We start from the raw sequence: 72089 nt of genomic DNA on the forward strand, positions 1-72089 counted from the left end.
CCCTTAATACAGTTCGTCATGTTGTGGTGACCCCCAACCATAGCATTATTTTCATTGCAACTTCATAACTGTAATTTTGTTACTGTTATGAATCGTCATGTAAAGATCTGATATGCAGGATGTATTTTTATTCACTGGACATAAATACCCAGTACACCCAAATTTGAATACTGGTGGAATTTTTTTTTTTGGGGGGGGATTGATTTTGTCATTTGGGAGCTGTAGTTGCTGGGATTTATACTTCACCTACAATCAAAGAGCATTCTGAACTCCGCCAATGATGGAATTGAATCAAACTTGGCACACAGAACTCCCAAGATCAACAAAATACTGGAAGGGTTTGGTGGGCATTGACCTTGAGTTTGAGAGTTGTAGTTCACCTACATCCAGAGGGCACTGTGGACTCAAACAATGATGGATCTGGACCAAACTTGACAGGAATACTCAATATGCCGAAATGTGAACACTGGTGGAGTTTGGGGAAAATATACCTCGACATTTGGGAGTTGTAGTCACTGGGATTTATAGTTCGCCTACAATCAAAGAGCATTCTGAACCCCACCAACGATGGAATTGGGCCAAGCTTCCCACACAGAACCCCCATGACCAACAGAAAATAATGTGTTTTCTGATGGTCTTGGTGACCCCTCTGACACCCCCTTGTGACCCCCCCAGGGGTCCCGACCCCCAGGTTGAGAAACGCTGCTCTAAGAGCTGGAAGTTTGGGATTTGTCATTCTTAATGATGATGAAATGCTGCCGGCGTTTGCTTTTACCTATTAAGAAGGGCAAGATTTCAGCCCTCTCCTCCTGCTGAGTTACTTGAGAACTGATTACTTTTGCACTCAATTTGGAGCAATTGGAGTAAGCTGAGGATGAAGATGGAAAGCTGAGAGGAGAGCAAAACGGGGATATTTAAAATGCACTTGCAAAATCAGGACAACGGAGGCTTATTGACAGTTGAGTTTGAAAAAGTAAGAACACAATATTGTCTGCACGATGGGGAAAATGGAGTGGATCAAGAAAATTGCAGTTTCCATTACTTATCAATGCTTTTACAGAAAAGTAATGCCAAGAAAACCAAGCCATCTAGATACAGTGAAGTCAATGAACATAGATAAGACCACTACAATAAAAGACTACAGGATACTTATGACTAATTCACTGATTAAAACATGGCTTTTTATTAAACCCTTTGAAGTCTCAATTGATTTCTCCCCCAAGGCACGTGGTTTAAACATGTTCTAACCATCCATATCTGTTTGAACCCTGCAAATTGCTCAATGGGCTTTTGGTCGGTTTATATTTATTTTCTCACTAGCCGTCCCCTGCCAAGCGTTGCTGTGGCCCACATGGGGGTTCTGTGTGGGAGGTTTGGCCCAATTCTATCGTTGGTGGGGCTCAGAATGCTCTGTGATTGTAGGTGAACTATAAATCCCGGCAACCACAACTCCCAAATGTCAAGATTGTATTTTCCCCAAACTCCACCAGTGTTCATAATTGGGCATATTGAGTATTCATGTAGAGTTTGGTCCAGATCCATCATTGTTTGTGTCCACAGTGATCTCTGGATGTAGGGGAACTACAACTCCAAAACCAAAGGACACTGCCCTCAAAACTCTTCCAGTATTTTCTGTTGGTCATGGGAGAACTGTGTGCCAAGTTTGGTTCAATTCGATCATTGGTGGGGTTCAGAATGCTTTTTGATTGTATAAATCCCAGCAACTACAACTCCCAAATGACAAAATCATTTTTTTGAGTGAAGGACATACATTGGGTTGTTAGGTGTCTTGTGTCCAAATTTGGTGTCAATTCGTCCAACGTTTTTTGAGTTATGTTAATCCCACAAATGAACATTACATTTTTATTTATATAGACTAGCTGTACCCGCCACACGTTGCTGTGGTCAACTATCCCTCTCTTTTTCTCTCCTTCTATTCCTCCTTCCTTTTCTCCCTCTTTCCTTTCTTCCTTCCCATTTCTTCATTCCTTCTACAATAATGTAAATGTAATACTAATAAATAGAGTAAAATAATAAATGTATTAAAAGTAATAAAAAGAATAGAGAAAAATAATGCAATGTAATAATAGCAGTAATAAGAGTAAAATAATGTAAATGTAATAATAACAGTAATGATAGAGCAAAATAATAAATGTATTAAAAGTAATAAAATAATAATAATAATAATAATAGAGTAAAATAATGTAAATGTAATAATAACAGTAATGATAGAGCAAAATAATAAATGTATTAAAAGTAATAAAATAATAATAATAATAGAGTAAAATAATGTAAATGTAATAATAACAGTAATAATAAATTTAAATTATAAATGTAACAATAATAATAATAATAGAGTAAAATAATAAATGAATATTAATAATAACAGAGTAAAATAATAACCTTGACTTGAGTATAAGCCGAGGGGGGCTTTTTCAGCCCCCCAAAAAGGCTGAAAAACTAGGCTTATACTCAAGTATAAACAGTATATGGCAGTGTAGAAGGGGCCTAAGAAAGTCCCATTCACTACAATAGCTCTTCTCTAAGTGTGACTAACACAGGATGGAAACCTCTTCCAACTGTAAGTTTTGAGCAACAGGAGGCCCCCAAAGCAACGGTTTATGAGCTGTTACACCATCATGGAAACCTGAGTTTGGGTTTTGCAGCATAAACTATGAGTACAGTTGAAAGGTGTTGTTATAAAACTTAGTTCATGTAATACTTTGCTTGCTTGGTATGTGCAGAGACCTGAGAGCATACAGCATGGAGACCCTTAAGAATAGAAAATGAGACTCCAGAACACAGTTTTCACATCATGGTTTCATTGTCATGCAGGTGTTTCTCGGTATTGCGTGACTTCATTTGGCTTCAGCAGTCAGACCAACCTTGTCTGGCCATATTTATGGTTTCTGGACATTCCTAGCAGTATGTAAATCTTAGGGGAAGTGAACCCAACTTCAATTTTGGTGTGAACGATGGCGAATCAGAAACACAAATATGTTACTATGTGCCTTCAAATCATTTCGGAAGTTATAACATCTTTAAAGCGAACATACCATGGGCTTTTCTGGAGCTAAGTGTGTGTGTAAAGCCTTTGACTGTGTGAATCATAATAAATTGTGGCAAGTTCTTGGTGGGATGGGCATCCCAAGCCACCTTGTCTCTCTCCTGAGGAATCTGTACAAGGACCAAGTAGCAACAGTCAGAACTGACCACGGAACAACAGACTGGTTCAAGATTGGGAAAGGCGTACGGCAAGGCTGCATACTCTCCCCCAACCTTTTTAACATGTATGCAGAACACATCATGCGATGTGCGGGGCTGGATGAATGCAAAGCTGGGGTAAAAATTGCTGGAAGAAACATTAACAACCTCAGATATGCAGATGACACCACTCTGATGGCCGAAAGCGAGGAGGAGCCGAGGAGCCTTCTAATCAAGGTGAAAGAAGAAAGCACAAAAGCTGGGTTGCAGCTAAACATAAAAAAAACCAAGATTTTGGCAACAAGAATGATTGACAACTGGAAAATAGAGGGAGAAAATGTGGAGGCCGTGACAGACTTTGTATTTCTAGGCACAAAGATTACTGCAGATGCAGACTGTGGCCAGGAAATCAGAAGACGCTTACTTCTTGGGAGGAGAGCAATGTCCAGTCTCGATAAAATAGTAAAGAGTAGAGACATCACACTGGCAACAAAGATCCGCATAGTCAAAGCCATGGTATTCCCTGTAGTAACCTACGGATGTGAGAGCTGGACCTTAGGGAAGGCTGAGCGAAGGAAGATAGATGCTTTTGAGCTGTGGTGTTGGAGGAAAGTTCTGAGAGTGCCTTGGACTGCGAGAAGATCCAACCAGTCCATCCTCCAGGAAATAAAGCCCGACTGCTCACTGGAGGGAAGGATACTAGAGACAAAGTTGAAGTACTTTGGCCACATCATGAGGAGACAGCAAAGCCTAGAGAAGACAATTATGCTGGGGAAAGTGGAAGGCAAAAGGAAGAGGGGCTGACCAAGGGCAAGATGGATGGATGGATGGCATCCTTGAAGTGACTGGACTGACTTTGAAGGAGCTGGGGGTGGTGACGGCCGACAGGGAGCTCTGGCGTGGGCTGGTCCATGAGGTCATGAAGAGTCGGAGACGACTGAATGAATGAACAACAACAAGTGTGTGTGACTTGACCAAGGTCCCCCAGTGGGTTTTCACAGCTGAGTGGGAATTCAAACCCACGTCTCCAAAATCATAGCCCGATGCTCAAAGCACTACACCATGAAAACATAAAATTAAAACAAATGTACAAATCAGTGGGCTGGATTTCTGTGCCCTATGTTTGAACCAGGGTGTCAATCTTCAAGGGAAAGCCTGTCTCCTAAAGAAAGAATTATAGTTTTGGAAAGCAATGCATCAGCATAAGCTAATGCGCACTCATAGGCGAAGGTAATTGGACATCAGGGCACTTTACATATTGCAATGTTACCGCATTGGAATCCATCTTCAGGCTTTTTTCCCCCCAGAATGAAAGTGAGGAAAATTCAAACATAACTAACCACACTTTTCTTGGAAGTTTCTGGGAATTCAAATTAAGAGATATAGAAAAGGCATCACATTAGACTTCTTTCAAAAGGATTGTTGCTCTTGTGCCCCTCCAAGTTTTTTTTTTTTCCTATGGCAAACTGAAGGGGAAACTAGCACTGGGTTTTCTTGGCCAGATTTCTTTGGCCCCTTCTATATTGCCAGATAATAATAATAATAATAATAATAATAATAATAATTTATTTGATCAGTCATATGACCATTTCAAAGTAGAACACCAGTAAAAAACAAGGCAAAAAGGTGAAGACAGCAGCTGACTTTCTATTTATAGTCAGAATCTTATTTTCCTGGTTCTTCTTTCATGAAATCTGCTCTTTTCTTAATAGCTTTCAGAATAAAAAGGCTTACTCTGATTATGCTGGATCTTTCCCACCCTTGCAAGAGGGATGTCAGAATATCATCACTGTTGGGGGACCTGCTGTTGGACAATATTGGATGTAAATATCTGTCTCGCAGTTATATTGCCATATAAAATCCAGATTATCTGTTTTGAACTGGATTATATGGCAGTGTAGACTTAGATAATCCAGATCAAAGCAGATAATATGGATTATTTGCTTTGATAATCTGGATTATATGGCCGTGTAGAAGGAGCCTCAGAAGGGTTTTGTCCTTGCCTTCCTTTGAGGCTGAGAGAGTGTGACTTGCCCAGGGTCACACAGCGGGGTTCATGGCTGAAGGAAGATCCAAATCCTTGTCTCCAGAGTAATAGCGCAAACCGCTATAGCAGTGGTTCTCAACTTTCTTAATGCTGCGACCCTTTAATACAGTTCCTCATGTTGTGGTGTCCCTCAACCATAAAATTGGTTTAATTGCTATTTCATAACTGTAATTCTGCTACTGTTATGAATTGTAATGTAAATATCTGATATGCAGGACGTATTTTCATTCACAGGACCAAATTTGGCACAAATACCCAATACACCCAAATTTGAAGACTGGTGGTGTTGAGTGGGGGTTGATTTTGTCATTTGGGAGTTGTAGTTGCTGGGATTTATAGTTCAGCTACAATCAAAGAGCATTCTGAACTCCACCAACTATGGAATTGAACCAAACAGAACTCCCACGGCCAACAGAAAATACTGGAAGCGTTTGGTGGGCATTGACCTTGAGTTTGAAGATGTAGTTCCCCTACATCCAGAGAGCACTGTGGACTCAAACAAAGATGGATCGGGACCAAGCTTGGCACAAATACTCAATATGCCCAAATGTGAACACTGGAGGAGTTTGGGGAAAATAGATCTTGACATTTGGGAGTTGTAATTGTAGATTTATAGTTCACCTACAATCAAAGAGCATTCTGAACCCCACCAACGATAGAATTGGGCCAAACTTGCTACTGTTATGAATCATAATATAAATATCCGATATGAGTACTCGTGGGGTGGGGGATTGATCTTGTCATCTGAACTACCAACGATAGAATTGGGCCAAATTTGGCACACAGAACTCTCATGACCAACAGAAAATACTGGAAGGATTTGGTGGGCACTGACCTTGAGTTTTGGAGTTGTAGTTCATCTACATCCAGAGAGCACTGTGGACTCAAACAATGATGGATCTGGATCAAACTTGGCACAAATACTCAATAGGCCCAAATGTGAACACTGGTAGAGTTTGGGGAAAATTGTCCTTGGCATTTGGGAGTTGGCGTTGTTGGGATTTATAGTTCGCCTACAATCAAAGAGCATTCTGAACCCCACCAACTATAGAATTGGGCCAAACTTCCCACACAGAACCCCCATGACAGACAGAAAATACTGTTTTCTGATGGTCTTTGGTGACCCCTCTGGCACCCCCCTTGCAACCTCCCCAAGGGTCCCGACCCCCAGGTTGAGAAACGCTGCACTGTATCATGCTGAAATTACATAGTTGAGCTTTTCTGTTGAGCATTCCTTCCACCTTTATGCTATGTAATTCAACACATCTGGATTAGGAGGACAGAATGAGGCCCCAACTACACTGCAATCCAGTTTGAAACTGCATTATATGGTCAGTGTAGATGGGGTCTTAGAGACAATGACGTTAAACCTTCGCTTACACATGCACAGAACTCGTCTCTTTCCTATTTGCCTAACTCACTTAAACAGGGTCATTGTGAGAGTAAAACGAGAGAAAATACTGCATAAATTTCCTTCAACTCCTTGCTGGAAAGATAGAAGTATTTATAAATGAGTCATGCCATCTTCTATATGACTTTCTATCCATATTGTTTACCCACCACTTCTGTTCTGTCATCTCCAGAAGTGATTTATCCACCTGTTCGGGGTTTCGTCGCTCCAAAATGCAGCCCCAAACTCAGAAACTCCATTTGTGCTACAAACACTACTGTTCCACTTTAACTTCCAAAGTTCCCGTTTAAGGCATTTTGGATTGAAGTTTGGTGAAGTGCTGGATCTCGCCAGCTGAGAATCATGAATAGCCTCCCTAGACTGCAAATCCCAGGATCTCATAGGATGAATCAGGCTGTTAAAGTGGAATAATCATACTATGATTCTGTAGGGTGAATAGGCTGCCAAAGAGAAAAGTGGTGGACAGGGATTATGGGGGTTGGTCTCCTTTGAGACGGTCTGAATTTTCAAGACTGGAACAATAATGTTTGTGCTTTCTCCCCTTAACTTCTTCAGCTGTAAATGGTCAAAATACCCCATGCAATTGTACACTAAAATGTGAACATCTCCCGGGTGCTCTTTGTAACTCAGTGCAAAACAGATCAAGCCTTCTACACAGCCATATAATCCAGATTATCAAATCAGATAATCCATATCTGCATTGAACTGGAGTATATGGGTCTACACTGCCATATGGGGCCTTTGGTGGCACAGTGAGTTAAACTGCTGAACTTGCTGAATGAAAGGTCAGCAGTTAGAATCCAGGGAGTGAGGTGAGCTCCCACTATTAGTCCCAGCTTCTGCCAACCTAGCAATTCAAAAACATGCAAATGTTGAGTAGATCAATAGGTACCACTCCGGCAGGAAGGTAACAACGCTCCATGCAGTCATGCTGGCCACATGATCTTGGAGGGGTCTATGGACAATGCCGGCTCTTTGGCTTAGAAATGGAGATGAGCACCACCACCCCAGAGTTGGACACTACTGGACTTAATGTCAGGGGAAAACCTTTACCTTTACTAAACTGCCATATAATTCAGTTCAAAGCAGATAATTTGGATGTTATATGACAATTTAGACTTGGCCTAAGTTTATATATGTCAATATTGCAGCCAATAAGGTATCAGAATGATTGACAAGCACTTGACATTTATTTGTGTCATTTTTTTTGTCGTGTCAGGAGCGACTTGAGAAACTGCAAGTCGCTTCTGGTGTGAGAGAATTGCAACGTCTGCAAGGACGTTGCCCAGGGGGCGCTCGGATGATTTGATGTTTTATCATCCTTGTGGGAGGCTTCTCTCATGTCCCCGCACAAGGAGCTGGATCTGACAGAGGGAGCTCGTCCGCGCTCTCCCCAGATTCGAACCTGCGACCTGTCGGTCTTCAGTCCTGCTGGCACAAGGGTTAACCCCACTGTGCCACCGAAGACTCCATTATTTGTGTCATGAAAACCTACTTACATAAATCTAGATACAGTAGAAACCAAGGGTGGTTTTACGTAACAACAACAAAATATAGTAGAAACCAAGGTTGGATTTACATTATAGAATCAATGCAGTTTGATACCACTTTATCTACTATGGCTATATGGTGTGGAACCCTGGGAGCCAGGCCCGTAGCCAGGATTTCATTTCGGGGGGGGGGGGGGGGGGGGCTGATTTTTTTTCAGGGGGGGTTTCGGAGGGGCTGAGTTTCGGGGGGGGGATGAGTCTGAGTGAAAGAGGGTCTAGTCTAGCAAACCTACCCCAATACCCCCATGCATATGGGATATATTGAGTATGGTGATCAGATCATGATATGAATAAACATAACAGTTTAAAAAATGCACCAATAAGGCCTTTTCGCGAACCACCATGAAAATTTCGGGGGGGGGGGGGGGCTGAAGCCCCCCGAGCCCCCCCCCCCCCCCGGCTACATGCCTGCTGGGAGCTGAGCAATCTGAAGCCCTTGTAAAACTACAACTCCCATGATTCCATTGCATTGAGTCTTGGCAGTTGAAGTTGTGTCAAACTGCATTAATTCTACAGCATAGAATTGTTAGTTCAGATTTTGTCACAACAGTTCACTCTGAAATGTACCCTTTGGCCCCATTGGTAAGAAATGCCTAGCCACGGGCCTATGCAGCAGCATCCAAACACTTTCCATCATCTGCAACCCTTTGCTTAGAGCTTGGAATGCCATGCTGGATTGTTGTTGTTTTCCTTTTTCCAAACGAAAACTTCGAAGGAATTTCCCCAGCCTCTGACCTTTACACCCAAGTTCTGACCCATACACAGATCCCTTGTCACATGTTTTAGAAAAATCACCTGTATCGCAACATGATATCTTCCCTTGGGCTGTTCTTCATTGTTCTGCCTTTAGGTTCATTGCCAGGGTTTGATGGGAGCAACAGCTGTGTCCGAGATCCTGAAACAACAGTGCCTCTTAGCAGGTCTAAAGTACTAATTCTTTCCATTCAGAATAATCCAAATGCATGCACCTCTGTATTTTAAGGTGGGAAAATATTAATTCCTACCCACCTTTGAGAGCTTCTTTTTACATCAATATTTAATTAATTTAAATTAAATTAATAGTTATCTAATTTACTTTAATTAATTTAATTAATATTTAAATTAAAATTAAATACATGAAGCATTGCACACACATATGTATATGTGAACATGTGTGTATATATATATATATATATATATATACATATGAGCCCCCGGTGGCGCAGTGGGTTAAAGCACTGAGCTGCTGAGCTTATTGATCGAAAGGTCGCAGGTTCGATTCCGGGGAGCGGCGTGAGCTTCCGCTGTCAGCCCTAGCTTCTGCCAACCTAGCAGTTCGAAAACATGCAAATGTGAGTAGATCAATAGGTACGGCTCCGGCGGGAAGGTAACGACGCTCCATACAGTCATGCCAGCCACATGACCTTGGAGGTGTCTACGGACAACGCTGGCTCTTCGGCTTAGAAATGGAGATGAGCACCACACCCCAGAGTCAGACATGACTGGACTTAATGTCAGGGGACAACCTTTACCTTTATGTATATATATATATATATATATATATATATATATATAGTGTACACACACACATACGTGCATGTGTGTGTACAGTATATGTATATGTGTATATATACACATACATTTCAGGCATGTTTACCCCGCCTTTCTCCAGTTGGACCCAAACATCATCCTAACATAAACCATTCATAAAACAAGACATAAAAATAGTAAAAGCCAAAGTATTAAAAACTATAAAAGGTGGTAAAATTGGATTCAATAAAATACATCTAAAATTCACAAATAATCATAGAAGCAAGGACTCAATAAAATCAATTAAAAGCTTTGATTAGATATATCTATAGATAGATAGATATAGATGTACAGACATATGCATTTATATCAATGTATGCAGGAGTCTCTCTCTTTACATACACACGTAATTATATCTCCTCACCTCCAATTCAATATAGTACTGGGTTGCTGTGTGTTTTCCACGCTGTTTGGCCATGTTCCAGAAGCATTCTCTCCTGACGTTTCGCCCACGTCTATGGCAGGCATCCTCAGAAGTTGTGAGGTCTGTTGGACTAGGCAAGTAGGGTTTATGTATCTGTGGATTTCTGTGCCCTGTGTTTGAATCAGGGTGTCAATCTTCAAGGGAAAGCCTGTCTCCAGGGTTGGAGAAAGAACTCTTGTCTGTTTGAGGCAAGTCTGCAATTAATCACCTTGATTAGCATTGAATAATAATAAAAAATAAATAAATAAACCTTTATTTGTACCCCGCTACCATATCCCGAAGGACTTGGTGTGGCTTACACGAGGCTGAACCCAAAATACAACAATAAACAACAACAACAACAATAATACAGCAAAATAAAACAAAAACAAGCAATAACATTAACAACACGCAGTGACACAATTAAAAACAATGGCCGGGCCAAATGTAATAATTAAAATTAAAAGTGCTGGGCATGACAGGTGGGGTGTTTGGAGGAGGGTGGGCATGCAGATATCCTAAATCTCTGATAAAGTGCGTTGGGACATAATGCTAGGAGTTTCCTTATTCTGGAAAGGCACACTGGAACATCAAGCTCCTTTTCAAGCTCCTCCTAAAGATTGATAGCGACGGGGCCTGCCTGATGTCCTTAGGGAGAGAGTTCCAGAGTCGAGGGGCCACTACCGAGAAAGCCCTATCCCTCGTCCCCACCAATCGCGCTTGCGATCCCGGTGGGATCGTAAGCAGGGCCTCTCCAGATGAACGAAGAGATCGTGTGGGTTCGTACACTGAAATGCGGTCACGGAGGTAGGCGGATCCCAAACCGTTTAGGGCTTTGTAGGTAAGCACCTGCACCTTGAATTGGGACCGGAAAATGAATGGCAGCCATAATAATAAACTTTATTTCTATATCGCACTATCTCCCCAAGGGGACTCAGGGCGGTTTACAACAGAAAATGGACAAACATTCAATGCCAGCATAACATAACAAACAAATCAAATCATAAACAATAAATAAACATCAGGTGTACTTATAGAACAACTCAAAAATATTAAACTTACACATTTAAATATATAAATATAAACTTACACATTTAAATATATAAATATAAATTTAAGGTGCTGGTGTTATCCTACAAAGCCCTAAACGGTTCCGGCCCAAAATACCTTGCAGACCGCATCTCGGCCTACGAGCCCACGAGGACCTTGAGATCATCCGGGGAGGCCCTTCTCTCGGTCCCGCCTGCCTCACAGGCACGTTTGGCGGGTACGAGGGAGCGGGCCTTCTCGGTGGTGGCCCCCCGGTTGTGGAACACCCTCCCTGCTGAAGTGAGACAGGCGCCCTCCTTGATGGCCTTTCGTAGGAGCCTGAAAACATGGCTCTTCGAGCAGGCCTTCAACTGAGTGGTATCATTGGATCGACTCTGGAATGGATTATGACTACGAAAGCGACTATGACCCCAGGATTAGACGAAGCGGATTTTTAGCATAAGTATATGTTAGGTAGTAGTAGTTTGTGTGTATTGTCGTGATTCTCTGTACACTGTCTTTTCTGTGTTGTTGTTCACCGCCACGAGTCGCCCCTAGGGCTGAGAGTGGCGGTCAATAAGTGCAAGAAATAAATAATAATAAATAAATAAATAATAAATCAAACATTTACAACATGTTTACTACTAGATCTAATGATAGCAAACATTATAGCTTTGCAGCTTCAAGGCTTGGCTGCTTCCCAGAGGCGGCCCTAGGTAATTTTCAACGGTAAGCAAACCGTATTTTGCCCCCCCCCCCCCCCCAACCAATCACTGATGTATATTTTCTGTTCGTCGTGGGAGTTCTGTGCGCCATATTTGGTTCAATTCCATCATTGGTGGAGTTCAGAATGCTCTTTGATTGTAGGTGAACTATACATCCCAGTAACTACAACTCGCGTATGTCAAGGTCTATTTTCCCCCAAGAGCGCCCCTGGGCAAAATCAACTATACTGCAAATGCTTACTTTGCGTAATGGGTTGAGCCACCCCTGCTGCTTCCTTCAATATATTACTGTTTTGCCTTGCCTTTCTCCTCCTGATTTATTTATTTATCGTGTCAGTGCAACCAGTCGATTATATTACATTTCTAACAGAACAAAGAAAAAAACAAAAACAAAACAAAACAAAAAAACAAAGCAAAAAAACAGAAAAATACAAAATTTGTGAGTTTAGTAGTTGATTAAATGTCCTTTGACCAGTATCTGGCCACTTGGAGTGCTTCTGGTGTTGCTGCAAGAAGATCCTCCATGGTGCATGAGGCAGGGCTCAGGTTGTATTGCAGCAGGTGGTCAGTGGTTTGCTCCTCTCCGCACTCACATGTCGAGGATTCCACTTTGTAGCCCCATTTCTGAAGGTTGGCTCTGCATCTCGTTGTGCCAGAGCGCAGTCAGTTCAGCGCCTTCCAAGTTGCCCAGTCCTCTGTGTGCCCAGGGGGATATCAGCCATTGGTTGAGGTTCTGGGTTTGAGCCTGCCACTTTTGGACTCTTGCTGAGGTGTTCCAGGGAGTGTCTCTGTAGATCTTAGAAAACTATTTCTAGATTTAAGTCATTGACGTGCTGGCTGATACCCAAACAGGGGATGAGCTGGAGATGTCTCTGCCTTGGTCCTTTCACTATTGGCTGCTACTTCCCGGCGGATGTCAGGTGGTGCAATACCGGCTAAGCAGTGTAATTTCTCTAGTGGTGTAGGGCGCAGACACTCTGTGATAATGCGGCATGTCTCATTAAGAGCCACATCCACTATTTTAGTGTGGTGAGATGTGTTCCACACTGGGCATGCATACTCAGCAGCAGAGTAGCACAGCTCAAGGGCAGATGTCTTCACTGTATCTGGTTGTGATCCCCAGGTTGTGCCAGTCAGCTTGTTGATATCCGAACAGAGGATGGGCCGGAGATGTCACTGCCTTGGTCCTTTCAGTATTGGCTCCTACTTCCTGGAAGATGTCAGGTGGTGCAATACCAGTTAAACAGTATAATTTCTTCAGAGGTGTAGGGTGTAGACATCCTGTAATAATGTGGCATATCTCATTAAGAGCCACATCCACTGTTTTAGCGTGTAAGGTGTGTTCCATACTGGGCATCCGTACTCAGCTGCAGAGTAGCAAAGCGCAAGGGCAGATGTCTTCACTGTATCTGGTTGTGATCCCCAGGTTGTGCCAGTCAGCTTTCGTATGTCAAAGCTCATCTCCTCCTGATGAGCTTTGACAACCTCATAGAATCATTGAGTTGGAAAAAACCCCGTCCACCCGCCTGCCAAGAAGCAGGAAAATCGCATTCAAAGCACCCCCGACAGATGGCCACCCAGCCTCTGTTTAAAAGCCTCCAAAGAAGGGGCCTCTGTCTCTTTAAATCAAGCCTCCTCCTCGCTGGCTAATCACAGGCAGGATTCCCTGTGACGCGCGAGACGACCTGTCAACCTGGCTGTTGCTCCACCCACTTTCTCCCTCCTCCCAAATAGAAGAAGCGACTCCTTTTCTCCCCCTCCCCCCCGTTCCGTTCCTTCCAATGAAAACGCCCCGAGCTGCCAAGGCTCGCTTCGCATTGGTTGATCCGAGTGGACCAATGGCGGCGCGGCGTTCTTGGGGTATAAAAGGGGCCGCGCGAGGGGCGCAGTTTGCAGTTCTGAGGCACAAGTGGGAGCGAGAGGGGACGGGTTGGACTCAAGAAGGGAGGAAAGAAGAAGCAGGGGTTCGGCCTTCCCTTTCCCCGCCCCCTCCAGTCCCTTCAGATATTCCTTGAGGTGGCGGCCGGTTTGGTGTTTCTTCTGGACCCTTGCTCGGACTCTTTGCCCAACTCGGCCGCCTCTTTCCCCCTCATTTCTCGGGATGCGGGCCACGGGCGACGGGCCTTCGAGGGCTTCCGAGGCGGGGAAGAAGAAGAAGCAGCCCCAAGCGCAGCCGCCCGGCGAAGGCGACGCCCGCTTCAGCGTCCTCAGCTGGGAGCAGGTGCAGCGCCTGGACCACATCCTCGAGGAGGCCGTGCCCGTCCACGGCCGGGGGAACTTCCCCACGCTCTCCGTCCCGCCCAGGAGGGTCGTCCAGGTGCGTGCCCAGGCCTTTGAAAGGGTTTAGGAAGGCTTGCCAAGGCCAAGCAGGCCCCAAGTTGGGGGTGTAATAGAGTAAAGGAAGTAAACATTGCATTTCACTCACTAGAAGTATCTAGGTTTAGGCCTGACAGGGATAGATGTGCCTTCAAGTCCATTGAAGGGTTTGTTAGGGCTTTCCAAGGCAAACTAGGTCCCAAATTGGGTGTGTAATAGAGCCTAAAAGAGGAAAACATTGTGTTCAATTCACTGGAAATATCCAGGCTTAGTCCTGAAAGGAATAGATGTGCCTTTGATGCTATTGAAGGGTTTGTTAAGGCTTTCCAAGGCAAACTAGGCCCCAAATTGGGTGTGTAATAGAGCCTAAAGGAGGAAAATACTGCATTCAACTCAGTGGAAGTATCCAGGCTTAGCTCTGACAGGGATAGATGTGCCTTTGATGCTATTGAAGGGTTTGTTAAGGCTTTCCAAGGCAAGCCAGGCTCCAAATTGGGTGTGCAATGGAGCCTAAAGGAGGAAAATATTGCATTTAATTCACTGGAAGTATCTAGGCTTAGCTCTGACAGGGATAGATGTGCCTTCGAGTCCATTGAAGGGTTTGTTAAGGCTTTCCAAGGCAAGCCAGGCCCCAAGTTGGGTGTGTAATAGAGCCTAAAGGAGGAAAATATTGTATTCAATTCAGTGGAAGTTAGGTCTGACAGGGATATATGTGCCTTCGAATCAATTAAAGGGTTTGTTAAGGCTTTCCTAGGCAAACCAGCCTCCAAATTGGGTGTGTAATAGAGCCTAAAAGAGGAAAACATTGCATTCAATTCACTGGAAGTATCCAGGCTTAGTCCTGACAGGAATAGATGTGCCTTTGATGCTATTGAAGGGTTTGTTAAGGCTTTCCAAGGCAAGCCAGGCTCCAAATTGGGTGTGCAATGGAGCCTAAAGGAGGAAAATATTGCATTTAATGCACTGGAAGTATCTAGGTTTAGGCCTGACAGGGATAGATGTGCCTTCGAGTCCATTGAAGGGTTTGTTAAGGCTTTCCAAGGCAATCCAGGCCCCAAGTTGGGTGTGTAATAGAGCCTAAAGGAGGAAAATATTGTATTCAACTCAGTGGAAGTTACGTCTGACAGGGATAGATGTGCCTTCAAATCAATTAAAGGGTTTGTTAAGGCTTTCCTAGGCAAACCAGGCTCCAAATTGGGTGTGTAATAGAGCCGAAAGAAGAAATACATTGCATTTAACTCACTGGAACTGTCCAGACATAGTCCTGACAGGAATAGATGTGCCTTTGATGCTATTGAAGGGTTTGGTAAAGTTTTCCAAGGCAAGCCAGGCCCCAAGTTGGGTGTGCAATAGAGCCTAAAGGAGGAAAATACTGCATTTAATTCACTGGAAGTATCTAGGCTTAGGCCTGACAGGGATAGATGTGCCTTCAAGTCAATTGAAGGGTTTGTTAAGGCTTTCCAAGGCAAAGCAGGCCAAATTGGGTAATAGAGCCTAAAGGAGGAATACATTGCATTTAATAATAATAATAATAAACTTTATTTATATCCTGCCACCATCTCCCCAATGGGGACTTGGAGCAGCTTACGTGAGGCCAAGCCCAGACAACAATTACATAAAATAAAACCGAAAATGCAAACAACAAACAATGTAATTACATAAAACATATGAAAACATAGCAATATAAAATTACAATAGGCACAATCACAATGTCAATGGGCGGGCTACATGTAATGGATAAAAGAAAGGCTGATTAAAAACTCAAGGGAGATAAGAAAGAAACAGATTATTTGCAGTGGAATAGATGTGCCTTTGATGCAATTGAAGGGTTTGTTAAGGCTTTCCTAGGTAAACCAGGTCCCAAGTTGGGTGTGTAATAGAGCCTAAAGGAGGAAAACATTGTATTCAACTCAGTGGAAGTATCCAGGCTTAGCTCTGACAGGTATAGATGTGCCTTCGAATCAATTAAAGAGTTTGTTAAAGCTTTCCTAGGCAAACCAGGCTCCAAATTTGATGTGTAATAGAGCCTAAAGGAGAAATACATTGCATTTAACTCACTGGAACTATCCAGGCATAGTCCTGACAGGAATAGATGTGCCTTTGATGCTATTGAAGGGTTTGTTAAGGCTTTCCAAGGCAAGCCAGGCCCCAAATCAGATGTGAAATAGAGCCTAGTGTTTCTTGGCTGGAGAAAAACATTGGATTTTACTGACAGAAAGTATCTAGGCTTAGGCCTGAGAGGGATATATACACATATCTCATGGGCTTTTTTAGACAAGGAATTAACAAAATTGGGTGTATAATAGAGCCTAGTGTTCTTAAAGGGGGGAAAATCACATTTAACTCACTGGAAGTATTCAGGCTTAGGCCTGACAGGGATAGATATGCCTTTGAGACCAATGAAGGGTTTATTAAGGCTTTCTGAGGCAAACCAGGCCCCAAATTGGATGCAAAACCAGGTGTTCCTTCCCAGTCTTTTTTGGGGGAAATAATGTCACGTTTAACTCCAGGCACAGTCCTGACTGTGATAGCTGTGCCTTGAAGTCCATTTGTGGATTTGTTGGGGCTTTATATGGCAAATGATACTTCCAAATTGGGTGTGAAAGAGAGCCTGGTGTGACTTGTCAGCCCTTAAAGGAGAAAAACATGGCATTTAACTCACTGGAAATATCCAGGCCTCCTCCTGACCAGGATAGATGTCCCTTCGAGTCCATTGAAGGATTTATTAGGGCTTTCCAAGGCAAACCAGGCCCTAAATTGGGTGTGTAATAGAGCCTAGTGTTTCTAAAGGAGAAAAGCATTGCATTTAACTTACTGGAAGTATCCAGGCTTGGCCCTGATAGGGATAGAAGTGCCTTCAAGTTCACTTATGGATTTATTAGTGCTTTCTAAGGCAAAGAAGGCCCCAAATTGGGTGTGTAATAGAGCCTAGTGTTTCTTGGCAGTCCTTAAAGGAGAAAAACTCACAAAGTACATAGGCTTAGACCTGACAGGGATATATGTGTCTTATGGATTTATTAGGACTTCTTATGCAAAGGATATCCAAAATTGGGTGTGTAGTAGAGCCTAGTGTTTCTTGACAGCCCTTAAAGGAGGAAAAAAATCACATTTAACTCCCGAGAAATATCCAGCCTCAGTCCTGACAGGGATAAGTGTGCCTTCAAGTCAATTTGTGGATTTATTGGAGCTTTTTTAGGTAAAGGATATTCCCCAATTGGGTGTGAAAGAGAGTCTGGTGTTCTTTGACAGCCCTTGAGGAAGAAAGAAAAAAAAACATTTAATTCAGTGGGAGTAGTATTCAGGCCCTCCCACTGACAGGAAAATGTATGACAGGGATATGTATGTCTTAGGGACTTATTAGGTTTTTGTAGTCAAGGAATATCCAAAATTACATGTGAAAGAGTCCTAGTGATCGTTGGCAGCCCTTGAGAAAGAACAAATACCACATTTAATTCACTGGAAGTATCCACACTTTGCCCTAACAGGGATAAGTGTGCCTTCAAGTCCATTTATGTCAATGTGGATTTGTTAGAGGTTTCTTAAGGAAAGCCAAAATTGGGGGGTTTGTCTCTTCCTTGCTCAGAAATAGAAGTATCCAGGCTTCATCCTGATAGGAATAGGTCAATTTATGGTGATCCCATGGATTTCTTAGGTTAGGCACATATAGATCTTGTCAGAAATATATGTACCATCACATGCACTTAGAGACTTCTGATGGCTTTTCTTAGTCAAGGAATACCTGACATTGGGTATGAAAAAGTACTGGATGTTCCTTGGCAGCCCTTATCACCTTTAACTCTCTGGAAGTATTCAGGCTTGATTTTGATAGGGATATATGTATCTTCAAGCCCACTTACGGATTTATTAGGGCTTTCTAAGGTGAAGAAGGCCTGAAATTGTGTATAAAATAGAGTCTGGTTCTCCTTAGCGGCCTCCGGAGGAGAGAAATATCACATGTAATACCCAGGTTTAGTCCTGACAAGGATAAGTCCATTTATGGTGACCCCATGGATTTATTCGGGGGTTTTAAAGCCAAAATTGGATGTGAAAGCTTGTGTGTGCGCCTTCAAGTCACATGTCAGCACATGGTGACCCCATAAATTTCACATTTCACTCACTGGAGGTACCCAGGTGTAGTCCTGACAGTAATATATATACCTTCAGGTCAGTTTATGGTGTCTGGGTGAATTTAATAGGTTTTTCATAGGCAAGGAATGCCCCCAGATTGAGTGTTTTCACTCTTTCCTTCCTCTGAAACAGAGGAAGGACACCTGCTATTCTCAGCAGTCCTGCTGTTCCTCAACAGTGTTTTGGGGCATTTCTTTTTGGACTGCTGCTCCCAGAATCCTTCAGCTAGCAGGGGGACCCCATACATTTTACACTTAATTTGCTGTAGGTGTCCAGGCATTGTCCTGACATCCCCCAGTCAGCATATTCCAGGTTGCAAATCCAGAATCTCCCAACCAGCACTTGACAGTTCCTTCATTTGAAATAGAGCCTATAGTAACTGGAATTCCTTTGTAGGCCTTTGAGGCTCTTCTTTTTAGACTTCTTCTCACTTTTCTCCATGCACTAGTATGTGGTGTTTCTTTTTTTGAGGGGGGAGAGGCCCAAGGTCAGACCTTGTATGCATTGTCACCTGATGGCATATAGTAACCCCATAAATTGTGCGTGGTTTTCTTAAGGAATGCTCAGAGCTGGGTGGTTTTGTCAGTTGCTACCTCTGAAAAAGAGCCTACAGCTTCTGATATTTGTTGGCAGAATTTTTGGGCTATGCTTTTGGGAGCTTTGTTGATTAAGGGGTTGTGGAAGTGAGAGTCGAGAAAAGTATCTTTTCCCCCATGCTGTGGAAGTTCAAGTGTGTAGTGTTTCAGGAGGAAGGGACCAAGGTCAGAGCTTCTGTGTGCACCTTCAAATCACATTGTCAGTATATGGTGACCTCATACATTTCATATTTAACTCACTGGAGATGTCTATTTGGAGGCGGTTTGACCTGTTCCTTCCTCTGAAATTTAGCCTAGTCTTATGGGATGCCATTTTCAAAACCCTCTTTAATGGGGGATTCTGGGAGTAACAGTCCCATGTTTGCCCCATGTTCTGGGAATTCTGGCCAGTAGTGTTTGGAAGCAAGGGACCAAGGACAGTCCCTGTATGTGTGCACCTTCAAGTTGGCTACTGGATTATGGCTGTCCCATAAATTTCATAGGGGTTTCTTAGGCAAGAAATACTCAGAGGGTGTTTGGCCAGTTCCTTCCTCTGAAGTAGCACCTACACCACCTGGGATTTGTTGTCAGTCCATTTGGGTTTGGGGTAAGTTTTTTGGACTGCTGCTGTGCTGCTTGAGGGTTCTGGGAGTTGACAGTCTAAGGCAGTGGTCCTCAACCTGTGGGTCCCCAGATGTTTTAGCTTTCAATTCCCAGAAATCCTAACAGCTGGTAACTGGCTGGGATTTCTGGGAGTTGTAGGCCAAAACACCTGGGGACCCACAGGTTGAGAACCATTGGTTTAAGGCTCCTTCCATACTACCCCTATATGCCAGGATCTGATCCCAGGTTATCTTTTTATCCCAGATTATCTGGCAGTGGAGATTCATATAATCTAGTTCAAAGCAGATAATCTGGGATCAAATCCTGGGATATAGGGCAGTGTAGAAGAGGGTTAGGAGGAAACCTTTTTACCTTGCTCTGAAGTTTGGAGGAAAGGCACCAGTGTTCGTCCTTATGTGTATGTCTTCAGTTTGCCCTCAGCTTATAGCAGCTTTATGAATTTCATAAGGTTTTCTTAGGCAACGAATACTTGAAGGTGGTTTGACCAGTTCCTTCCTCTGAAATGCATCTTATAATATTTGGTATTCATTTGATGGTCAGAGTTATAGAGTTGGAAGAGACCACAAGGACCATCAATTCCAATTATTAACCCAGGCTGATCCTGCTTACTTTTCAAGATCAGATGGGATCTAGTGCCTTTAGGGTATTTAAGCCACAGCACCTAAGAGGGATAACCCTGTCAAAATCTCTGTAATTGAACTCTTGGTTAATTTGGTGGGGTGGAATAGTTTGCTATGAGTAATAGCCAAACCTATACAAAATCCTCCAAAATCTTAAACTATCCACCATTACTTTCTGATGGTTCAGTGAATACGAAGTTTGTTTCGTACACACGATTATTTTTAAAATAGTGTATAAAATTACTTTCAGGCTATGTGGTTAAGTATAAATGAATTTTGGGCACAAACTTGAGTCTCCTTTCCAGGATATTGCATTATGTAAATCCAAATATTTCAGAATCTGGGAAAAAGTCCAAAGCACTTCTGGTCCCAAGCATTTCAGGTAAGGGATATTCAACCTATATTCTTAAAAGATGAGAGACCTCCCAGGAATTTATATGGGTGTATATTATTGTAATTGGGACTCACAAAGGCTAAAACTATTCAGTTTATAACCTGTTTTTCTCCTGGCCTGACTTCCGAAGGAGCTAAAGCTTACTAGGACTCCAGATAGCTTCCAATATTAAAAACAATACAACTAAACATGTATAAACCATTCATAATGCTGTGATCAAAATCTATATTTTGGAAAGGCAGAAATATAATTAATTTTATTTACTTAGTTTATCCTTTGTTTTTCTCCTGCTGTGAAATAAGTGGCTAATGACATATTTTACAGTTCAGTTAAGATATACCTTGATTAATTATTTTTTGTGTTTATATCCCACTTTATCTCTCTAAAAAAGAGACTCAAAGTTGCTCACAATAAAACCAATACAATATACAGTAGAGTCTCACTTATCCGACATTCCATTTTATCTGACACTCTTATCTGATGCCCCTCTTTTCCGCCAGCATTTCCCCTTCAATTCCAGGAGCGCTCCCCAACTCTCTCTCCATTCCCAATAAGCGAAAAGGGCAAGACAAGAAGGAGGGAGGAAAAGGGGAAAAAGAAACAAGACTGGAAGTGTCCTCCCTCATTCCCTCTATGATTTCCACGCTCCTCTTCTGTATTCAGGCACTTCCTACTGGGCTGTTCTAGCCCTTAGACGTTGCCGTGCCTTAACCCTTTGAGACCCTGTTAGTATTCTAGGTGTCTAGCATCGCATTGGACGGGTAACAGTAGGAGACTGTATTATCCAACATTTTCGTTTATCCGATGTTCTGCCCGTCTATGTTGGATAAGCGAGACTCTACTGTAATTTAGAACTTAAATTAAGTCGGTTAACATACGTACTGTAATTGAGAATTACATTCTGTGGGGCTTTCCTCAAAGTAAAGGTATATAGGATCAAACTTGAGCATTGGTTTAAGATACTTCCTCTAATTAATAAATAATAAATAATTAATAAATACTATGGTGTTATTTATAATACTTGCTAGCCAAAGCAAGAAGTAGTTTGAATGTTGGACTAGGACACTGGTAGACCAGAGTTCAAATCCCTTCTGAGCCATGAAATCCTACTAGGTGGCCTTGGGCAAATCACAGTCCCCCAGTTTCAGGGGAAGGGAAAGCAAAAACCCCTTTGACTTGGGTCACCATAAACCAGAAATAACTTGAAGACACAACAAACAAATGATGACAGTGGTCAGGAATGTACAGGTTTACCACACTGGTTTTCTCCCTGTGGCAGAAATACAGTAACCAAAAGCAGCTTACAATAGTGTATGCAGCTAAATATGTAATAGGACCCATCCTTGAAAAGGACAATAATAGAGTATCACTAACATTTGAGTAAACTTGTGTAAAAATTCTCTAGATTTGTTACATGTTAGCATTTCCCCTTTCCCTTATGTCGGCATAAGGGAGGAAGAAGCCTTCAAAATGACATGATCCTAGTGATATCTATTGTTTTGTAAGCCTCGTTCAGTTCAGTGGGTCAGTCTCCCAAATAAGTGTGTCACAGGTTGTATCCTTAATCTGTTTAGCTGTCAACTGTCATTAGGCTTGTGTAGACTTCAGATAGATTTTATAAGATGTTAACAAGCGTGGCTCATTCTAAACTAGAAAACATGCTATGTGTGTGTTGGCGTCTTAGTATCTTTTGTGAGTAATCATAGATGTATTAAAGAATTCTCTCTAGTCTAACCCATATACTTGCTCACAATGAATTGGAAGCTGAAGCACCAAGTTATGATCAACCTAACTGTCATAAGTCTCCCCCGCCCAAAGTTTTGGAACATATACTACTAATAGTAATATTAAACTTTTCTATGATGTGTTCTGACAGTGTAAAACATAGGCTTTCCTGATTAAAAGCTCATTTTGAGGCTAGCCGCTGTATTACACAAGTGAGTTGCAGTTTCAAGAGTTGATTTTTTAAATGGAGCACACTTTTAAAAGTTCAGTTTGCAAGAGATTAGTGTTCACAATAGTCCAGCAATGTAAACCAATGCTGATATATTTGAAGGGTGGCCAGTGCTTCTGATATGTCGCACTGTATCAGTGACCTTGTTTCTGAACTAGAGCTTGCATTTGTAATTAGATTTGGACAGAGGAAAAAGTTTCCCAACCAGTTTAACAGTCTCTGTGTGCATGTGCCTTCAAGTTACTTGTTGACTTATAGTGACCTCGTGGATTTCATAGGGTTTTCTTAGGCAAGGAATACTTAGAGGTGGTTTTGCCAGTTCCTTCATCTGAAATATAGCCTACAGAGGATATTATATGGTGGAGGCAATCCTTATTTTCAGGTGTCCCTTCCTCTGGGCTCTTGACTAGAAATGACTGCATCCCAGAAAGAAGTTATACAGAGGGGTCAAGGAGCAAGTAATAATGCTACTGTTGCAGCAAATATTAAAGAGACTGGTGCCACCATACTTTTTGTATCCTCTTTGAAACAGGCAAAGAAACCTAGCCAGTAATACATCTGTACTAAGAATTCTGTGGTTGTAAAGAAGAGACTTTTGCCTGGTGCTGACATTTGGTTTTCAGCTGCAGATGTGGCATTGAGCTTATATGTAGTCCCTGGGTTGTCGCCCTCCTTGGAATGTACTTGAAGTTGGAAGATGGATGGCTGCACAGGTGAAGTTTCTGGATTATGTTACCAGAAGAACTGCATCAGTAAAAGCTGCATGGCTGTAAATAGTTGCTGGCAGGAGGGAGTCAAGTGGGGGGGGGGGGGGAGAGCAAACTGGATTGGAAGAGATTTCTACATACAGCTCTTGCGGTACATAGCTTTGAGTTGGAGCAACAATGGGTAACTGCAGCCTGGAAGATGCGTTTGTCTTAGTCAGCACAATCAGAGGTGAAGGATTATGGGAGCTGCAGTCCCAGAGCATCTAGCCAGCTGTAGTTGTCCAACATGCTACTGAAACATGCTACTGAAACTTGCTCACAATGAATTGGAAGCTGTGAACCATATGCCATCAGTTACCAGTCCTCTGAGTTTCCAGGAAAGAAAAAAAATCAATTGTATTAGACACAAATATGGTACTGGTTCCTGGCCCATTCAGCGGGGGAAGTACTGGTCTGCACATCACATAGTATGAGAGGCACTGGATTAGAGAAATCAGTGGATTCAAAGTAACGATGCCTCCACTGATCCTAATATAGAAAAAGGTTTCAAACTTCTTAGCCAAATATTGTCTTCAGGCCTTCTGTTCACTTGAAAGGTGACAGTGCTTTGTCATATACTATGTTTAAATGGCCTACTTAGGAGACAGCCTTGACCTAGAAAGAGCAGCATTTAGAACAATAGGATTCAAATGTATGAAAGTTTCTTGATGGGATTTTGAAGAAGAAACTTTTTGGTTGTGAACAAAAACATTTACCGTAAGCAGGTTGAGCAGATAGAGCTTGCTTCCTAGCCACTTCTGTATATTTCACCATGCCATGTGTTTGAGAACAGTCTAGACTGGGTTGTGGTAAAAGGGGACTTTCAAGATATAAAGAGAGCATTCTAAAATGAATTGCACTAGAAACTATCTGGGTAATGGTGTTGAAAAAGGAGAACAGCTGCAGGACAGTCCAGCAGAAGATAATGCTGCAATCCAAATCCATCAGACTGGTGTAAAGGTGAGAAGTCTGCCCCCTATATCAGGCATCTTCAAACTGTAGCCCTTCCCAACTCCCAGAAGCCCGAGCCAGAATGTTCAATGGTCAGGAATTCTGCGAGCTGGAGGGCCACGGTTTGAGGATGCCTGCTCTGTATGTTGTTGAACTCTTATTTTATCCTGTCCAGAGAACATGGTTAATGGTCAAGGGAGTGAGAATAGTATTTTGTCAGCATCTGGAAGGCTGTTCCTTCTCCATCCCTGAAGAATACTAATAGTAGGGCCATTGTATTAAAGGTTGATGGAGATGATATATAAGAATGTGGCATTGGAAATGGCAAACGTCAAATGGGTGACTTCCTCATAGGGCTGATGTGTGTGTGCACTTCCTGTTAGGTACAAGGCTGGCAACATTTGCTATATTGGGAAGGATCTTGAGTTTATGGGTGAGCTGCTATCCCAGGCATGGGGTATATTATGTATGTTTGCTAGTGTGCGTACATCGAAAGGCAATCTTATTTTGTCAGTGTTTTCAGTAAGAATGTTTGGCGTGATGGATTGAAACTAGTTTTCTTATACCAAGCTACACCCCACATAACATGACAAGGCTTCCAAGGGTTTGAACTGTAGGGTCATAAACTGGTAGAGCTGTTTGAATAGTGATGATCTTTAAGAAAGAAAAGAAACCAAAAATGTTCAAGGTAGTTGTCCTCTACCAAGGGTGTTTCCCTTTCCTGGAGCAGACTTGCATTCAGCCACCCATAAAGCATGATTCATGCTGAGGCACGAATGCTACACATCAGTGCTCCCATATGTAGCACATGACTGCAGTATACCATGCCCTTTGACATGGATCATTAGCTGTCTTTCCAGAGAGGTGAGGGCCCCTTCATAACTTCTCTTCAGCATACTTGATGTTCATTGCCCTCCCAGGATCATGAGTTTTGTATGTTATTGAACATTTCACTCAGTTTTCTGTAACAGTTCTGCAGCAAAGGTACAAGTGACAGTGTCAGACATAACTATCTTGAGTTAAAAGTTTATAGTCAGCCCACCTCTGACTGGTTGTTTTTTAAAAGGCAGATTCCAGTTGTTGCAAAGTAATGAGAGAGTACAACAGTTCAGGTTAGTTAAAACCTGTTGCTTCCCCATAGAAAGGCTTGGGCCAGACATAAGGCTTCCTGGTTTCTCCTGTATGTCAGTTGTCTGGGAATGTCTAACTTTAAGAGTGGAATAAAGCAAGACAAGTGGTTCTGTGTCAGTTTCTAGTGTATGAGGTCACTGAAGTACTGCTGTGTTGATCCACACATGAAGATTAGTGCTATAGGCAAAATATAGTCATCACAAACCCTATAAAGACAACACTGGGAAAATATTAAAATGCAACAGTAGCAGTGACACAATTCAGATTGTCTCAATGTAATATCACTAGGGTCTTTGTGCAAAAGCCAGCCACCTTGAGAAGCCGCTGTGGACTACACTGACCAAAGTGGCCAAGTCAGATATTGGACTCTGCCCTGATGATCTTGCATGGTGCATGGCACCCTTTTGTCAGCTTATATGGAGCTTGGCATCTTCTAGTAAAAAATAAATCTGCTGAGGTAATGGTATCTGGTCTATGATGTTGGATGTGTGCCATTGGGGCTCAGGGTTCTCTAGCTGAACTTGGAAATGACAAAGACTGCCGGGTAGCTATAGCTGTCAAACAGGAATGGAGACGTTCCAGCAAGGCTCCTGGTCCCTGCCACAAGTATGTGAATGGGCACGAGATGTATAATAATTCTTTATCAAAGTCCTTTTTAATCCGGACTCTAAATATCAGTATGTTCCCTGCGTAAGGAAATTGTAGAGAAATGAAGACCTGGAGAAAGATAGGTCTGCAGAATCAAAACCTATTCTGAGGTTTTCATATGGGATTATGAGGCACATTATGCTTAAATATTGTTTACTTGCCCAAGGCTAGATCTATACTTGGTCAAGTCGCTATAGCCTACCTTATTTAAAGATGTTAGAGCTGTTACAGAATTGAACTACAGATTGAGGGCGCAGCCAAACTGTCGAATGAATACAAATTGACACCACTTTAACCGCCATGCCTCAATGCAATGGAATCCTGGGAGTTATAGTTTGGCAAGGCACTCTGGCAGAGAAGGTTAAAGACCTTATAAAACTATGACTCCCAGAATTCCATAACACTGAGCCATGGCAGTTCAAGGTATTGTCAAACTAGATTAATTCTTCAGAGTAGATGGGTGAAACACGTCAAATAGGAAGAGTCTTCTCACTCTTAAAATCACAAGGGTGTCATTACTGGCTGTTACCTTGGCACAGCGTTGGAGACATATAGAGTTAAATGCAGCAGGATAAGATCTTTCAACTTTATTACTGTGTCCAACATGGGCATCACTTTATGGATTCCTTTTTACTTTCCTATTTTTCCTTCATCAGTAAAAGATTGACCCAACAAGTTCACAACAACTTGTCGCAAACTTATATTATCCTGGACTTCTGGGTAAAGGTAGTCATAGGTAAACTCCACTTATGGCTGTCAAGATAGATTTCTACCGGAATATGGTGGTCCTGCTGTATGTTTTCAAGGGCAATGTAGTAGACTAAGCTCCAGCTTGGGTGAGAACAATATGGAATGTTTAATTGTGTGGCTTCTATTCAAATGAACCCTTAACACTGACTTTTGAAGCTACTTATAATATAAATAGAGTAAATAAAAATAAATAAGTACTTCTAATAAACAGTTTCAGTGTGTTGCTTGTAGATGGTTTTCAGCACAGCAGATCACTGAATAATAAGTAATACCCGGAGGACATAGCACACATATTATTTGATTGTGGATTATATCAGAAGGTGAGAGATTTCTACCTTGGTCCATATATCAAATGGACAATGTAATGGAAATCTCGCATCAGAACAACAAATTTTACACAAGACCCCAAAATAACATATAAAACAGCTCTGTATTTAAGCAAAGCATTATGTTTAAGAACTACATATGTGGGGCTGATCATTGTAAATTGTAGGAGTAATAAGCAAATATGTATATACTCAGTTTTATATCATATTTATTGCATTGTTATAAATGTCTTATTTTAACTTGCTACATAGAGTGTAATCCTTATCAAGCCTTGTTGTTTGGTTTGGTATTGTGATATGGCCTAATGGCTAATCAACAAAATTATTAATAAGTAATAATTCATTTTTACCTTTGCTCTGGCAAAAGTTTATAGAAAACAATTTGGACAATAAAACTGCAGTGATAGTATGTGTCCTGCAGTTTCAGATGTACAGTTCTAGCTTCCAAATTTGGTAGCATTTTCCATGTGCTATGCAGAAGGCAGTTGGGTGAACAGGAGCTAGAGGAACTCTGTTTTGTTTGTGCTGGAAGAGAATCAGATTGATGTCTATAAAGATGGGAATCATCAAAGTTCTTACACGAGAATTACCTTTTCTTGATTGGTTTGAAGTTGTCTTTACATCAAAGTAATGTTACTTCATTTCACAGTTACACATCTGTGTAGGAAACTGGGGCAGTAGAATTTCAAAGCCACAAAAGTCTTTGATGCTTGTTCCTGATGCTTGCTGACTCCCTCCAGAGAGAAGCTGCCTAACATTGAAGGCTGCTTCCAGTACAGTCCTTTTGCCCAGAAATAGCCTGCTCGGCTGTGTGTCATCACCACCACAAATTACTAGGGATTTGTTTGTCCAAAAAGTATCAACAGTGTGCTTAGTAGGCACTAATGTTGTGCCAATAAGCTGCTTGCATATTCATTTTGTTTGGGAGGTGGCTTCATTCCTCTGCAGTGAGTCACTGAAAGAAAATAAGGCACACTGGATTTTGATTTTTAAAAATTATTGTAGCAGAAAATGTGCTGTGTTAAACAATAGCAGTTTCCACACACTGAAGATCCTCCTGAGGTGTAAGCCTGGGCTCATATAATGTAGCAAGTTATAAGTTATGTACAGTATATGTGTCATGTGTTTATAGACAAACATGTTTGTTTAAATGCATTACATGTGTGGGTCTTAAAAATTCCAGGAAGGTATAGAAAAGCATAAAGGCCTAGATAGAGTAGAAGGAACAGCTGCAATATAATATTTCAACAATGAAACAAAGTATACCTTAATACCCAGATGTAAACAGCCACCAACACTTGAAGTTCTATGAAGTATTTAAGAACTTCATCAATCCCAATTTTTAAACAAAAATTTATACACCTTGCCAGTCAAATGTCTTGTCATCTGCATACAACTGTGCCCCACATTCTAATTCGTTCAGTTCAAAATAATTCATTTTTGCCTTTTATAATATATTAAATATTAAATATTCTCTGTAGGAATTGCACTGACAATGATGGTCCCCTACTGATATTTTTTCATTTAATGTTTGGATGCTTTTTCAGAATCTAAAACTCTAAGGAACATTTGCTTCTCTGTGTGTTTTTCTAAAAGTTCCAAAATGTCAAACCATCATGTAGTGTTATCTTGTAGTTGTCTCTTCAGTAAGAATCCAGATTGGTTGCTGTGAATGAAGTCTTTTAACATTTGGAATTCTTTAAAGCAAAAGTTCTCAGCCCTCTGATGCCAGACTCCAGCAGACCTTATTCAGGCTTTTAGCACCAAGTGGACATAGAAAGCAGAGCTGTCAAACAAGGCTGAAATAGCTTGCTAAGCTTTTCATCATAGCCCACTTTGGGGGAGGGGGGTGTTGTTGGGCCCCTTCCACTTTTTATTTTTATTATTATTATTGCCCCTGGTGGCGCAGTGGGTTAAAGTGCTGAGCTGCTGAGCTTATTGACTGAAAGGTCGCAGGTTTGATTCCGGGGAGTGGCATGAGCTTCTGCTGTCAGCCCCAGCTTCTGCCAACCTAGCAGTTCAAAAACATGCAAATGTGAGTAGATCAATAGGTACCGCTCCGGTGGGAAGGTAACGGCGTTCCATGCAGTCATGCCAGCCACATGACCTTGGAGATGTCTACGGACAACGCCGGCTCTTTGGCTTAGAAATGGAGATGAACACCAGCTCCCAGAGTCAGATATGACTGGACTTAATGTCAGGGGAAAACATTTTTCCTTTATCTAACTTTCAGCAGCTCTGACAGTATAGGCGGTAACGAGGATTATTGGGAGCCTAACAATAACTGGATGGCTGTAGCCTGCTACATTTGATCTACCTTGACCACACAATTAGTAGGTCTTGCTCATGTTTAGAAACTGATCCTTTTAGTAGAATAGTTATGGTTAATGTAGAGTGACTTGTGTTGTTGCTCCCTCTGAATCAGTAGCACAGATGTCAAGAAGTGTGAGGACCCTTGAAGCGTTTCATTGGGACAAGGTGATTGGTATGTAGCGACTGCAGCAAGTGTTGATGAAAGAAATAGTGTTGAATTGAGAAGATGGGAAGTATAGCATAGTAAGTTTGGCGATAAAGAGCTTAATTTGTAGCTCACGGGAAAGGGGCTTGATTGTTGCTGAGCTGGATTTGGTTGAACAGGAGATAAAAGGTAGAGGAAGTGGTCATGTCCAGAAGGAACTTTAGCCAACGGATAAAGAAACAATTCCTGACTGATTCTCATGTTTAGGAAATTATACTGAATGGGAAAGAAAGCTGTGATCTGGCTCCTGAGCATCCACTGGGAAATTAGTCTCTCATCCATTTAACGTTTGCCACCTTGGTATGTTAACATTTAGTATTGATAATGAACAGCCATGAATATTTAGTATTGGTAATGAATCGCAGTGGACGCAACCTGTTATGGTATATTTAGGAAGTAACATGTTTACCTTATACAAGAAGCAAGAGTGACATCATATGCTCATTTATAGCAACCTGAGTGGGTTGATATAATGGCTAAACAAAAGCTAATCCTCTTGTTTTAAAATCCAGAGAGTTTAAAGAAAAGTAGAGGCTGCATGTTGAGGTCATCTTCCTTCCAGAACTGCTGCAGTGACTACTGTAAAGGGGGCATTAATGTAGGTATGCTCTCAGTCAATGCAGATGCCCATCTTTCTGGCCACAGATCACTCTTAATTGACTGAATTAGTCTTCAAAGGACAGCTAGATAGTCTACCTTTGGGACCATACTCAAAGCCTTACCAGCCTTATGTAATATTGGCATATTTTTCCAAAACCAAAGATCACTCTTATGCTTCAGAGAGGCTGGAATAGAACTGTAGTGATAACAGCATTATAAATAATAATAATAATAATAATAATAATAATAATAATCTTTATTTAATACCCTGACACCATCTCCCCAATGGGGACTTGGGGCGGCTTACATGAGGCCAAGCCCAACAGCATATTACAGTAAAGTAAAACCAAAGCACAATAACAACACAGTAAAATACATACAACATATGAGTACAAAGATGATAAAGCAAAATCATACACAGTAAAATAAAATAACATAACAATGAGCTGATAAAAACTAAGATACTAAAAATACTAAAATCAGGATGAGATAGGGATGGAGCAGATTGTTTGTGAGGGAGAAACTTGTAAAGGAATGGGGTCATAAATATATACCTTCATACAGGTGGGGAATATACTCTGGGGACAAAAACCATTGAGGGGGAGCAACTGTGTATGATAATACGGCTACTCTCCAAAAGCGCATCAGAAAAACCAAGTTTTGAGATTCCTCTTGAAATTTTCTAAGGTGGGGGTCTTCCTAACGTATACAGTATTTGGTACATATAAGTAGGGTCACTTCAGTGATTGGGTGACAGTTTGAATCACCAAATTTTTGTAAATAGTGAACACTAAAGATTATGCTTGCTACCTACTTTGTGTCAGTTGCAACCTGGCATATTTCTGCTGTAATATTTCGGCTAGCATGTAGGTTTGGGCACTCAAATGAAAGTAGAGAGCACTGGGACGGGGTGGAGCATTGAACTACCTCGGTGGAGTCTGTATTTAGCATGGTGAAGGAAATTACAGAGAAAGGCGCCAGTATATCACATTGCAATGGCTCCAGGGGACTAGTTTTTACCTTGCTCTCATTAGGAGCTTCATGTACTATGAAAAGTTCCCTCTTCCCAAATTCAACAGACATTTGGGGGAGGGGGGTTCAATTTTTCCTTGCTGCTGGTGAAACCAATCTTGCAAAAGGTAGTAGCAGAGGTGGAAGGTTCTTAGGATTTCACCATCATTTGGCCTCCGTTTTAGGACATTTATTTGGGACTCACAAGGAAACATGCAAATTGCCCAGGATACGTATTCAGCCCTAACATGAGAAACCTACAAGCATTTGTACATATAAGATTCCACAGTGTCAAGGATAGAGGGCTATAAAAAGGTTCCAATGCCTGTTCCATAATGAGGCTGTCCAATTACAAAAATGTCTGTTTGAGCTTGGGTCTGTGGTCATGCTAATGTAGCATTCTAATGTTATTTAAATGCTAATTAAAGAGCAGCTGATACTGTTCTTCCTATACTTCAAAAAATCCATAGTTGCATGCTTTGTGTGGCTCAACAGCAGTTTTCTCATATGAACAATGGCACATGTCTCCGAACAGATAAATATGAGTCATTCCTAAATGCAGAGGTGTCAGTCTTACGTAACCTAAAAAGGCAGTCACTTCTTTGTGTGTTCCTCCAAACCAAATGAGGTAAAAAAATATAAGATGTTCAGGCAGTTGAGCTACTGTGATGGACCTCTTGGGTGTGAAGATCACGCTGCTGCAATTAAGCTAAGTTCTCAAAAGGAAGATATCCAACTCTGTTACAAGCTTTGTTCTACCCATAAGTGAGTTACCTTATATCCTAGTAGATTAATTTTGCTTGTGTGGCAGGTACAACATTGATAATAGCTATTTAATTCACCATGTTGAATTGTAGCGGAATTTCTACTTGTATAGCTAACTATTAAAGGCCTATCATAGTTTTCAATAGTGAAGGAGTGGGTGAGTGGGTAGCTGGTGTAATTCATCCATACTCCTAATTTGGATAAGTTGCTACTAGGAAAAGGATACGATTTTACCAAGGTATCAAAAACTTGACAAAATGAAGTCTGTCCATTTGCCCCCACCCACACCTCTACCATATATTGGAGGCATGACATGACTATAAACATAGGCTATCTGTGGTTTTTGTTGACACTGATAAACATGTATCTTTTGTTATCATTGCCTCTCTCTTGATCATTCATCTCTACCTTGAGTCCAGTGATTTTCAGCCAGGGCTGTGCTTCAGATGCATTAGGTTTCAACTCCCAATAGCTCTGATCAACATGACCAGTGGTTTGGGTATTATAAGAGCTGAAATCCAAAATGAGAACCACTGTTTTAGCCTTACTTAGTCACCGATAGGCTGAGTTGCCGGTAGGTTTAGAAAGGCAGTATACAAGTGTAATAAATAAATAAATAAACTTAGTCAGAGGACAGCTAACATGTAGCTTGTGTGTGTGTGCAGGTTGCCTGTCAACTTATAGCAACCTCATAAATTTCAAAGCATACACAGAAGTGTTTTTTCCAGTTCCTTCTTCTGAAATAGAACCCACAGCACCTAATATGTGTTGATGGTCTCCCATCCAAATACTAACCAAGGCTGGCAGTTTAGTTTACTACATCAGACATAATCAGGTGCCTTTAGAGTATTTAGGCTTTGTTGACGTGTCTAAGTTAACTGTAATTCAGTCTTCTGCCTAATTGTATTCAAACTGAAGTTGAGAACTGCATCTGTTTTCCCATATTCCTACTGAAGTTATAGTAAGAGTTCTAGAAAGTGTCACTAGCAGCCCATATGACATATTATGACCTTAATTCCTACAAGTAACTTCTTAAGGCATAGCTAATCTTGTAGATGCCCCAGTAAGTCTGTCCAATGCAGATGAGAAACTTGAATTTTAGTAGGCGCACCACACAAAGATTACCTTTTGTTATCTAAATCTTGTATCAGGCATGTTTGATTTTGCAAGCTCCTCCCTTGACTCTTCCTGCCATTTTGTATTTCAAGGAAAATTCTCATAAAATCCTGGCCAAGGGATAAAAGGTGTAGGAGTGAGTAGTTGCATGTGTTGCTTTAAGGTGCAAATAGAAGCAGCTTCACCAGTTCACATTGTGAAAGATTTGAAGTCCCATTAGTAAGCATGCAGCTGTTAGAGCCAGAATATGAAGTGTATTTAAGGTCAAACTAGATGCAATGGCAGATGATCAGTGACTGGATTTTCTGTATTGTTATTTTTTAATAGCAAAAAGCAGATGGTCATATTTGTTAGACAACTCTGTGCTAACTGTAGTTGCTGGTTCAGCTGTGGTAAAGCTGGTGATTCAGTGGGTGTGCATAAGAGACAAGCCATTCAGCAGTTGATTCACTTGATCTGGCTTTACTTGGGATTGAATCTCCATGTCAGTTCCCAGTTAATTTCTCTCCTCAGCATGCCAATGGCTCCTCAGAGAAAATGTGTGTAGGTTTCTGTATAAGGCAGCTGTGAGGGGATAATGATGTATCAGATGAGGTTATCCTCCTGTGCTGTTTCTAAATGGGTTCTAAATTAAATATAGACAGGTACTGTGCTCAGGGAGCCTCACTACAGCAGGGGACATAGAGTGAATGGATCCATTGTTGGTGACCATCACCATATTTGTTATTACAATTACAGGATGGTTCTGAAGAGTTTTGCTGCATCATAGAGCTGTGTGAGAACACTGGGACAGAGCATCTGCTTTACTTTCTGACACAACAGGAAAGAAGGAGGGTGCTATGATCTTGGTGGTGCAGATAATAGTCACAAGTGCTGTCGCTTTTTTTTTCAGTAGTGGAGTGTTTGTGATCCACCTTATGCTCTAAATAACACAAAACACCTATTCAAACTCCCCAGCCAGATGCTTGTTGAAGGTTCTTGGGTAGTTGAAGGTTCTTGGGTAGTTGTCTTCTGTTTTCCTAACTCTCAATGCTGACAGCAGTCTCCCTCTTCTTTTTTTGCAGGTGGTCCGCAGCCGTCTGGAAAAACATGGCATCACAGTCCACAATGTGAGGTTGAATGGCTCAGCAGCAAGCTACGTGCTGCATCAGGACAGTGGTCTGGGCTATAAAGACCTGGATCTCATCTTTGGAGTCGACCTAAAAAGTGAGGATGTCTTCCAACTGGTGAAAGATGTTGTGATGGACTGTCTCTTGGACTTCCTCCCAGAAGGGGTAAACAAAGATAAGATCACTCCCATGACTCTGAAGGAGGCCTATGTGCAGAAACTAGTGAAAGTGTGCAATGAAACAGATCGCTGGAGCCTTATATCACTGTCAAACAACAGTGGGAAGAATGTGGAACTCAAATTTGTAGACTCTCTCCGACGTCAGTTTGAGTTCAGCGTGGATTCCTTCCAGATAATATTGGACTCACTGTTGCTTTTTGGGGAGTGTTCTGAAAACCCAATGTCTGCAAACTTCCACCCAACTGTCACTGGGGAGAGCATGTATGGGGACTTTGAGGAGGCGATGGACCACCTGAGGAACCGGATCATTGCCACTAGGAATCCAGAAGAAATCAGAGGCGGGGGACTTCTGAAGTACTGCAACCTTCTCGTGAGAGGATTTAAGCCCAAATCTGAAGTTGACATGAAGGCACTACAGCGATACATGTGTTCCAGGTTTTTTATTGACTTTCCTGACATAGGGGAGCAGCAGAGGAAGCTAGAGTCTTACCTCCAGAGCCACTTTGTTGGAATGGAGAGTAAAAGGTATGATTGCCTGATGACCCTTCACAGAGTGGTGAATGAAAGTACAGTGTGCCTGATGGGACATGAAAGGAGGCAGACGTTAAACCTCATTGCCATGTTGGCTGTGAGGGTCCTGGCTGAGCAGAACATAATCCCAACGGTCACAAATGTCACGTGCTATTATCAGCCAGCACCGTATGTCAGTGAAATCAATGTCAACTACTATGTCACCCACATGCAGCCTCTCCTGCCTTGCAGTCACTCCTACCCAACCTGGCTCCCCTGCAACTGAGCACTGAAGTGGTGCCAGTCTTTGTCACATGGGGAGCAGAGGTTGTGTGCTCTGAAGAAAAAAAAATGGTCCTCTTGCTCCTTCATTGGAACTAAGTCTGCTGTATATTGTGGGGCAATTGTGCAGTGTTATGAGTAGCTATCAGAAATGTTTACAATAAAAAAAATGCTTGAGTTATGTATGGGGTGGGTGGATAGGATTAGATTTAAAGGTAGAGCTGCACTACCTGAAATGCAAGCTGATTTTTTTCTCCTTTTAGTACAAGAAGCATTAATGGTTGTGCAGACTCAGTTTCAGAAGATACGCCAAAGCGGCTGATTCCTTTTAAGGGACCAAAGAAATCCTATTCAAGTGCCTGTTAACCTTTGATTTATTTTTTTCTGTAGGGAAGAGAGTTCCCTATTAGTGGTTCAATTGGATATGTCTACAATTAATTTTGGGGGATAGGGTCACTGAATCATTTCTCGAAAAGAAAAAGGGCATGGGCAAGGGTTTGCAAGAGCAGCCACTGCACCATGGTTTTCTATCTGATGGACCAGCAGTATTGATTAATAGTTAGAGCAGAGCCAAGAATAAAGGGGTCTGGGTCCATACTAGCATTTGGAGAAATTATATTTTCGGACTACAACTCCCAGACAACCCCCCACCCCAGGCCAGCATGGCTATTGGCCCTGTTCACTTTGGGAACCTGGAAGTTGTAGTCAAATCTGTGGTTCATAATAGTGATATTTTGACAGGATGGATGTTGCACCTTATTGTGAGAAAGAAAAGGAACCGGGACCTGTCCCCAGAATACTACTCAAATAAATGTGCAGTGCCAAAAACCTAAGAGGTGAATTTGTGAAGAAAAGGATTTGCATCAGTGCACTCTTTCGATTGGGAGAGGGCAGTAAGGAGAGTTTGTTGTAATATGAAATAGTGTCGACCAACTAGCAGCAGGCTAAAATGGACTGGACCTGAAACATGGCCAGATGTGGACAGTCCAGTGCATTCTTGGTCGCAGCCATAGAGCTGTGATTGCAAGAATCCCAGTCCTCTTAATGGAAACCATTGCAGCCTCTCTAGAATGATCTTCAGTCTTGAGAGCTGCTCATCTGTTCTTATCAGTTGCCTGTGCCCACCTGCTCCTCTCCATGTCAGAATAAGAATTGATATTATTGCCTAACTTTAGGCCTTTTGTTAAATGAATGATGTGCCCTAAAGTTTGGTCTTTCCTAGAGAGAGAGAGAGAGAGAGCTGTTTAAAGCCAGTTATCTGTGTCCAGAAGACTATTAGCGTCTTGTACAAACACATATGCTTTTGAAGTAATTATACAGCACAATACTCCCTTTTTCTTTTCCTGATGTTTTGGATTGCATCGCAATTCTTTGTATAATGTGTCAGTTCAGGTTAGTTCTTTATGCTTTTTTTTAGAAAGCTGAGGCAATGAACACTGTAGCTTTTGGGCAGGCCTGCTCTTGAAAGGGCTATATGAAGAATGGCTTCATGGTTGTATCCTTGAAGGTCAACGTACTTATCTTGTTCCTTTGCAATAAAACTGTACCGTATTGGGGCAGGCTGAAAAAAAAACTGAAATAAAATATCATACTTGGATTGTGTCTAGGTAAAATTCTGCCTCTTCCTGGGAAATGTGAGCTGGATTGGCAAGGCCAAACCCATATTACATATTCTGCCATACTGACAAATATCTGCTCCTCCTTTTGCCCACTTTCACAACTCCTACAAGCTACAAAGGGGCAGCTATCCACTTTTAAAGAAGTCTCATACTATGTAAGCAGGGAGTTATCTTGGTTGTTTAGATCCTTCCTTTGTATGTCACTGAATTCTTCCATGTTCCAAGAGAAATGTGGCAGCGTTGCCTAATGTAGAGCGACTTAAAATTTTCTTTTTCACACACTGAAAGGGTTTCTTTTACACTTATCTTCTTAGGCAGCCTCTCAATGTTTCACATATAAAAGGGCAGAACTGGGTTTTCACTAAAGTAATAAAACTGATTAGCAGCATTTTTGGCTGAATTACGGCCAGGATAAATAATAGAACTGCTTCTTTAAAATGATAGATACTGTTGGGGTTTTTTTTTTAAAGCTTCCCCTATAACTAAGGGCTTGCTGGAGGAATTTTTAAAAAATGCACTTTTGTGGCATGGGAAGGGTGTGTATATGTGTGTGTAGTTAAACTCTTACAAATGGAGGCTGCATCAGATATATGCTGTGATTGTATGTGTGTGGATACCCTGAGGTTTAGAAAAGTATGACACTTTGAATGGGACTTCCCAACTTATGTTTGAACGTGTTCTGCAGCTGTCAAAACTTGTCATGCACTAGGCCTGACATGAGACTTGCTAGATTCTTTAGAATCTGTCACCATAAATAAATACAATGTATTGAACTCTGTTGGATTCTTCTTGCTTGACCACACAAAAGATGTCATTGTTCTGTTCTGGTTGCTCACCCACCAGGCCAACCTTCTGCCCCACTGGCCTGAGCAAAAGTGGGGCCAAGCACAATAAAGGGCTTCCAAATGAGTCCTCGTTCCTCTCTGCTGCAAAACAATCTTCCAATGGTACTTCAGTGCCAATAGAAAGCACACATTTTCTGTGGCCCTCTTCAAAATGATTGACCTCTAAATGTTCTGGAGTAAAACTCCAGCCTCGCGGACCATTGGTCATGTTGGTGAGAGTCCAGGAATATCTGGTGGGTGCTCTGTTCATATGGGAGCGTGGCATAGCTCCAGTAAAGGAATTCACGCTAGCGTCTCCTTTCTATGTATTTATGCAGCTTGCATTTAGATCAGACATGGGCAAACTTCGGCCCTCCAGATGTTTTAGACTTTAACTCTCACAATTCCTGGCCTCGTGCCCTTTCCTTTTTCCCCCTGAGTGGGAAAAGGAAGGAGCCTGAGGCTAGGAATTGTGGGAGTTGAAGTCCAAAACACCTGGAGGGCTGAAGTTTGCCCATGCCTGATTTAGATCCTTTAAAATTAATGGGCGAGACGCTTATAGCACAGGCATTGTAGGATAGTGACGGGCTGCTGGGTGTTAATACTCTTCTTTTTCACTGCTGATATCCAAGGCTGCTCTGGTTTAGTGGTATCTAACAGTGGTGAAGTATTGACCTAAGGATTTGGTAGGCCACGAATACCTACTTCTGGGCTAGCTGTTTTGGGGAGTAGCGTGTCTCCTTCCAGATGCCATTCTATTACAGCTTCCAGTATGTAATACAGTGGTTCTCAACCTGGGGTCCCCAGATGTTTTTGGCCTTTAACTCCCAGAAATCCCAAAAGCTGGTAAACTGGCTGGGATTTCTGGGAGTTGTAGGCCAAAAACATCTGGGAACCTCAGGTTGAGAACCACTGATTTAATATCTTTGGCTGTACGAATTAAGAGTTGCAGTCCAGCAGCTGCTCTTGAGATAATACTAGGTAGGTCAGGTTACTACTTAAATGTGAATGTTGGAGGAGGGTAGGCAGTGTTTGCTCTTGGATAACTCCAGGCTTGCCACCCTCATCGTGGCTGAGCCTGACAAAGCTAATTCCATCTGGTCCTGTCTTACTTGTCCACCAAATAATTATCAGTTGTCACATTTGCCCAGCCTGCGAGGCTTAAAGCAGTCCTGAAAATAACTGCCTGCTGTGAACATTAATTTGTCCTTTCTACATAGTATGCCTTAGCCCTACCAAGTTTTCTCTCATGCCATTCCAGCAGCATGATCTCTCCAATCCCAGTCTATTGTGTTCGGCAGTTGTCTCTCTGAATCTGACCAGAGCAGCACAAAACACCTGATGTGGTTGGCTTTTTCCATTGTTGGAGCAGATCAAGCTAAACAAAAGGATGCTAGTGGAAAACGCTAGTTGTGATCTGAAAGGGGTTTTCAATGTTTTGAGTATTTGATCCCTTTAAAAAAAACTAATAAAACATTTATTTTCTCAAATGTTGGTTTGTCATTCTTGGCTAAACAGAAGCTGAAAGGCTGTGGGCAAATCCAAACAATGTCCTGAAAATGGCCTTCTCCAACCTGCTGGATGTATTAGACTGAAACTGTTAGTGTTGTCAGCTGTGTCACTTGGGGATGGTGAAAGTTGTAGTTCCAATTTTCAAAGTAGTTCCAGTGACAGGAAATTACCTGGTTTTAGGGTGAGGATGGAGGTGTGGACAGCTCTAAACCGCATTCTTGACCTTTTGGTGTGTCTATTATTAAAAATGAAAGAGAAGCCAAGTATAATACAATTTACCTTGGAGAGCTGTGGGCAAAGCAGGCAACCCTAGAGTTTGTTAAATAGCTGGTTGCATGCATACAGACGTTTGTTCACAGAAGAGTTGGTTGAGGTTTTTTTTTGGACTTTTAGTTCTAAAGCTTACTGACAAGGTGACAGGTTCCATAGCCGGAACACACATTGACTGGGGATTAGTGGAGATTTAGTCTAAAGTATCTTTCCCGTGTTCTGGCTTTAAATACACCTTTGTTGAATAATACCTTTGTTAAAGACCAACCGGTCAGAGGTTCGAATCCAGGGAGAGCATGGATGAGCTTCCTCTGTCAGCTCCAGCTCCCCATGCAGGGACATAAGAGAAGCCTCCTACAAGGATGGTAAAACATCACGGCTAGTATATATATATACTAGCCGTCCCTTGCCACGCATTGCTGTGGTCCACATGGGGGTTCTGTGTGGGAGGTTTGGCCCAATTCTATCGTTTGTGGGGTTCAGAATGCTCTGTGATTTTAGGTGAACTATAAATCCCAGCAACTTCAACTCCCAAATGTCAAGATTCTATTTTCCCCAAACTCCACCAGTGTTCACATTTGGGCATATTGAGTATTCATGTAGAGTTTGGTCCAGATTCATCATTGTTTGAGTGCACAGTGATCTCTGGATGTAGGTGAACTACAACTCCAAAACCAAAGGACACTGCCCACCAAACCCTTCCAGCATTTTCTGTTGATCATGGGAGAACTGTGTGCCAAGTTTGGTTCATTTCCATCATTGGTGGGATTCAGAATGCTCTTTAATTGTAGGTGAACTATAAATCCCAGCAACTACAACTCCCAAATGACAAAATCATTTTTTTTGAGTGAATGACATACATTGGGTTGTTAGGTGTCTTGTGTCCAAATTTGGTGTCAATTCGTCCAGTGGTTTTTGAGTTCTGTGAATACCACATTACATTTTTATTTATAGAGATACATATGTGTGTGTATATATAATCAGCTCTGTGAACTTAGTAAAACTATATGTGTGTGTGTGCATATATATATCCTTACTAAGTTCACAGAGCTGATTTTTTCACATTTAAGTGAAGGCTGAGTCCCCAGTGGCACAATGGGTTAAACCCTTGTGCTGGCAGGACTGAAGACCAACCGGTCAGAGGTTCGAATCCAGGGAGAGTGTGGATGAGCTTCCTCTGTCAGCTCCAGCTCCCCATGCAGGGACATGAGAGAAGCCTCCTACAAGGATGGCAAAACATCAAAACATCTGGGCATTCCCTGGGCAACATCCTTGCAGACAGCCAATTTTCTCATACCAGAAGCGACTTGCAGTTTCTCAAGTTGCCCCTGACAAGAAAAAAAAAAAGTGAAGGCTGCCATGTGAGTTACTTCCATGGCCAAGTAGAGAAGCTAACCCTGGCCTCTCCAGTCACAGTCCAACCCTCAAGCCACTCCACAACGCTGGGAAGAAATTAACTGGTGAAATCCTCACCCACTTTTGCCAAGTGCCATCTGCCAACAAATGCGCCCTACTTGTGGCTTAGGGAAAGGGTGGGGTGCATTCCATTGAAAGTATCTCTCAAGGTGGGGCTCGCTCTTGGCCATGGCAGGAGCAGAGCTTCCGTTTCCCCCCCGGGGGGTTTTGAACTGCTCTTGCAAGTAGAAACCACAGCAACCATATGGGCACCCTAGTTGCCTTCTTGCAGCCCCCACAATGTCCCAGATGTATGCTGTGGTTTTGGAGGAGGAATTGCATCCAGCAGCACACCCTCCCCACAAACGTGTACAATTTTCATAGACGTGCTATGATGATAGAAAGGAAGGTATCTCGGAGGAGGGCAGGGGGAGTGTCTGATGATTCGGTTTTGCTCTTCCACTTAGCCTTGTGAAGCTGATTCCCACAAGGAGCTGTTTACTACGAAAAGCAAGTGACCTGTTGAATTGCTTGTTCAAACAAATTCCATGTGAAACCCTTGGGCAGGCCCAGGCATGTAATGGGGGATTTGATGGGCTTCAGCCCCCCCCCCCCCGAAATTCTCAGGGTGGTCCTTGAGAAAGCCTTACTGGTACATTATTTAAACTGTCAACGTTTATTCGTATAAAGATCAATATGTCCTACTAGCCATCCCCTGCCACGCGTTGCTGTGGCCCACATGGGGGTTCTGTGTGGGAGCTTTGGCCCAGTTCTACCGTTGGTGGTGTTCAGAATGCTCTGTGATTGTAGGTGAACTATAAATCCTAGCAACTACAACTCCCAAATGTCAAGATTCTATTTTCCCCAAACTCCAGCAGTATTCACATTTGGGCATATTGAGTATTCTTGTAGGGTTTGGTTCAGATCCATCATTGTTTGAGTCCACAGTCATCTTTGGATGTAGGTGAACTACAACTCCAAAACCAAACCCTTCCAGTATTTTCTGTTGGTCATGGGAGAACTGTGTGCCAAGTTTGGTTCAATTCCATTGTTGGGGGGGGGGGGGGGGGTTCAGAATGCTCTTTGATTGTAGGTGAACTATAAATCCCAGCAACTACAACTCCCAAATGACAAAATCAATATTTTTGAGTGAAGGACATACATTGGGCAGTTAGGTGTCTTGTATCCAAATTTGGTGTCAATTCATCCAGTGGTTTTTGAGTTCTGTTAATACCACAAACGAACATTACATTTTTATTTATATAGATATGCATGGGGGTATTATATCCCATATGCATGGGGGTATTGGGATAACGATACAAAAGGTTTGCTAGGGCAGATCCTCACCCCCTCCCCCCGCCCCGAATCAAAATCCTAGCTACGGCCCTGGGTAGGCCTCTGGTTTTCAAAACATCCCTAGCTTCAGAGCTTTTTTTCTCCATATTAGTGTCTCCCACATCCCTACTGTGAGATGTGCTTTGCTAATAATAAAATATATTGTATAGGTCAGCGGTTCTCAACCTGGGGTTCGTGACCCCCAGGGGGGTCGTTTGGCCAATTTGGAGGGGTTGCGAGGCCGCCTCCTTTGTCCCTACCCCTTCGCCTGCTCAAAATGGCTGGGCGAAACCTCCCTCGCCTGCCAACCAGCGAGCACAACAGCCAGGCAAGGGGAGCTCCGCTCAAGGCCTGGCCATGCACAAAGCCTCCCTCGCCTGGCTCTCCCCACTTGCCAGCTGGTGGGGTTGCAAGGCAGGTGAGGGAGGCTTCGCCCAAGGTCCAGATCCATCATTGTTTGGGTTCACAGTGCTCTCCAGATGTAGGTGAACTACATCTCCCTTAAATCATTGACAATTCCTCCCAATCCCTTCCAGTATGTTCTGTTTGACATGGGAGTTCTGTGCGCCAGATTCGGTCCCGGTCTGTAATTTGTGAATGTCTCAGTAGTCTTTGGAAATCTGGCTACCAGTATTAAAAAAACTCTAAAATTACAACAGCAAAACAGCAGAGAGGAAACAACCAGGCACATCTTAACACCTCTCAACAAAAGATTTTCCCAGGCTCAGCCAGGCCTTCAAATGCTAATGAAGATGGTCAGTTGACACATTCACACCTAGCTCCAGCAGAGAAGAGCTCTTTGCCCCACCCCAGCCATTCCACAGATATATAAACCCATTGTCCTAATTCCAACAGACCTCACTACCTCTGAGGATGCTTGCCATAGATGCAGGCGAAACGTCAGGAGAAATGCCTCTAGAACATGGTCCTATAGCCCGAAAAAACCCACAAGAACCTATTATATATTATTATATTGTACTATACCACTATACTGAAATATTATTACTATTATTATTACAATATTAATATTAATAAAATACTCTTGGTCATTCAGTAATAAGCCCTATGTTTAACAACCTCCATTAGTATTTAAACGAACTTTGTGCAAGGTGTATTGTTGAAGGCTTTCATGGCCGGAATCACTGGGTTGTTGTAGGTTTTTTCGGGCTATATGGCTATGGTTTAGAGGCATTCTCTCCTGACGTTTCGCCTGCATCCACAGATATATAAACCTTTTTACCTAGTTCCAACAGACCTCGCTACCTCTGAGGATGCTTGCCATAGATGCAGGCGAAACATCAGGAGAGAATGCCTCTAGACCATGGCCATATAGCCCGAAAAATCCTACAACAACCCTTTGCGCAAGGTATTAAAAAAGAAATCTGAATCGATATTAGAGCAGCTTGCTAGATTAATTCATTTGAGAGCTCTGCTGAACCACTGGCTCGTGTACAATTTTTTCTATTGCACTGACTTTCAATGTAGGAAAGGCACAAAGAACGGAGATGTGCTTTCTGATGTCTCTAGCAGGGACACTACAAACCAAAAGCCTGCTTTCTCCACAATTTTGTCCCTTTGGACCCAGACATATTGCTCACCTGGCATGAAGCAACCCCATGGGTCCTTGTAGTCAACAGTGCTAAGGCTCCCAGCATCACACCTATGCTGGGCCCCATAAAACCATTGGCCGGCCCTGATACTAGGTTACAGTGCTTCATCAACCTTCTGGGTCACCTTGTTTGTATAGTTTTATACACTATTCCCTATTTCACCATATGCACTCCTATCTGTATTATGCAAACATGCTTTGACCAGGAACCCCTTGAGATTCTTACCTTTAGAAAGGACTTCTGTGATCCTCTGCAAAGCATTTTTGTACTTTTGGGTTCAAACCACATCAGTCCTGAAGTCAAAAACAGTTTACTTCCCTCCCTGGTTTCTGCCACAGGTATCCCGCCTGTGCCTTTGTAATACTAACTGGCCCTGGACTGTGTGGATGAAACTGAGTTGCCGTTGGTTCCTACATAAAGCCCTACTCTTGACTTAAACGTCTTCCTGCAGCATAGAGGACTACATGACCACACAGAGCAAATGAAACCTTTCCCTTTCTGCCACTGAAGGAAGTATCAAAGACCAATTTGGGCAGCATGGATAGCAATGCCAGGGTGTTATGAGATAGGGCATAACAATGCCAAGAATTACAAATTGTTATCTTTCGGACAAGGGTTTGAGGGCTGAGCAAGTAGCAGGAGGAAGCCTTGAGTTACAAGCTTAGACAATAAAGGGACTTTACTTAGGCGATCCCTCGTTGGCCAAGTAGGATAGTCTTCCAGGATCAGTTTTCTGATGGATCCCTATTCTGGATCTGCATCTTCTCCCGCAGTGAGGGCATTGGTTTCCAGGTGGAAGGCGGTCTCGGTCGGGGTTGGCTTGACACGCCTTCCTCTTGGCACCCTTCTCCCTTTCTCCCTCCATTCGTGCCTCTTCAAATTCTGCAGCACTGCTGGTCACAGGTGACCTCCAGCTGGAGCGCTCAAGGGCCAGGGCTTCCCAGTTCTCAGTGTCTATGCCAGAGTTTTAAAGGTTGGCTTTGAGCCCATCTTTAAATCTCTTTTCCTGTCCACCAACATTCCATTTTCCGTTCTTGAGTTCCAGGCCCATAGCCAGGATTTTGATTCGGGAGGGGCTGAGTTTGATTCGGGGGGGGGGGGGGCTAAGTCTGAGTGAAAGAGGGTCTACCCTAGCAAATCTTTTGTATCGTTACCCCAATACCCCCACACATATGGGATATATTGAGCATGGTGATCAGATCATGATATGAATAAACATAACAGTTTAAATAATGTACCAGTAAGGCCTTCTTGCGGACCACCATGAGAATTTCGGGGGGGGGGGGGCTGAAGCCCATCAAGCCCCTCCCCCGGCTACATGCCTGTTTCCAGATAACCCTTGTATGTTGGTGATCATTTGGGAGCGTATTTTTATTTGTATTGTTCTGGGTTTAATTTATCAGCTGCCTTGAGTTCTAGTTCTGAGGGGAATGGCGCATGGACCCCAAAATGAGAGGATAGCAGGGGCTCAAGCCCACTCCACTTAACTCTCTCCCTAAGGAGCAGGAAAACTGGCTCTCCAAGACTCCTATGTAATGGAGACCTTGCAGGAATAATCAGTCAGAAGTACACTAAGTAAGTATACTCTCTGACATTTCACAAATGAAAACCTGGACAACATCAGGAGCTGATCAGATGGCAAAAGTTATGAAGGAGGAAGAACATACACAAGCTAGGAGAGGCTGCAGCAGTTTACTCTTGCCATATCCTGCTTGGAAGGGCAATATCCCACCTTCACCTTTGCCCTCTCAGCTGCTGAGCCGATTGGCTGCAAACTACTGTATATACTCGAGTTCTTCAGCCCTTTTTTTAGGCTGAAAAAGTCCCCTTCGGCTTATACTCGAGTCAAGGTTATTTATTATTTTACTCTGTTATTATTATTAGTATTTTAATTTCATTTATTATTTTATTCCATTTATTATTATTACATTTATCATTTTACTCTATTATTGTACATTTATTATTTTACTGCATAATTGTTGTTATTGCTACGTTCATTATTTTACTCTTTTTATTATTGTTGTTATTACATTTATTATGTTACTCTCTTTATTATTATTAGAAGGATACGTAAGCACATTTACATTGAAGAAGGTAAATAATCATTTAATCAGAGTTGGACAGTCTTATCTTAAATTACCATTTTTGTAAATATTCAAAAATATATAACCTACTGATTCCTCAATTAATGTAATTTAATTGGTGTCTATTTTTATTTTGCAATTTATCCGCATTTCTCACCCTCGGCTTATACTAGAGTCAATCTGTTTTCTCAGTTAGGCCTTCTCGCAGACCACCATGAGAATGGGGGGGGGGGGGGCTGAAGCCCCTCAAGCCCCCCCCCCCCCCCCCCGGCTATGAGTTCGGAGTAGAGCAACTGCTTTGGGAGACGGTGGTTGGCCATCCTCCATCAGCTACTTTCAGAGAGGTCATGCCAGCGAGTCATATGGGTTCTGTGTGGGAAGTTTGGCCCAAATCTATCGCTGGTGGGTTTCAAAATGCTCTTTGGTTGTATGTGAACTATAAATCCCAGCAACTACAACTCTCAAATATCAAGGTCTATTTTCCCCAAACTCCACCAGTATTCACATTTGGGCATATTGAGTATTTGTGCCAAATTTAGTCCAGTGAATGAAAATACATCCTGCATATCAGATATTTACATTACAGTTTGCAACAGTTGCAAAATGACAATTATGAAGTAGCAACGAAAATAATGTTATGGTTTGAGGTCACCACACCATGAGGACCTGTATTAAGCACCGGGATTGTGACACAGCTGCATTAAGATCACTCTGACCAAAAAGGTCATGAGTTCGAAGCCAGCCTGGGTTGGAGTGGGTTTCCAACCAATTGTGTGTAGCCTGTTGTCGACTTTTGTCAACCTTTGCAACCCGAAAGACAGTTGCATCTGTCAAGTAGGAAAATAAAGTACCACCTTAAAGTGCGGGGAGGCTAAATTAACTGATTTATGAGGCCATAAAGAAGGCTCCAGCAAAGCATTCCAGCGGGGAAGCATGCGGGGAATGTGGAAGTGCTTCATCAGTGTCGCAGATGGACGATGAAAGCGACAGCTTCCTTGGCAGCCATAAAAAGTTAAATAGCCTCTGTCTATGTCTGTATATGTTTGTATTAGGGGTTTTTTTGTTTCGATATTTAAAATAATTACAAAATTTTCCCTTAAAAAAGTTCGGTATTTACGAAATTTCGTTAATATTTACAAAACATTTTGTAAAGATGGCGCCCTTTTTTTAAAAATATTTTTTCAATTTTTTTATTAATTTAATTATTAATTTAGTAGAATAGGGAGAATAGGGAGGAGAAATTATTATTAAGGAGGGAAGGCAGGCACTCACTCTGGCGGGCCCTCAAGCGCTGCCGCCGAGTCGGGCCCGGCTCCTCCGAAGCTAAGGTTTCAGTGCGGAATTGGGAGAAGGGGCTCCCCAAAGGCCATCTAGTCCCGCCCTCTGCTGTGGTCTCAATGCGAAATTGGGAGAAGGGCTCCCCAAAGGCCATCTAGCCCAGCCCTCCGCTAAGGTTTCAGTGCGGAATTGGGGGAACGAAGCACACCCACCGCAAAGGTGAGGAAGGAGGGACGGGCCGCCTTCCCGCTGAGGGTCGCTCGCCCTCTCGCTCGCTTGCTCAGCCGGCGCCTTCCCCGCCCTCTCCTCCTCTCCTCCTCCTCCTCCTCCTCCTCCTCCTCTTTCAGGCTCTGACTGGCTAAGGAGAGGAGAGAGAGGAGAGCTCCCAGCAAGCATAGCCATCTTACGTATTTCCGAAATGGACGGAAATACAAAAATATTTGGCGCATGCCGTTTCGATATTTAAAAACACTTCCGGGTTTAAAAATAAGTTTTGTAATCGTTTTGTAATTGCTAAAATTAACGAATATTTAACGAATTACAAAATTAACGAACGAAACCGCCCAGGCCTAGTTTGTATGTCAAAAATTGGCATTGAATATTTGCCATATATGTACACTGTAATCCACCTTGAGTCCCGTGCAGGGTGAGAAGGGCGGAATATAAAAGCTATAACTAAATAAATAATAATAAATATTAAGGGGTTGTGGCATTAGGAAGGTTGAGAACCACTGCCATAAAAAGAAATGGTGGAGAGTATTGTTGCATTTGAACCAGAGAAATATGGATTTGATGCTCTTAAATCCTGAATCCCGCAAACGTTTGACCTGGGCTTGGATAACTGTGTATCAGCTGAAACTGCCAATATTTTTTCATAGCATTCTTTTTTTCCTGGAATGGTTAAGATGAGAAATCTGTTTATCTGTGTTGATTTAACCTGATCTCTCCTATACAAGCTCAAATTCCTTCCAAACAACCAGTACCAACTGTGTATCTGACAACATAGTAGTACTTTATTAATACTCAGACCACAGGCCACCCACATGCAAAATAAATAAGCATGATATAAGAGTGTAGCAATATAAAAGTACTACGTAAAATAATTGGCATATAGATCTTGCATATTTTAAGAAGTCAATTCAATTAAAATGCAAACACGTTGAATATAAACAACAATGCTATAATTAGAGTAGATAAAAGTAGATTAGATAAGAGCATTCCCAAAGGGAATGATTGCAATATCAGCTGCCCCAGTGTTCACTGCTGTCAAGTCAAAATGGGAAACAATCAAATAGACATTGCAAACAATATTTCTAAACTATCATTGGAATGAAGATAGGACAGACTAGATCCCAAGAATTTGGATTCAGAGTATAATGACCAGGAGAGCAAATAATGTGTCCTTCTAGTTCAACCTGGGAACCGGGGGGGGGGGGGGGGGGGTCACAAGCGGGTTTCAGAGATGTCACCAAATCTCATCAGAAAACATATATTTCTGATGGTCTTAGGAAGCTCTTTGGCAGAAAAGACTGGAGATCTCTCCGCCTGTCCTTTTTCTTTTTGGAAATAGCCGGCAAATCCTCCAACCAAAAGCCCTCCTCCGCTGTGATTGGCTGGCCTCTCAGCCAACGGGAGGGCTGTTTCTGAGAATCCAAGTAGGGAGGGGAGAGCAGGCAGTGTGATACACATGTGCGAGTGAGGGAGAACATGCGAAGTGGAAGGGAGGCTAGCACCAATGAGTCCCTTCAAGGCATGGAGGTTCTTTTATGGACGTCTCGCCCAATTCTATCACTGATGAGGTTCAGAATACTCTTTGATTTTGGTGAACTATAAATCCCAGCAACTATAGCTCCCAAATGTCAAGGTCTATTTTCCCCAAACCCCACCGGTGTTCATATTTGGGCATATTGAATATTTGTGCCAAGTATGGTCCAGATCTATCATTGTTTGAGTCCACAGTGCTGTCTGAATGTAGATGTACTAGAACTCCAAAACTCAAGGTCAATGCAAAACCCTTCCAGTATTTTCTGTTGGTCATGGGAGTTCTGTATGCCAAGTTTGCTTCAATTCCATCGTCGGTGGAGTTCAGAATGTTCTTTGATTGTAGGTTAACGATAAATCCCAGCAACTACAACTCCCACATGACAAAATCAATCCCTTCCCAACCCCACCAGTATTCAAACTTGGGCATATGTTTTGTTGTTCATTCGTTCAGTCGTCTCCGACTCTTCGTGACCTCATGGACCAGCCCACAGAATGCTTTTTTGAAGGATATTCTTTGCATTATAGGGTTGCCATAACAAACACCCTAAGGTTAGGAATTAAAGAAGGATGTTTTGGGCATACATTCAACCCAAGTAGTTTGTGATCTATGCCAGACCCAAGCACAGGATTTATAGATAAATCAGAATGTAAAAATGTAAAGCATCTCAGGAGATTTGTTGTGTCCTGAATCATCATTTCCTCCCCCAAAATGAAGATTTCATCACCACAGTCCAATAGTTTGCATGTGGGAGTAAAGACTGTGAGAGAAATGGCAATGCTTTGAACGAAAGCAGGGCAGTGTGGGAAGAGACTCTGCTGTGACACCATTCCTTTGACAACACAACCCGTCTGTTGTTGGGGTGGGGTGGGGTGGGGTGGGGTGGGGTGGGGTGGGGTGGGGTGGGGTGGGGTGGGGCACGGCCGGGATCACACAACTCACTTGCTCACGGACCCACAGCACACCCAGCCACCAACAGCCCATTGTGTGCAACACCCAGCAATACATGGGTTGCTGTTGTTGTTGTTTAATTGTGACCACAAAAGTGTTCATTCTCAAAATATTAACACTCAGAAGGAATGTTCAAAGGACAAGGCCCCAGGTAACCTCATGAGACGCAGTCTCCTCGTAAAATAGCCTTGCCCCAACCTCAGAACTCCCATCAGCAGAAAGATACCATCTTGTTTCTTGCTTTCACAATGTGCCAAAAGGGCTTTGCTGTCTTATTAACTCGTCTCTTTGCTGTCTTGGCAAACAACAAATACTTTTAAGGAAAGGATACACTCATAGGACCCCTCCGCCCAGCACCAGCTGCTGCTCTGGGCCAGAGTGAAGAGAGAGGGGGGCAGAGAACAGTTCCATCTTGTCTCCTGCATATGTCATCAGGTGGGGACCCCTCCCCCCGCACCAACTGCTGCTCTGGGCCAGAGTGAAGAGGGTGTGTGTGTCAGGGGACAGTTCCATCTTGTCTCCTGCATATGTCATCAGTTGGGGGGGCTCCTCCCAGCACCAACTGCCTCTCTGGGCCAGAGTGAAGAGAGGGGGGGGGGGGCAGGGAACAGTTCCATCTTGTCTCCTGCATATGTCACCAGCTGGGGACCCCTCCCCCTGCACCAACTGCTGCTCTGGGCCAGAGAGAAGAGAGAGGGGGCCAGGGGACAGTTCCATCTTGTCTCCTGTATATGTCATCAGTTGGGGGGGCTCCCCCCAGCACCAACTGCCTCTCTGGGCCAGAGTGAAGGGGGGGGGCAGGGAACAGCTCCATCTTGTTTCCTGTATATGTCATCAACTGGGGACCCCTCCCCCCCAGCACCAACTGCTGCTCTGGGCCAGAGTGAAGAGAGGGGGGACTGGGGACAGTTTCATCTTGTCTCCTGTATATGTCATCAGCTGGGGACCCCACCCCCCAGCACCAACTGCCACTCTGGGCCAGAGTGAAGAGAGAGGGGGCCAGGGGACAGTTCCATCTTGTCTCCTGTATATGTCACCAGCTGGGGACCCCTCCCCCCAGTACCAACTGCCACTCTGGGCCAGAGTGAAGAGAGAGGGGGCCAGGGGACAGTTCCATATTGTTTCTTGTGCTATTCTAATAATATAATGTAATATAATATAATATATTGTATATTCATATAAAATGTATAATATTATAATGTAATGCAATATAATACTAATAATAATGTGATATTATGACTATATGTTTATATTACATGTAATATTACTAATAATATTACAATATAATTGAACAGTAAAATATAATAATATTTAATACTGATATTGTACTATGATAATAATATAACACATTGCTTGTATATATATTTTGTAAGCCACTCTGAATCCCCTTCGGGGTGAGAAAGGTGGCATATAAATTTCGTAAAATAATAAATATATAAATTATGACAATTGTTGATGTTAAATTGTAAATTGTATATTGTACTTTGTGAATTGTTGGGCATCGAATTGTGCCTTTTTGTAAGCTGCCCTGAGTCCCCCCTAGGGGGTTGAGAAGGGCGGGGTAGAAGCACTCCAAATAAATAAATAAATAAATAAATAAATAAAATCCTGAATAGCTTGTAGGCAGTGGACTGTCCCCCAAGTACTGGACCCCAGTGGCAATTTCAGACAGGGATAATGGGTATTGCAATCCTACATGTCTGAAGGGTACCAGGCTGAGGACGGCTCGCTTGTGCCATAATTTGGATAGTGCAGCGCAGGCGGAAAGGAACTCCAAATCACATATTATTGTCCTTTTACCAAATATGTTCATTTTCTACTCCATTTCTAAATTCAAAACTTGGCTATTCTAAATGGTAGAGCATATGCGTTTATGGATTCTGTGGGTGACCTAGTAGTCAAGTACATTGCTGGGCTGAATGTTCCTGATGACACATGACATACAGCTCTAGAAGGAAGATCTTGCTGAGCTGACCATGAAAGAGAATACAATTGGCACTTTTAATGTTTGCAGACATGATTATTCACAGATTTTATTTAAAACGTTTCCTCTCAGAGTCTCTCAGTCTTCTAGTGCAGTTCTTAGGTCAACTTCCACCTGCAGTTGACTATGGAATTGTGCTGGAAGGTCAAGAGATTCCTAGGGAAGTGTTGCCTCAGCGTTACTGAGGTTTGGTGCTCCTAACTCTAGCCCAGTGTTTCTCAACCTTCCTTAATACAAATCCTCATGTTGTGGTGCCCTCCAACCATAAATGTATTTTCGTTGCTACTCCATAACTGTAATTTTGCTACTGTTATGAATCGCAAGGTAAATATCTGATATGCAGGATGTATTTTCATTCACTGGACCAAATTTGGCACAAATACCTGATACACCCAAATGTGAACACTGGTGGATTTTGGGAAAATAGACCTTGACATTTGGGAGTTGCAGTTGCTGGGATTTATAGTTCGCCTACAATCAAAGAGCATTCTTAACCCCACCAACGAGAGAATTGGGCCAAACTTCCCACACAAAACCCCAATGACCAACAGTATATACTGTGTTTTCTATTGGTCTTTGGTGACCCCTCTGAAATCCCCTCGTGACCCCCCTGGGGTCCCAACCCCCAAGTTGAGAAATTCAGATCTAAAAGAAGAATCAACGCCTTTACTCTGATGCGACACTGTTTCTGGGCTTTTTCAATGCCTTGGCAGAGAAATGGTGAAAGCAATGGCCACATGCTGCTGACTCCCTGAGGCAGCATTAGTGCTTTTCCTTCTCTTGGGAAGACAGACAGACAAATGTCAGCGTGCTGGAAGAAGCAAAGACCACCAGCATTGAAGTGATGATCCTCTGCCATCAACTCCACTGGGCTGGGCACGTTGTCCGAATGCCTGATCACCGTCTCCCAAAGCAGTTACTTTACTACAAACTCAAGAACAGAAAATGGAACGTTGGAAGACAGGAAAAGAGATTTAAAGATGGGTTCAAAGCCAACCTTAAAAACTGTGGCATAGACACCGAGAACTGGTGTCTATGCCACCGGGATTATGCCACCGGGACTGTGGCACAGCTGGCTGCGAGTCAGCTACATTAAGATAATTGTTGACCTAAAGGTCATGAGTTCGAAGCCAGCCCAGGTCGGATTGAGCTTCCGACCAATTTGTGTAGCTTGCTGTCCACCTTTGCAGCCCGAAAGACAGTTGCATCTGTCAAGTAGCAAATTTAGGTACCGCTTATGCAGGGAGGCTAATTTACGATGCCATAAAAATCTCCAGCAAGCATGCAAAGAATGAGGAAGTACTTCATCACAAATGGACAGTGAAGTGACAGCTCACCTGGTGGCCATAATACCCCCATGAAAAAGCTGGAATGTTAAATAGCCTCTGTGTGTCTGTCTATATATGTTGTGTGTTTATGGCATTGAATGTTTGCCATGCATATGTACATTGTAATCCGCCCTGAGTCCCCTGCGGGGTGAGAAGGGCGGAATATAAATACTGTAAATAAATAAATAAACTGGGAAGCCCTGGCCCTTGAGCATTCTAGCTGGAGGTCAGCTGTGACCAGCAGTGCTGTAGAATTTGAAGAGGCATGAATGAAGGGCAAAAGGGCGAAACGTGCCAAGAGGAAGGCATGTCAAGTCAAACCTGACCGGGACTGCCTTCCATCTGGAAACCGATGTCCTCACTGCGGGAGAACATGCGGGTCAAGAATAGGGCTCCACAGCCACCTACAGACTCACTGCCAAGACACCACACCTGGAAGACAATCATCCTCGAGCTAAGTAAGTACTATATATATTCGAGTATAAGCCGACCCGAATATAAGCCGAGGCATCTAATTTTACCACAAAGAACTGAGAAAACAGATTGACTCGAGTATAAGCCGAGGGTGGGAAATGCAGCAGCTACTGGTAAATCTATATAAATAAAAATGTAATGTTCGTTTGTGTGATTAACATAACTCAAAAACCACTCAACGAATTGACACCAAATTTGGACACAATACCTCTATCAGGCCAACAAGTGACCGCCACTCATAAAAACACTGAAAAACACAGCAGAAGAGACTCAAAAAGCAAAAAAAATATATACATTACAATGCATGCACAAAACCACACATATATACGCAAACACAAATAGACACAAATATATATACACACAAAACACATATATGCAGACTGGGCCACAGCAATTGCTAATTGCAAAATAAAAATAGATACTAATTAAATTACATTAATTGAGGAGTCAGAAGATTATATATTTTTGAATATTTACGAAAATGGTAATTTAAGATAAGACTGTCCAACTCTGATTAAATGATTATTTACCTTCTTCAATGTAAATGTGCTTACGTATCCTTCTAATAATAGTAAAGAGAGCAACATAACAAATGTAATAATAATAATAATTTTATTTATTTATCGTGTTATCAGCAACCATACCATTGTATTACATTTCTAACAGAACAGAACAAACACACAGATTAAAAAACAAACAAAACACAGATTTTGCAAACTTGGTAGTTGGTTAAATGTCCTTTGACCAGTATCTGGCCACTTGGAGTGCCTCTGAGGTTGCCGCAAGAAGGTCCTCCATTGTGCATGTGGCAGGGCTCAGGGTGCATTGCAGCAGGTGGTCAGTGGTTTGTTCTTCTCCGCACTCACATGCCGAGGATTCCACCCTGTAGCCCCATTTCTTAAGATTGACTCTGCATCTCGTGGTGCCAGAGCGCAGTCTGTTCAGCGCCTTCCAAGTCGCCCAGTCTTCTGTGTGCCCAAGGGGGAGTCTCTCATCTGGTATCACCCACGGATTGAGGTGCTGGGTTTGGGCCTGCCACTTTTGGACTCTCGCTTGCTGAGGTGTTCCAGCGAGTGTCTCTGTAGATCTAAGAAAACTATGTCTTCATTTAAGTCGTTGACGTGCTGGCTGATACCCAAACAGGGGATGAGCTGGAGATAAAGAGTAAAATAATGAATGTAGCAATAACAACAATTATACAGTAAAATAATACATGTATAATAATAGAGTAAAATGATAAGTGTAATAATAATAATAAATAGAATAAAATAATAAATGAAATGATAATAATAATCATAGAATCAAAGAGTTGGAAGGGACCTCATGGGCCATCCAGTCCAACCCCCTGCCAAGAAGCAGGAATATTGCATTCAAATCACCCCTGACAGATGGCCATCCAGCCTCTGTTTAAAAGCCTCCAAAGGAGGAGCCTCCACCACTCTCCGGGGCAGAGAGTTCCAGAGTAAAATAATAAATAACCTTGACTCGAGTATAAGCTGAGGGGGAGGTTTTCAGTCTAAAAAAAGGGCTGAAAAACTAGGCTTATACTCGAGTATATACAGTAAGTAGGTTTCCCTTCTCCATACAACAGAGGTGGCCCTAGGTAATTTTCAATGGTAAGCAAACAGTATTTTGGCGCCCCTCCCCCAACCAATCACTGATATATATTTTCTGTTCGTCGTGGGGGTTCTGTGTGCCATATTTGGTTCAATTCCATCATTGGTGGAGTTCAGAATGCTCTTTGATTGTATTTATTTATTTACAGTATTTATATTCTGCCCTTCTCACCCCTCAGGGGACTCAGGGCGGATTACAGTGTACACATATATGGCAAACATTCAATGCCAATTTGACATACAACGTATACAGACATACACAAAGGCTATTTAACTTTTTCTGGCTGTCAGGGGAGCTGTCGCTTTCATCATCCATCTGCGACACTGATGAAGTACTTCCGCATTCCCCACATGCTTTTGCTGGAGTGCTTTGCTGGAGTCTTTTTTACGGCCTCATAAATTAGTTAATTTAGTCTCCCCACACAAGGTGGTACCTAATTTTCCTACTTGACAGATGCAACTGTCTTTCGGGTTACAAAAGTCGACAACAGGCTACACAATTGGTTGGAAGCCCACTCCAACCCGGGCTGGCTTCAAACTCATGACCTTTTTGGTCAGAGTGATCTTAATGCAGCTGACACTCAGCCAGCTACGCCACAATCCCGGCGCAGCTGGCTGAGTGTCAGCTGCATTAAGATCACTGACCAAAAGGTAGGTGAACTATACATCCCAGTAATTACAACTCGCATATGTCAAGGTCTATTTTCCCCCAAGAGTGCCTCAAGAGCGCCCCTGGGCAAAATCAACTATATTGCAAATGCTTACTTTGCATAATGGGTTGAGCCACCCCTGCCATAGAATGACCCTCAACTTATCCATGAGTCGTATCCAGGGGCGGCTCATCCATTACGCGAAGTAAGCAGTCGCAGAACACTTTTTTTTTTGCCAGGGGCGCAGAGGCGCCTCTGTAAATGCCCCTCAAACGCCGCTTGAGGAGCGCCCCCTCAGCTCACAACAGCCCTAGCAGTCCGGGGGGAGCCTCGGCTTTCTTGCCTCACTGCCGGGCGATCCTCTTCCCAAAGGGGCCGGGCCCTTGAGCCTCGCCTAGCCCCTCTCGTTCCTGCTCTACCCGGCCCCCGGGTGCGTGAGCAGAGCCGGCACTCAATCGTTCTCCACATTCGATCCCTTCCCCATGACTGGCTCCCTTTCCTGATTCTCCGGCGGTCTCCTCTCCCCATTTCTCGGGTGGGCCAAGGGGCGGAGCCGCCGCACCTGGCCCACTTCAGGTCCAGAGGCATGTCTGAAGACCTCAGCATGCGCACCAAAAGTCACCTCTTCTCCTGACTTTCTCTTCAGCCATTGGGACCAAGAGAGAGAGAGAGAGAGAGAGAGAGAGAGAGAGAGCCCTTCTGGCTGGAGGTATCTCCCACCTCCGCTCCCTCCTTTGTTTTTGCGCCTACCTTCAGGAAAGGTGGGCATCTCCACCCCCCTCTCTCTCTCTCTCTCTCTCTCTCTTGGTCCCAATGGCTGAGGAGAAAGTCAGGAGAAGAGGTGACTTTTCAGGCATGCCTCCGGACCCAAAGCGGGCCAGGCAAGGGAGCAAGTCAGCAAGTGTAGTTACTGGGATGTATTGTTCACCTACAATCAAAGAGCATTCTGAACTCCACCAATGATGGAATTGAACCAAATATGGCACACAGAACTCCCACGACAAACAGAAAATATATATCAATGATTGGTTGGGGGGGGGGGGGCGCCAAAATACTGTTTGCTTACCGTTGAAAATTACCTAGGGCCGCCTCTGGTCGTATCAAAATTCATAATTGCGGCCTCAAAACCTGCCCTTGACTTATATACATGAGGTGGACTTATACATGAATATATACAGAATTGTGACTGTCCCTGCTGGACTGACACAATTAGAGCCTATCAACCAAGTAAGTTTGGATTTCTGACTTGACCATGCGGCGGACTAGGTTTCCCTTCAGTCTCTGTGAGCTTCCCAGGCCTATGTTGGATCTGCAGCAAATGGAAGACCAGGCTTTAGTTGTTGTTTTCAAACACTTGTTGGCTAGTAGGAATTGAGTCATTTCCAAGCCAGTGGCAATGAGCTTCCCCTTTTCCAGGAGGCGCCTGCCCCCAAACCTCAGCCAAGGCATTGATCCTTGCCCCCTTGCTGCCACTCGTACATGTTTGCCTTCCTTATCTTGCCCGCTATCGAGAGGGAGTTTCAGGGAGATCAGTGTCACCCTGCCTTCAAAGCAAAGGCAAACAGCTTGGGTGCATTCCAAGGGGTGTTTATGCCCTGTCCTACATTTGGCTCCTTAATGAAGGAGGAGTCAGCGGCGGGCAGAGCCACCCATCCCTTCCTCCCTCAAACACAACTAAGGCGGCAAGGCTTGGAACATCTGATTACTTTGAAGCAACTCACCAACCCGCCTGCAATTAGAGGTTGCTTATATTAAGTCCTCACTTTGCAAGGCTGACTCACGTAACTACAGCTCTGCTAATGAATGCAAACGAAATTCATTAGCAGCTGGACAGAATGTGAGCAGCACACAGCCTGCCACCCGCTCCCACCATCAGCTGATGCTGCTTGGCCTTCTTAAATCGCTCGCATACAAGCCCAGCCAGTTTTCCATATCAACAGCCATTAATGGCTCACACAGCAAAAATGCCTATATACTAGTAACCGAGACATTGCATCATGAAGGATATAATTAAAATTCAGCAAAAGGGTTTCCTCTTTAGCAGCTTTCAAGCGTCTTGCCTTTTTTTTTTTTAAATGTGTGTGTCAGGAGCAACTTGAGAAACTGCAAGTTGCTTCTGGTGTGAGAGAATTGGCCATCTGCAAGGACGTTGCTCAGGGGACACCCGGATGTTTCGCCATCATGTGGGAGGCATTTCCCAAGTCCCTGCATGGGAAGCTGGAGCTGACAGACAGGAGCTCACTCCGCTCCCTTGAGTTTTGGAGTTGTAGTTCACCTACATCCAGAGAACATTCTGGACTCAAACAATGATGGATCTGGACCAAACTTGGCACAAATATTCAATATGCCCAAACTGGTGGAGTTTGGGGAAAAATAGATCTTAACATATGGGAGATGTAGTTGCTGGGATTTATAGTTCACCTCCAATCAAAGAGCATTCTGAACCTCACCAATGAAAGAATTGGGCCAAACTTCCCACACAGAATCTCCATGTCTGGAAGGGACTCGCTGGCGGGAGTCTCTCTCCAGCCTCACAAGCTCTCCCTCACCCACACATGCGCACCATGCTGCCATGCACCATGCACACCTGCTCTTCCCTCTCTATTTGGGGTCTTAGAAAGAGCCTTCCCCTTGGCTGAGAGGCTGGCTAAGAGGGCAGCGAATCACAGTGGAGGAGGGATTTTGGAGGGAGGATTCGCTGTCTATTTCCAAAATGGAAGAGAAGGACAGGCGGAGAGATTTTCAACCTTCTCTGTCAAAGGGCTTCCTAAGACCATCAGAAATATATGTTTTCTGATGGTCTTTGGTGACACCTCTGAAATCCCCTTGCAACCCCCCCAGGGGTCCCGACCCCCAGGTTGAGAAACGTTGATTTAAAGGATCTTCACACCCAAACGAGCTTGTGAAGACAAATAAAACAAGGCAGTCCCAATCATCTAAATGGTTCATTTATGGGTGGACAACGCATTGGCTATGAGCCTGTGTTTTGGTGGAACAAACCTATCATGCCAAAAAGTGGCCACATAAAATTGCAAGTCCCCATATCAGATAGTCTGGGAAATGCTGCACACTGGGGCTCTATCTGGATATATAACTACACTGTAGAATTAGTGCAGTCTGCCCCCACTTTAACTGCTATGGCTCAGTGCCATGGAATCATGGGAACTATAATTTTACAAGGTGTTTGACCTTCTCTGCCAAACCCTGCCGATGCCTCATCAAACAATTCCCATGATTTCATAGCATTGGGGCATGACAGTGAAAGTGATGTCAAACTGTGCACATGCCCCCCCCCCCCCCCCCCCATGCAGACATACATACATAGGTCTGTATGTTTAAATCAGCGTTTCTCAACCTAGGGGGTCGGGACCCCGGGGGGGGGGGGGGTCACGAGGGTCTGTCAGAGGGGTAGCCAAAGGCCATGAGAAAACACAGTATTTTCTGTTGGTCATGGGGGTTCTGTGTGGGAAGTTTGGCCCAATTCTATTTATTTATTTTATTTATTTAAAAGTTTTGTATACCGGCCTTCTCACCTCTCTTGAGGGACTCAGACCGGTTTCCAACCATAATATCACATACAATCAATAAAACATCATACATATTACAGTAAAACATTAAAACATCAATTACAATCAATAACTATAATGGTCAGTCAGAAATCAATAACTATAATGGTCAATTCTATCATTGGTGGGGTTCAGAATGCTCTTTGATTGTAGGTGAACTATAAATCCCAAACTCCCAAATGTCAAGGTCTATTTTCTGTATTTTCTGTTGGTCATGGGGGTTCTGTGTGGGAAGTTTGGTCTAATTCTATCATTGGTGGGGTTTAGAATGCTCTTTCATTGTAGGTGAGCTATAAATCCCAGCAACTACAAGTCCCAAATGTCAAGGTCTATTTTGCCAAAATCCACCAGTGTTCACATGTGAGTATATTGAGGATTTATGCCAAGTTTGTTCCAGATCCATCACTGTTTGAGTCCACAGTACTCTCTGGATGTTGGTGAACTACAACTCCAAAACTCAAGGTCACTGCCCACCAAACCCTTCCCGTATTTTCTGTTGGTCATGTTGTGCCAAGTTTGGTTCAATTCCATCGTTGGTGGAGTTCAGAACGCTCTTTGAGTGAAGGTGAACTATAAATCCCAGCAACTACAACTCCCAAATGACAAAAATCAATCCCTCCCAAACCCCACCAGTATTCAAATTTGAGTATATCGGGTATTTGTGCCAAATTTGGTCCAGTGAATGAAAATACATCTTTCATTTCTGATATTTATATTGCGATTCATAACAGAAGCAAAATTACAGTTGGGGAGTAGCAATAATGGAATGGTTTGGGGGTCACCACAGTATGAGGAACTGTATTAAGGGGCCGTGACATTAGGAAGGTTGAGAATCACTGGTTTAAATGGATACAAATCTGGAGATTTTTTTGTCCTGCCATGCCCCCCCCCCCCCCCCCCAATATATTGTTGGTGGCTGTTCTACCGAGTCTATCTAATGTCTATCCCTACATTTGAGGAAAGCAAGATACCTGGAGCTCTCCTCTCTGCCCCAATTTGCTCTTCCATTGGCTGGTATTTACTTTAAAGACGGGGTGATGCCTGCTTCCCCATGCTTTTCAACTGCAGCGTTCATTGCTACTGTTTTAGACCCAAGGCATCGCATTGCTCTTCTCAGAAGAATGCGGTCTCCAGACCTGAAATGCTGCCATAGTGGCAAAAGGGAGGCATCCTTATTCACCCATCCCTAACACACATTGAGTAAATGATTGATTCAACCTGACTAAGGTTGCTAAAATGCAGCCCTGAATGCCACCAAGGCCCAAGTCCTAAAGCAGCCAAGAGACTCCCTGTGAACTCTATGGGGAAGAGAGTCAAATAGTCCAAAAGGAAGCTTTGATTAGTGGAGGATGAAGTCAGCAAACAAGGTCTGTGTGTGTGAACAGAGTTTGGAAATGTCACTTTTTGGACTACCATTTCCACAATCTTCCAAACTTCATTGCTCATTGGGGATCGGACATGGCCATCTTTTTCATGCTCCAGTAGCCCTTGGTGGGAAGGAAGGGAAATCTAACAATTATTCAAAAAGTTACTTTGGAGAGTGACCATTTATCCCATTTCTGCTTGCCCCATCTATAGTGTTGCCCCTATGATGCACTTTCCCCCGTCCTAAACGGAAAGCCTACCCCACTGTTTATTCTTTTTTGGTTCCCCTCAATTACATATTTACTTTCCTACCTCATCCAGGGTTTTATCATTTTACCTCGTCCATTTGGCCTGCCCATTCTGTTCATAGAATCATAGAATCAAAGAGTTGGAAGAGACCTCATGGGCCATCCAGTCCAACCCCCTGCCAAGAAGCAGGAATATTGCACTCAAATCACCCCTGACAGATGGCCATCCAGCCTCTGTTTAAAAGCTTCCAAAGAAGGAGCCTCCACCACAATCCGGGGCAGAAAGTTCCACTGCTGAACGGCTCTCACAGTCAGGAAGTTCTTCCTCATGTTCAGACGGAATCTCCTTTCTTGTAGTTTGAAGCCATTGTTCCGCGTCCTAGTCTCCAGGGAAGCAGAAAACAAGCTTGCTCCCTCCTCCCTGTGGCTTCCTCTCACATATTTATACATGGCCCTCATCATATCCCCTCTCAGCCTTCTCTTCTTCAGGCTAAACATGCCCAGCTCCTTAAGCCGCTCCTCATAGGGCTTGTTCTCCAGACCTTTTATCATTTTAGTCGCCCTCCTCTGGACACATTCCGGCTTGTCAATATCTCTCTTGAATTGTGGTGCCCAGAATTGGACACAATATTCCAGGTGTGGTCTAACCAAAGCGGAATAGAGGGGTAGCATTACTTCCCTAGATCTAGACACTATGCTCCTATTGATGCAGGACAAAATCCCATTGGCTTTTTTTGCCGCCACATCACATTGTTGGCTCATGTTTAACTTGTTGTCCACGAGGACTCCAAGATCTTTTTCACACGTACTGCTCTCAATTTTATATTGTGTTAATATGTTTTATTTATCTTATTTTTGCTACTGTACGTATTTTATTTTGATGTAATTTTTTGTTGTTGGCATTCTGTATTTTATTTTGTTGTATTGTATCTTTGGGCTTGGCCTCATGCAAGCTGCCCTGAGTCCCCTTTGGGGAGATGGTGGCGGGGTATAAATAAAGATTATTATTATTATTATTATTATTATTATTATTATTATTATTATTTGAAACACAACAAGATGAGTCCACAGCAGACACTCTGCTGGCTGTTGAATTGGATCACACATCGGACAAGTGTCTAGGACTGTGGGATTTATCGGCGAATAATGTGTGCAGATCCCAGTAAGGTGGCCTTTTGCAACTGGCAGATGCTAATTTTGTCAGCACCGATTGTGTTTAAGTGCAGGCCAAGGTCTTTAGGTGCTGCACCCTGTGTGCCGATCATCACTGGGACCACCTTGACTGGCTTGTGCCAGAGCCTTTGCAGTTCGATTTTTAAATCCTCATATCGTGTCAGCTGTTCCAGTTGTTTCTCTGCAGTTCTGCTGTCATCTGGGATTGCAACATTGACGATCCATACTTTGTTTTTTAACACGATTGTGAGGTCAGGAGTATTATGCTCCAAAACTCTGTCTGTCTGAATCCGGAAGTCCCAGAGGAGTTTGGCATATTCATTCTCTGTAACTTTTTCCGGCTTGTGATCCCACCAGTTCTTTGCCACAGGCAGATGGTATTTGTGGCACAAGTTCCAAGGAATTATCTGAGCAACGATTTATTATTATTATTATTATTATTATTATTATTATTGTTATTATTATTGAAATTATTATTTCTCAGTCTTATCTGAAGATTCTAGTCATTGCGACTGAAACCTTCCGCAGACCTACAAATGTGTTAACTTCAGAATGCAGAAACTCTAATTCTAATTCAGTGTTTCTTAACCTTCCTAATGCCGCAACCCTTTTCAAACAGTTCCTCATGTGGTGGTGACCCCTAACCATAAAATTATATTTGTTGCTACTTCATAACTGTAATTTTGCTAGTGTTAGGAATCATAATGTAAATATCCGATATGCAGGATGTATTTTCATTCTCTGGACCAACTTTGGCACAAATACCCAATACGCACAAATTTGAATACTGGTTAGGTTGGGGGTGGGGTTGATTTTGTCATTTGGGAGTTGTAGTTGCTGGGATTTATAGTTCACCTACAATCAAAGAGTATTCTGAACTCCACTAACAATGGAATTGAACCAAACTTGGCACACAGAACTCCCATGACCAACAGAAAATACTGGAAGGATTTAGTGGGCACTGACTTTGAATTCTGGAATTGTAGTTCACCTACATCCAGAGAGCTAAGTGGACTCAAAGAATGATGGATTTGGACCAAACTTGGCATGAATACTCAATATGCCCAAATGTGAACACTGGTGGAGTTTGGGGAGAATAGACCTTGACATTTGGGAGTTGTCATTGCTGGGATTTATAGTTCACCTACAATCAAAGAGCATTCTGAACTCCACTAACAATGGAATTGAACCAAACTTGGCACACAGAACTCCCATGACCAACAGAAAATACTGGAAGGATTTAGTGGGCACTGACTTTGAATTCTGGAATTGTAGTTCACCTACATCCAGAGAGCTAAGTGGACTCAAAGAATGATGGATTTGGACCAAACTTGGCATGAATACTCAATATGCCCAAATGTGAACACTGGTGGAGTTTGGGGGAAATAGACCTTGACATTTGGGAGTTGTCTTTGTTGGGATTTATAGTTCACCTACAATGAAAGAGCATTCTAAACCTCACCAATGATAGAATTGGTCCAAACTTCCCATACAGAAACCCCATGCCTTGAAGGGACTCGCTGGCTAGAGTCTCCCTTCCGGTCTCTCACACTCTCTCTTTCCCGGACAGGCGCAGAACACTGTCATGTGCCAAGCATGCCTGTTCTCCCCTTCCTACTTGTAGTCTCAGAAACAGCTCTTCCCTTGACTGAGAGGCCCAGGGGAGGGTCACAAAGGGGTATCTGAGGGGTTGCCAAAGACCATCAAGAATACACAGTATTTTCTGTTGATCACTGGGGTTCTGTGTGAGAAGTTTGGCCCAATTCTATCGTTGGTGGGGTTCGAAATGCTCTTTGATTGTAGGTGAACTTAAATCCCAGCAACTGCAACAAAATCTACAACTCCAAAACTCAAGGTCAATGCCCACCAAACCCTTCCAGTATTTTCTGTTGGTCATGGGAGTTCTGTGTGCCATGTTTGGTTCAATTCCATCGTTGGGCGAGTTCAGAATGCTCTTTGAGTGAAGGTGAACTATAAATCCCAGCAACTACAACTCCCAAATGACAAAAATCAATCCCCTCCCCCAACTCCACCAGCATTCAAATTTGGGTGTATCAGGTATCTGTGCCAAATTTGGTCCGGTGAATGAAAATACATCCTGCATATCAGATATTTCCTTTACAACTCATAACAGTAGCAAAATTACAGTTATTAAGTAGCAATGAAAATAATGTTATGGTTGGGGGTCACCACAACATGAGGAACTTTAATAAGGGGTCTTGGCATAAGGAAGGTTGAGAAACACTGATGTAACATCCAGCCATGACAGTCCAAGTGCTGACAAACCGCATTCATTCCACCGAAGCAGATGCACTCTCTCCCCTTTAGAGTGAAACATCCAAAGCCTTGGTCCAAGTTCAGTTTTGAATTGTTCCATGTACATTTAATATCAGATAGATAGATAGATAGATATTTAAAAGTTGCATTTAATTTTTAAAATACACAATTAAAAGTTTCACATTTTATCCATTTTGGATATAAAGAAATGTGTCAACAGTGAGAAATGAACTGAAACAACGTTCTGAGGCACTCCATCACGGATAGGATCTGCTGCTCTAGTAACAAGTAATCAGATCTGCCCAGACCTGCAAAGTACTGCTAAGCCGGGGAAATATGAGTGGCCTTTGACAAATGATCCATGACAAGAGACGTCATCATCCCGCATAGCCGGGGTCTGGAGGTCCGGTTCCGTACACCCCCTGGGTACATCCCGGCAAAAGTGTACAGTGGAATGAATGGCAAAGGGGCAGGGGCTCCGTGGGCAGCGATTACACGCTCCACTTTATGACACCCCCGGGGCTTGTGCCTTGCGTCTCTCCAGTAATGAGAAATGGACAGTGGCCAAGTCGGAAGTTTGCGCAACCAGCAAGTAGCCAAGAACAGGAGCCGCAGGATGATAGTCAAACTACTCTCTTGGGGGCCTCATTTGCAAAATTAAAAGGAGACAGCATTTTTGAAAGGACGAGTGTGGGCATGCATTCATCCCCTCAGCAGGTTTCTCCTTAAACCTATTATCAGTAGAGACAACAAGTAGGAATTCTCAATGAATTGGAAGGAAGTAAAGGACTCTTGCTTACAATCCCTTCACTCTCATTCCCACTTCCTTCCTTCTGTGATGAAATAATTTTTAGAAGGGAAAGTATGAGTGAATCTCCTCTGAGCACAATTCCTCTGCCCCACGGACAGTCCTAGAGTAGCAGTACAAGTAAAGCACGTATTTTCCATGGAGACGATCCAAGGCTCAGTACTCAGCATTTCCAGTTAAGGTTTGGGAATACTGAAGCTTAGAAATAAGGAAAGCCTGACGCTCAGAAGTAACTGCCAATGAACAACTACTGATGTATATATAATTTCTTTCCCAGCAACTAAAATATTACTCCATTGCACCCATGATAACAGTATAATCTCTGTCCTTTGGGAATGTAATTGAAATTTTAGGTTACTTTGTGGTTTTGAATTAACATTACTACATGGTGGAGAGAAATATCACAAGGAGTATCATCTATCTATCTTCTATATCTAGGTAAAGGTAAAGGTAGTCCCCTGACATTAAGTCCAGTCATGTCTGACTCTGGGGTGTGGTGTTCATCTCCATTTCTAAGCCGAAGAGCCAGCGTTGTCCGTAGACACCTCCAAGGTCATGTGGCCGGCATGACTGCATGGAGCGCCGTTACCTTCCCGCCGGAGCGGTACCTATTGATCTACTCACATTTGCATGTTTTCGAACTGCTAGGTTGGCAGAAGCTAGGGCTGACAGCGGAAGCTCACGCCGCTCCCCGGAATCGAACCTGCGACCTTTCGATCAACAAGCTCAGCAGCTCAGTGCTTTAACCCACTGTGCCACCGGGGGATCCACTTCTATATCTATATATATAAAAATGTGCATAATGAGTACCTTAAAAACAAAAGAACCAACGAACGAAATCACACCAAATTTGGCAACAAAACGTCTCACTACACAAGGAGTGACCATCACTCAAAAAATTATGATTTCATCATTTGGGAGTTGTAGTTGTTGGGATTTATAGTTCACCTATAATCACAAACAAGAATGGATCTGGACCAAACTTGGCACGAATACTCAATATACCCAAATATAAACACAGATGGAGTTTGGGGGAAAATAGACTTTGACATTTGGGAGTTGTAGTTACTGGGATTTATAGTTCACCTACAATCAAAGAGCATTATGAACCCCATAAACGAGAGAATTGGGACGAACTTCCCACACAGAACCCCCATGACCAACAGAAAATACTGGAGGAATTTGGAATAAATTGATAAATGGTACCTTAAGGTCATCCAGTCCAACTCCCTTCACCAGGGGAAGAAAACTTAATCAAAGCCCTGCTGACAAAGAGCCATCCGGCCATAGATATAGATAGATATATATGATTCACACACACACAAATATAATATCATAGATTTGAAAGGGACCCCTAAAGAAGGACAATATATGTTGTATGTTCCAGAGTAGGCAAACCAGACACTCTCCACATCATCACTGACAAAGAAACAGCAAGAAATACTGTTTACCCACAAGCAGAAAGAAATTACATATATTAGAAACCAACACTTTCTCATTACTTTTCCCCCCAGATCACCAGACTGGGCCACAGCAACGCGTGGCAGGGGACGACTAGTATATATATATATATAAATGCTCTGTGCGTAATGAGTACCTTAAACACAAAAAAACCCAATGAACGAAATCACTCCAAATTTGGCAACAAAATGCCTCACAACACAGGGAGTGACCATCACTCAAAACATTATGATTTTGTCATTTGGGAGTTGTAGTTGCCGGGATTTATAGTTTACTTACAATCAAAGAGCATTTTGAACTCCACCAATGATGGAATTGAACCAAATATGGCACACAGAACTCCCACGATGAACAGAAAACACTGGAAGGGTTTGGTGGGCATTGACTTTGAGTTTGGGAGTTGTAGTTCGCCTCCATCCAGAGAGCACTGTGGACTCAAACAATGATGGATCTGGACCAAACTTGGCACAAATATTCCATATGCCCAAATATGAACACAGATGGAGTTTGGGGGAAATAGACCTTGACATTTGGGAGTTGTAGTTACTGGGATTTATAGTTCATGTACAATCAGAGCATTCTGAACCCCTCCAACGACAGAATTGGGGCAAACTTCCCACACAGAACCCCCATGACCAACAGAAAATACTGTGTTTTCTGATGGTCTTTGGCGACCCCTCTGACACCCCTTTGTGACCCCCCCCCCCCCCGGGTCTTGACTTCCCAGGTGAGAAATGCTGCCTTAAGGCCATCCAGTCCAACTCCCTTCACCAGGGCAAGAAAACATAATCAAAGCCCTCCTGACAAAGGGTCATCCAGCCATTCACACACACATATATATGTATATGACAGATGCAGTATCAAAGATTTGAAAGAGACCCCTAAAGAAGGACAATGATATATTGCATGTTCCAGATTAGGCACACCAGACAATCTCCACATCAACAAGGAAACAGCAAGAAATACTTTTAACCCACAAGCATAAAGACATAACATATATTAGAAACCAACGTTTTCTCATTACTTTATTTTCCAGATCATCAGACTGGGCCACAGCAACACGTGGCAGGGGACCACTAGTGTGCTAATAATAATAATAGTAATAATAATAAAGAGAAACAACTGGAAAAGCTGACACGGTGTGAGGATTTAAAGATCGAACCGCAAAGACTCTGGCACAAGCCAGTAAAGGTGGTGCCAGTGGTGATTGGCACACTGCATGTAGTGCCTAAAGATCTTGGCCTGCACTTAAACACAATTGGCACTGACAAAATTACCATCTGCCAGCAGCAGAAGGCCACCTTACTGGGATCTGCATGCATTATTCGCCGATACAACAACAACAATACCAACAACAACACTATTTATATCCTGTCCTTCTCCCCAGGGGGACCCAGAGTGGATTACAACATATAAACAATCGCAGGCAAACATTCAATGCGTGTTACAAATGAGAATACAGTGAAACATAAATACACAAACAAAGTCAAAAGCTTCTCCTTTCATTTCCGGCTCTGGAGGCGGTGCTCATCTCTGGCTCTGGAGGAGGCACTCTTTCTCTGCTTCTAAGCCGAGGAGCCTGTGTCCATAGACACCTTCTGGTCATGTGGCTGACAGGATTGTTTGGAGCATCTCTTTGCCTTTTCCCACCAAAGCGGTACCTATTTATCTACTCACATTTGCAAGTTTTTGAACTGCTAGGTTGGCAGGAGTTAGGGCTAACAGCGGGAGCTCACCCCGTCTTGTGGATTCGAACTGTCAACCTTTGAGTGTCCCTTTTTCTTTTCCTGCCATAGCAGTACCTATTTATCTACTCACATTTGCATGTTTTTGAACTGCTAGGTTGGCAGGAGTTAGGGCTAACAGCGGGAGCTTACCCCGTCTTGTAGATTCGAACTGCCAACCTTGGAGTGTCTCTTTGTCTTTTCCTGCCAAAGCAGTACCTATTTATCTACTCACATTTGCATGTTTTTGAACTGCTAGGTTGGCAGGAGTTAGGGCTAACAGCGGGAGCTTACCCCGTCTTGTGGATTTGAACTGCCAACCTTGGAGTGTCTCTTTGTCTTTTCCTGCCGAAGAGTACCTATTTATCTACTCACATTTCCATGTTTTTGAACTGCTAGTTTGTCAGGAGCTAGGGCTAACAGCAGGTGCTCACCCCATCTCACAGATTCAAATTGCCAACATTGGAGCGTCTCTTTGCCTTTGCCTGCCAAAGCAGTACCTATTTATCTACTCACATTTGCATGTTTTTGAACTGCTAGGTTGGCAGGAGTTAGGGCTAACAGCGGGAGCTTACCCCGTCTTGTGGATTTGAACTGCCAACCTTGGAGTGTCTCTTTGTCTTTTCCTGCCGAAGCAGTACCTATTTATCTACTCACATTTCCATGTTTTTGAACTGCTAGTTTGGCAGGAGCTAGGGCTAACAGCAGGTGCTCACCCCATCTCACAGATTCAAATTGCCAACATTGGAGCGTCTCTTTGCCTTTGCCTGCCAAAGCATTACCTATTTATCTACTCACGTTTGCATATTTTCGAACTGCTAGGTTGGCAAGAGCTAGGGCTAATAGCGGGAGTTCACCCCGTCTCACGGATTCAAATTGCCAACATTGGAGTGTCTAGGTTCTTGTAGGTTTTTTCGGGCTATAGGGCCATGTTCTAGAGGCATTTCTCCTGACGTTTCGCCTGCATCTATGGCAAGCATCCTCAGAGGTAGTGAGGTCTGTTGGAAATAGGAAAATGGGTTTATATATCTGTGGAATGACTGGGGTGGGGCAAAGAGTGTCTCTTTGCCTTTGCCTGCCAAAGCATTACCTATTTATCTACTCACATTTGCATATTTTTGAACTGCTAGGTTGGCAAGAGCTAGGGCTAATAGCGGGAGCTCACCCCATCTCACGGATTCAAACTGCCAACCTTCGGGTCAGCAGTTCAGCTGCACAAGGGTTTAACCCATTGCACCACTGCGGCCCCGTTCTTCATCCTGATGAGGATTCTGGGATTTGTAGTCGGCTTGAAAGGTTATAAAGCTTATAGTGCAGACAGACCCACTGATAAACAGATAGGGATTTCCTTCTGTGATGAGTTGTTTATCTCATTCAGTCATAATAGAAAGATATGCTCAATGAATGGACTATTTCCCCCATTTGGACCATGTTCCTCTTGAAGCATCATTCGTTTTGAGAACTTAAATTAATAAAACAAGTTGGGTCCAATTTTATTTATTTATTTATTTATTTATTTATTTACTTTGCTTATATACCGCTGTATCTCAAGCCCGAAGGCAACTCACGGCGGTTCACAAACAGTAGAAACAGTAGAAACAGCAGTGGTTCCATACAACATATAACAATTGACTTAACACATTATCCATAAATTACCAATAAGCAATTACAATGCACAATTATTACAAAAAACAACCGTACCCAATCTTCTCATCATCCAAGCGTAGTCCAGGTTCGTCGTCCATTGTTCCATTCCTATGTTCCATTACCAGATTGCACTAAATTACTCAAACGCCTGCACAAACATCCAGGTCTTCACCTTTTTGCGGAATACCATTAGAGATGGTGCTAGTCTAATGTCCGTAGGAAGGGCGTTCCACAGCCGAGGAGCCACCACCGAGAAGGCCCTATCTCTCGTCCCCGCCAGCCGAGCTTGAGAAGCAGGCGGGATCGAGAGCAGGGTCTCCCCGGAAGATCTCAAACTCCTGGTGGGTTCATAGGCAGTTTTCTGCCCAGCCATAAAGCAAAATATCCTACTGACAAATACACGATTTATATCAAATTCAAGACGTAAAATTCAATGACACTCCTGGATATAATGTAGGAACATTTATTTTCAACGTTAACTGCAGCAATACAAGAATGTCCCCAGTGAAGAAGGGATGGCTGACATTGCAAGGGATTCTGGATGCTCTGTTGATTTGGGCAGGAACCTGCCGGTGCTGAAAAACCACACAGGAACCCAGATTTGCAACATCCTGTGTGGCCAACCCACACAGACCCACATCTAGAGGAATCTATTGAATGCTCTTCATTCACGAAGGGAATCAGCCATACCTGCTGGCAACCTAAAGACTTTCGGTTTTCATGCTCCTTCTGACACGTTACATACCCATTTTTTCTTGTCTGGGGAGATGTCTTTTTTTCTACATGACAGAAGGAGCAATGCCAAAGGTGGCTTAAAGGAAAGCAGCTTTGATAAATCACAGGAGCTGTCTTCGTAGACCTGTCAGCAGCCTATGATACTGTGAACCACCACCTCCTCCTGAGAAAAATGTATAATATCACAAAGGACTATCACCTCACCACCCTCATAGGAAACCTGCTACAAAACAGGAGCTTTTTTGTTGAGTTCCAGGGCCAGAGAAGCAGATGGTGGAAACAGAAGAATGGCCTGCCTCAGGGGAGCGTGCTTGCTCCATCCATGTTCAACGTCTACACAAATGACCAGCCACTGCCAGAAGGGACAGAGAGTTTCATCTATGCTGATGATCGTGCCATCACCGCTCAAGCAGGGAGCGTTGAGATGGTAGAACAGAAGCTCTCCGAAGCTAGGTGCTCTTGCCACCTATTACAGGGAAAACCAGCTGATCCCCAACCCATCTAAAACACAGATATGTGCCTTTCACCTTAAGAACAGACAAGCATCCTGAGCTCTGAGGATTACCTGGGAAGGAATCCCACTGGAGCATTGCAGCACACCCAAATACCTCGGAGTCACTCTGGACCATGCTCTTACCTACTGCCTGAACATCATGCAAAAAGTGGGTTCTAGAAACAATATCATACGAAGGTTGACTGGCACAGCCTGGGGATCACAGCCAGACACAGTGAAGACATCTGCCCTTGCGCTATGCTACTCTGCTGCTGAGTGCGCATGCCCAGTGTGGAACACATCTCACCACACTAAAACAGTGGATGTGGCTCTTAATGAGACATGCCGCATTATCACGGGGTGTCTGCGCCCTACACCACTGGAGAAATTACACTGCTTAGCCGGTATTGCACCACCTGACATCTGCCGGGAAGTGGCAGCCAATAGTGAAAGACCAAGGCAGAGACATCTCCAGCTCATCCCCTGTTTGGGTATCAGCCAGCACGTCAACGACTTAAATCTAGAAATAGTTTCCTAAGATCTACAGAGACACTCACTGGAACACCTCAGCAAGCGAGAGTCCAAAAGTGGCAGGCTCAAACATAGAACCTCAACCAATGGTTGATACCAAATGAGAGACTCCCCCCTGGGCACACAGAAGACTGGGTGACTTGGAAGGCGCTGAGCAGGCTGCGCTCTGGCACAACAA

General features: G+C 43.1%; 1 protein-coding gene across 1 annotated transcript; it reads left to right on the forward strand.

Annotated features, from left to right (window-relative positions):
- The first annotated feature begins 13836 nt into the window (after positions 1 to 13836).
- Positions 13837 to 39124, forward strand: TENT5B (terminal nucleotidyltransferase 5B). The gene is made up of 2 exons (XM_060784521.2): positions 13837 to 14255; positions 34176 to 39124. The coding sequence occupies exons 1-2, from the start codon at positions 14040 to 14042 to the stop codon at positions 35193 to 35195; spliced, it is 1236 nt and encodes a 411-aa protein (XP_060640504.1). The 5' UTR covers positions 13837 to 14039; the 3' UTR covers positions 35196 to 39124.
- Positions 39125 to 72089: the final 32965 nt, after the last annotated feature.

Source organism: Anolis sagrei, chromosome X, assembly GCF_037176765.1.
Source record: "Anolis sagrei isolate rAnoSag1 chromosome X, rAnoSag1.mat, whole genome shotgun sequence".
Classification (NCBI taxonomy): Eukaryota; Metazoa; Chordata; class Lepidosauria; order Squamata; family Dactyloidae; genus Anolis; species Anolis sagrei.

What these genes read in the sequence shown, in the direction of transcription:
- TENT5B (XM_060784521.2), top strand. Translation starts at nt 14,040, where the DNA reads ATGCGGGCCACGGGCGACGGGCCTTCGAGGGCTTCCGAGGCGGGGAAG. An exon ending in CGCCCAGGAGGGTCGTCCAG is followed by an intron (nt 14,256 to 34,175) that starts GTGCGTGCCCAG and finishes CTTTTTTTGCAG; the next exon opens with GTGGTCCGCAGCCGTCTGGA.